Below are 72,089 nucleotides of genomic sequence, written 5' to 3'. Positions count from 1 at the left end.
TGCCCTGCGCTCGTACCCACGGAAATAGGGTGTGATGTTTTATTATTTCGTGCAACCGAAATTCCTCCCTCCCTTGCCTGTGGTGGGCCATACTCACCATGGCTGTGGCGGGAGAGCTGTACTGAGAAGCAGTGCTCCTAAGCTGAAGACTCAATAAGCATTTCTTATTAAAAGTGTTTATGGAAATAAGGAAAGGCGTTTTGAGCCTTATCTTTCCCTTGCCGGTGGGACTGTAAATACAATGGTACCTCTGTCTGTTTTTATCAGCAGCTGCTTCTGTTGTGGCCTTGAGGGGTGCTCCCTCTACACCTGCAGAGCGCCTGACCCTGAAGAGGCGGAGAAAGAAGAGGACAAGGAAGGACATGTTCACTGAGCTCCTGCAAGCCAGGGTTGCATTAGACTATAAATAAAGGGCCTGGAGGGTCAATATGGCAGACAATATGGAAAAGGAAAGCAGATAGGAGAGAGGCCAGCAGGACAAGGAGAGGGAGATGGGCTAGAACATAATGGGTCTCCTCAGGCTGCAGACCTTGGCTGACCTACAGGTCCAAAAATCCCAGATGTCCCACCCTCTGAGAACTCCATGGAAGCCGCTCCTGCCACCTCCCAACATAGCATGTGGCATCACCAGCAGCATCCTTTACCCCCACCATGCTATGCTGGGGAACAGAAAGGAAAACCACAACTTCAGATGCCCTGCCCTATGAGAACCCTGCCTGGTGTATGTGTAACCATAACGGCCTACATTTGTGCACTGAAATGCGCACTGAAATATGCATTGGGCATAAATGTTTGCTGCCTTTCCAATTTTAAAGTTCCGTTCCGTTCAGCTACATTAAAAGTTAATATTGCATTGCCTGTTGTTTTATGCACATTATTTTCCTGCACTGGTTTTGCCACTCAATACATTTCACTATTTTGAAAATAAAAGTATCTTTGTTAGTTCATAACACATAGTGCAAGATGCATAGCAGTACTTAATGCACCCACTACTTGTAACTGTACAGCACCCCAGAACTGTTAGGTTCAGGAAAGGACCCAGTCATATTTATCAATGTACAGCAAGAACCATGTAATTCACAGCTTCAGTAACACACACAGTCTAATATTTATCAATGTACAGCAAGCACCGCATAAATCATAGCTCCAGTAAAATACACCATCTAATATTTATGAATGTATAACAAGAACTGCATAATTCATAGCTTCAGTAAAACACGCAGTCATAAATGTACAGCAAGCATCACACCATTTCTAGCAGCACTAAAGCTTCAGGCCCAGCGAACCATCCAGCAGAGAAAATGACTGAGGCTGACCATTCAAGTGCTCTTTCAAAGCCTGCCTTAACTGCATAGCTCCACACTGAGCTCTTGTGCTAACCCTTGTATCGGGCTGTTCAAACTCATCAGACAACCACTTCACCTCCACCCTGATGGCAGCTTTCCTCTCTTTGCCTCACAGATATTACATAGGACACACCACACAGCTATAACCATTGGGATGTTGTTTTCATTGAGATCCAATCTAATGAGTAAACATCACCAGTGCCCTTTCAGTCTACCAAAAGCCCATTCAAATGTCATTCTGCAGCTGAGTCAGTAGCTTAATCTTTCCTTAGTGCTGTCGAGGTGGCCAGTGTATGGCTTTGTGACCCAGGGGAGCAAGAGGTAGGCGAGGTCCCCCAGTTTCACTATTGGCATTTCAACATCACCAACATCACTGGTCAGGAAAGAAAGTCCCTGAACAGTTCTGTGTCCTTAAAGATATGAGCATCATGCACCTTCCCTGACCAACCCACACTGTTTCTGATGAAGTGTCTTCAGTGACCCACCAACACTTGCATAACCAGAGAAAAGCAGCCCTTTCTGGTAATGCACTCTGTGGTGAAGTGAGCTGGTGCCAAAATAGCAATGTGTGTGCCATCTATCATCCCCTCGCAGTTCGGGAGCCCCATTGCTTCAAATCTATCCACTACATCCTGAACACTACCAAGAGTCACAGTCCTGAGAAGCAGAAGAGAATTAACAGCCCCCCAACCACCCACTGTGGATTTTCCAACTCAAAAATGATTTCCCTCTAACTGGTAACAAACTGGCACTACAAGCTTCCAGAATGTGATTGCCACTTTCTTCTTCACTGTCCGGGCAGCTCTCATTTTGGAATCCCTGTGCTGGAGGGCTGGGGCAAGCATGGCACACAGATCTAGGAATGTTCCCTTCTGCATCCAAAAGTTCTACAGCCGCTGCTCGTCATCCCAAGTCTGATTACAGTGCGATCCCATCAGTCAGTGCTCATTTCTTGGGCCCAGAACTAGTACTCCATGAGTACTGAAGCTGGTCCAAGAATTCTAACAACTTTGAATTGGTTCTCACTATGTCCCTCAGCAATCTGTCCTAGAAGAAATCCTCATGTTCCCCCGTTGGAGCAATGCTTCCTGCAGATCTGCCAATACAGACTTGTGTGTCCTGTATTTGCATCGTTCATGGGAATAGTGCAGAGCTCTGTGGGCTCCAAGCTTCTGTCAGAGATGGCAGAGACCGAAAAGTGTAACAGGAGTTTGTAGGATTTTTAAAAAATATATGGGATATGGATTGTATTATGGGATGCAGAATGAGGCATGCTGGGAACTTCACTCCTGGCTCCCAGAGATACCTGCATGACTCATTTCTACCCCACAACACATTGCAAAAATTCCCCAAAAGGCATTGCACCAGGCAGTGGTACATGGCACACTGGGATACCTACCCAAGGTGCCCTGTGTGATGGATTGGACCCCCCATCTGGTATGCCACCTGATCATAGAATCATAGAATATCAGGGTTGGAAGGGACCTCAGGCAGTCATCTAGTCCAACCCACTGCTCAAAGCAGGACCAATCCCCACTAAATTATCCCAGCCAGGGCTTTGTCAAGCCTGACCTTAAAAACCTCAAAGGAAGGAGATTCTACCACCTCCCTAGGTAATGCATTTCAGTGCTTCACCACCCTCCTAGTGAAAACGTTTTTCCTAATATCCAACCCCCCCACTGCAACTTGAGACCATTACTCCTTTTTCTGTCATCTGCTACCACTGAGAACAGTCTAGCTCCATCCTCTTTGGAACCCCCTTTCAGGTACTTGAAAGCACCTATCAAATCCCCACTCATTCTTCTTTTCTGTAGACTAAATAATCCCAGTTCCCTCAGCCTCTCCTCATAAGTCATGTGTTCCAGTCCTCTAATCATTTTTGTTGCCCTCCGCTGGATGCTTTCCAATTTTTCCACATTTTTCTTGTAATGTGGGGCCCAAAACTGGACACAGTACTCCAGATGAAGCCTCACCAATGTCGAAGAGAGGGGAATGATCATGTCCCTCAATCTGCTGGCAATGCCCCTACTTACACAGCCCAAAATGCCGTGAGCCTTCTTGGCAACAAGGACACACTTTTGACTCCTATCCAGCTTCTCATCCACTGTAAACCCTCGGTCCTTTTCCACAGAACTGCTGTCTAGCCATTCAGTCCCTAGTCTGTAGCAGTACATGGGATCTTCTGTCCTAAGTGCAGGACTCTGCACTTGTCTTAGTTGAACCTCATCAGATTTCTTTTGGCCGAATCCTCTAATTTGTCTAGGTCCCTCTGTATCCTATCCCTACCCTCCAGCGTATCTACCTCTCCTCCCAGTTTAGTGTCATCAGCAAAATTGCTGAGGGTGCAATCCACACCATCCTCCAGATCATTAATGAAGATATTGAACAAAACTGGCCCCAGGACTGACCCTTGGGGCACTCCGCTTGATACCGGCTGCCAACTAGACATGGAGCCATTGATCACTACCCGTTGAGCCCAACAATCTAGCCAACTTTCTATCCACCTTATAATCCATTCATCCAGCCCATACTTCTTTAACTTGCTGGCAAGAATACTGTGGGAGACCATGTCAAAAGCTTTTCTAAAGTCAAGGAATAACACGTCCACTGCTTTCCCCTCATCCACAGAGCCAGTTATCTCATCATAGAAGGCAATTAGATTAGTCAGTCATGACTTGTCCTTGGTGAATCCATGCTGACTGTTCCTGAACACTTTCCTCTCCTCTAAGTGCTTCAGAATTAATTCCTTGAGGACCTGCGCCATGATTTTTTCAGGGACTGAGGTAAGGCTGACTGACCTATAGTTCCCCGGAGCCTCCTTCTTCCCTTTTTTAAAGATGGGCACTACATTAGCCTTTTTCCAGTCGTCCGGGACCTCCCCGATCACCATGAGTTTTCAAAGATAATGGCCAATGGCTCTGCAATCACATCTGCCAAGTCCTTCAGCACTCTTGGATGCAGCGCATCCAACTCCATCCCCCCGAAAGCATGGACTTGTGCTCATCCAGCTTTTCTAAATAGTCCCAAACCACTTCTTTCTCCGCAGAGGGCTGGTCAGCTCCTCCCCATGTTGTGCTGCCCAGTCCAGTAGTCTGGGAGCTGACCTTGTTCGTGAAAACAGAGGCAAAAAAAGCATTGAGTACATTAGCTTTTTACACATCCTCTGTCACTAGGTTGCCTCCCTCATTCAGTAAGAAGCCCACATTTTCCTTGACTTTCTTCTTGTTGCTAACATACTTAAAGAAACCCTTCTTGTTACTCTTAACATCTCTTGCTAGCTGCAACTCCAAGTGTGATTTGGCCTTCCTGATTTCACGCCTGCATGCCTGAGCAATATTTTTATACTCTTCCATGGTTATTTGTCCAATCTTCCATTTCTTGTAAGCTTCTTTTTTGTGTTGAAGATCAGCAAGGATTTCACTGTTAAGCCAAGCTGGTCGCCTGCCATATTTACTATTCTTTCTACACATTGGGATGGTTTGTTCCTGTAACCTCAATAAGGATTCCTTAAAATACAGCCAGCTCTCCTGAACTCCTTTCCCCCTCATGTTATTCTCCCAAGGGATCCTGCCCATCAGTTCCCCGAGGGAGTCAAAGTATGCTTTTCTGAAGTCCAGGGTCCATATTCTGCTGCTCTCCTTTCTTCCTTGTGTCAGGATCCTGAACTCAACCTTCTCATGGTCACTGCCTCCCAGGTTCCCATCCACTTTTGCTTCCCCTACTAATTCTTCCCAGTTTGTGAGCAGCAGGTCAAGAAGAGCTCTGCCCCTAGTTGGTTCCTCCAGCACTTGCACCAGGAAATTGTCCCCTACACTTTCCAAAAACTTCTTGCATTGTCTGTGCACCGATGTATTGCTCTCCCTGCAGATATCGGGGTGATTGAAGTCTCCCCTGAGAACCAGGGCCTGTGATCTAATAACTTCCGTTACTTGCTGGAAGAAAGCCTCGTCCACCTCATCCCCCTGGTCTGGTGTTCTGTAGTGGTCTATAGCAGACTCCCACCAGGACATCACTCTTGTTGCTCACACTTCTAAACTTAATCCAGAGACTCTCAGGTTTTTCTGCAATTTCATACCGGAGCTCTGAGCAGTCATACTGCTCTTACATACAATGCAACTTCCCCACCTTTTCTGCCTTGTCTGTCCTGCCTGAACATTTTATATCCATCCATGACAGTACTCCAGTCATATGAGTTATCCCACCAAGTCTCTGTTATTCCAATCACATCATAATTCCTTGACTGTGCCAGAACTTCCAGTTTTCCCTGCTTGTTTCCCAGGCTTCTTATATTTGTGTATAGGCACTTAAGATAACTTGCTGATCATCCCACTTTCTCAGTATGAGGCAGGAGCCCTCCCCTCTTGCACTCTCCTGCTCATGCTTCCTCCCAGTATCCCACTTCCCCACTTACCTCAGAGCTTTCCCCTTCCCCCGGTGAACCTAGTTTAAAGCCCTCCTCACTAGGTTAGTCAGCCTGCTTGCGAAGCTGCTCTTCCCTCTCTTTGTTAGGTGGAGCCCATCTCTGCCTAGCACTCCTCCTTCTTGGAACACCATCCCATGGCCAAAGAATACAAAGCCTTCTCTCCGACATCACCTGCGTAGCCATTTGTTGACTTCCATGATTCAATGATGTCTACCCAGGCCTTTTCCCTCCACAGGGAGGATGGACGAGAACACCACTTGCGCCTCAAACTCCTTTATCCTTCTTCCCAGAGCCACATAGTCTGCAGTGATCCTCTCAAGGTCATTCTTGGCAGTATCATTGGTGCCCACATGGAGAAGTAGGAAGGGGTAGCGATCCAAGGGCTTAATGAGTCTCGGCAGTCTCTCCGTCACATCGTGAATCCTGACTCCTGGAAAGCAGCAGACTTCTCAGTTTTCCCTGAGGTGGCAGATAGATGACTCAGTCCGCCTGAGGAGGGAGTCCCCAACCACCACCACCACCCGCCTCCTTCTCTTGGGAGCAGTGGTCATGGAAATCCCTTCCCTAAGACAATGCATCTCCTGCCTTCCAATTGGCGGAGTCTCCTTCTGCTCCCTTCCCTCAGCATCTAGTCCACTCTCTGCATTCATACCTGTGGAGGGAACATGAAAACAGTTGCTTACCTGTATCTGCATTGCTGGTACATGGGCACTTCCCTTTCTTCTTCTGAAGGTCACATGCTGCCAAATTTCTTCACCATCCTTCTGTCCCCACAGTGCAGCCTGCTCTGAATCTTCAGAATGTTGTGCCCGTAGAAGCATATCCTGACGTCTGTCCAGGAAATCTTCAGTTTCTCTTATGCAACGCAGGGTTGATACTTGTTTCTCCAGACCTTGAACCTTCTCTTCAAATTGGAGACCAGCTTGCACTTTGTACAGACCAAGTCGCTTCTGTCCTGTGGAAGAAAGAAAAACATGGCACATCCTGTGCAGGTAACAACAGCTGAATGCTCACCATCCATATTACCTTCCTTCTAAGAGCTTCTTCAGGTGTTGTAGTACTCAGAGAAGCCTGCAAGATGAATGCTGATGTGCTAGGGACTCACTGGTTCTGCTCATTCCACCAGCCTGGGCTTCTTCACCCTGTTCTTGCTGTGCCAGTCTCTGAAATCTTTTCTAGCACACACACAAGTATGGCCACACCCAGCTGCAGACACAGACTGAAACCAGCACTGTGTGGGAAGAATCAGATCATGGATTTACTCAGCACTTATGTGCACACCTCCTTTGGGGAGTAAACCCAAAATAATTTTGTTTTGCACTATATAGAAAAATCTGCACAGCGCAAGCTCATAAAAATCACCCTCTCCCTCAATGTGAAGAGAGAAATGCACAGCTTCTTGCCCCCCAGATATGAGTTGCACAAACTGGGTTATGATATAAGCAAGAAATAAGTTTATTAACTACAAAAGGCGGGAATCCTTTGTTCCCAGTGGAAAAATACCAGCAGTGTCCAAGGTGGTATTTTGTATCAGGTGACCTTATCACCTGACCTTGCAGTTTCTAAGCAACCATGAAACAAGGTTTATTTGCAATGTCCACAGGAAGGAACTCCAGCGAAGATGGGAGATCCACATCTTTGAAGTTTCATTGTATTTTCCTAATGGCCCACTAAGGATGATTGCTTACTGTCTGGTGGGTGTTCCCCCAAATACACACACAGTTGTAATGGTTACATAGTCAATATTCCTAACTTCAGATACAGAAACGATACATGCATACAAATTGGATAAACACATTCAGCAAATCATAACCTTTCCAATGATATCTCACATGACCCATCTTGCATAAAACATATCTTAGTTAGGCCATATTCATATCATAAAAATATTTCTATGAAGAATATGGAGTGTAACGTCACACCCTGCACTTTGCATCGACACAAACACTCCTGGTGAGTATGTGCAGCACCTATGGAAGCAGTCACCAGTGATATACAAACTTCAGCAGTTGTGCACCAATGTAACTTGTGTCAACCTAAGTCTGTAGTGTAGACATGACCTGAGACACTGGGGACACTGGGGACAATGGGGACCGCCAGAGCTGAAAATAGAACAATACAGTTTGAGTGAAGGAGAAAGAAGCTTTGTAACTGGTGGCTGTACCACATCCTCTGTGGATTGGGCACACAGAGGGGCATGTAACATAAACTAACTAGTGGGTAATAGCAGGTTTCATCAGGAAATGTCAATCCCTTGAACTTGAAGAGTTTTGCAGAAATGTATAAGGTTTGACAAATCTTCACTGAACCACAGGCAGGGGTTCAATGGGTTCAGGCTTCCCTGCTGCAGAGCCTGGATTCCAGGCTCCGGGGCTGCCCAGCTAGGTGGACTGTCTCTGGCTTGGGGTGTTCAGTGCTTCCAAGCTGCAAGATGGAAGCCCTGAGAACCCTGGCTTAAGCTGGGGCTCTCAGTGCTGACAGGCTCCGTGCTGGGAAGCTGGGAGCCTGGAAGTCCTGGGATGAGCTTCCAGATCCACAGTTCTCTGGCATCCCTGCCATGCAGATTGGCCCAAACTGGGAACTCCAGGGATTTCAGACACCTGGTCTGGCTGGTTCCCTCGCCTGCCCAACTTCCATATTTTAACTAGGGGGTTTTAATAGAGTAATAACAAAAAAAATGAATTATCCTTCACAGCAAAAGTGAGAAAAAGGCACCCAGATCTGATGGTAACAGGAGCTATGTAAGTACCATAGATCGGTTAGATTAGATAATCTTGCTTGCTGTGGTCTTGAGAGATGTACAATAAACCCATTCTACAGTGGGGCCTGCCACTGCTGCACAGAGCCTGGAAGCCAAAGCTTACCATGCATGGGAACTCCCCTAATTGCTATCAGCAGACACTGCCCATGACTTGGGACTAGTCTGCAGGCTGGAAAGATGATCTTTCACAAAGGCTTTGTATACACTGCATCCAGCAGCAAGCCTCCCATCCTGGTTCCATGGACTTGTGCTAATGGGACTCGAACTAGTGCACTAAAAATGGCTGTGTAGACTTTGCCTTGTTATTGTGACTCAGGCTGGAGCTTTGTGCCTCCCATAGCTTTCAGAGCCCAAATTCCAGCCTGAGGCACAACATCTATACATCTATTTTTAGCGCACTAGCATAAGTCTGGGGACTTGGGCTGGGAGACTTGCTCTCAGATGCAGTTTTGATGGACCTTCAATGACTCACCTAGGGTGAAATTCACTCTGGTGCAGAAGGCATCAATTAAATCCCACTAAATCCCTCTTTGGGGATGTCATGCAGTGTTGCCATTTCTTGCAATTCTCTCTTGAGTGTCATGATATTTGGTGTTTTTATTAAAGCCTCAGATCTTGGAGTCATGTGATGATGTGAGAATCTCCATTTTTATTTTTAAAAAGTAAGTTTTGAGCCCTCACAATTGTAGGAAAAAAGCTGGACCGAGTGCACCCTAAAGGTTCAAAAACTAGAATGCAAATGAAAGAACCCACAATTTATTATTTTTTAGTATCATGATTTTAAGCCAATCTCATGATTTTCGGACAGCCTAACTCCTGGTTTTTGAACACCTGGGGTTGGCAGTACTGCTTATGGTGGGGATAGGACCTTTGCTGATCCTCTGCACAGGGCTGACTATCCCCCCACATAAGTAATAAAATTAAATTTAATTTCTTTCCTTTGGACAATTCAGTCTCCAGAGCTGTTAATTTAGCACCCTACATAAGCGCTCATTTGCTATTGGTTTGGATCTTTTTTACATGAATGTGTTGGGGTGTTCACTCCACACCAGCCCTGAAGGGGTTAAGGTAGCAAGAGCCACCCTGCTGGGGAGCTAAAAGGCTATGATACTAATTGAGAATGAAAATCACCTGGTCAGGACCAGGCTGGGCTTCTCTAAAGCCTAGGAGCTGAGCCTGGAAAGGGGCTGCAGGGGTTTCCTGTTACAATGAGGAAAGTAGGTGCCTAGGAAGCAGTTCAGGGATAGAGGAGTGAAGTCTGTGAGAGTATGGACCTGAATGGCTGGTTCTAGAGTCCCTGGACCGGAACCCAGAGTAGAGGGCTGGCCCAGGTTCCTTTATCATAGAATCATAGAATATCAGGGTTGGAAGGGACCCCAGAAGGTCATCTAGTCCAACCCCCTGCTCAAAGCAGGACCAAGTCCCAGTTAAATCATCCCAGCCAGGGCTTTGTCAAGCCTGACCTTAAAAACCTCTAAGGAAGGAGATTCTACCACCTCCCTAGGTAACGCATTCCAGTGTTTCACCACCCTCTTAGTGAAAAAGTTTTTCCTAATATCCAATCTAAACCTCCCCCATTGCAACTTGAGACCATTACTCCTCGTTCTGTCATCTGCTACCATTGAGAACAGTCTAGAGCCATCCTCTTTGAAACCCCCTTTCAGGTAGTTGAAAGCAGCTATCAAATCCCCCCTCATTCTTCTCTTCTGCAGACTAAACAATCCCAGCTCCCTCAGCCTCTCCTCATAAGTCATGTGCTCTAGACCCCTAATCATTTTTGTTGCCCTTCGTTGTACTCTTTCCAATTTATCCACATCCTTCCTGTAGTGTGGGGCCCAAAACTGGACACAGTACTCCAGATGAGGCCTCACCAGTGTCGAATAGAGGGGAACGATCACGTCCCTCGATCTGCTCGCTATGCCCCTACTTATACAACCCAAAATGCCATTGGCCTTCTTGGCAACAAGGGCACACTGCTGACTCATATCCAGCTTCTCGTCCACTGTCACCCCTAGGTCCTTTTCCGCAGAACTGCTGCCGAGCCATTCGGTCCCTAGTCTGTAGCGGTGCATTGGATTCTTCCATCCTAAGTGCAGGACCCTGCATTTATCCTTATTGAACCTCATTAGATTTCTTTTGGCCCAATCCTCCAATTTGTCTAGGTCCTTCTGTATCCTATCCCTCCCCTCCAGCGTATCTACCACTCCTCCCAGTTTAGTATCATCCGCAAATTTGCTGAGAGTGCAATCCACACCATCCTCCAGATCATTTATGAAGATATTGAACAAAACGGGCCCCAGGACCGACCCCTGGGGCACTCCACTTGACACCGGCTGCCAACTAGACATGGAGCCATTGATCACTACCCGTTGAGCCCGACAATCTAGCCAGCTTTCTACCCACCTTATAGTGCATTCATCCAGCCCATACTTCCTTAACTTGCTGACAAGAATGCTGTGGGAGACCGTGTCAAAAGCTTTGCTAAAGTCAAGAAACAATACATCCACTGCTTTCCCTTCATCCACAGAACCAGTAATCTCATCATAAAAGGCGATTAGATTAGTCAGGCATGACCTTCCCTTGGTGAATCCATGCTGACTGTTCCTGATCACTTTCCTCTCCTCTAAGTGCTTCAGGATTGATTCTTTGAGGACCTGCTCCATGATTTTTCCAGGGACTGAGGTGAGGCTGACCGGCCTGTAGTTCCCAGGATCCTCCTTCTTCCCTTTTTTAAAGATGGGCACTACATTAGCCTTTTTCCAGTCATCCGGGACTTCCCCCGTTCGCCACGAGTTTTCAAAGATAATGGCCAAGGGCTCTGCAATCACAGCCGCCAATTCCTTCAGCACTCTCGGATGCAATTCGTCCGGCCCCATGGACTTGTGCACGTCCAGCTTTTCTAAATAGTCCCTAACCACCTCTATCTCTACAGAGGGCTGGCCATCTCTTCCCCATTTTGTGTTGCCCAGCACAGCAGTCTGGGAGCTGACCTTGTTAGTGAAAACAGAGGCAAAAAAAGCATTGAGTACATTAGCTTTTTCCACATCCTCTGTCACTAGCTTGCCTCCCTCATTCAGTAAGGGGCCCACACTTTCCTTGGCTTTCTTCTTGTTGCCAACATACCTGAAGAAACCCTTCTTGTTACTCTTGACATCTCTTGCTAGCTGCAGCTCCAGGTGCGATTTGGCCCTCCTGATATCTTTCCTACATGCCCGAGCAATATTTTTATACTCTTCCCTGGTCATATGTCCAACCTTCCACTTCTTGTAAGCTTCTTTTTTATGTTTAAGATCCGCTAGGATTTCACCATTAAGCCAAGCTGGTCGCCTGCCATATTTACTATTCTTTCGACTCATCGGGATGGTTTGTCCCTGTAACCTCAACAGGGATTCCTTGAAATACAGCCAGCTCTCCTGGACTCCCTTCCCTTTCATGTTAGTCCCCCAGGGGATCCTGGCCATCTGTTCCCTGAGGGAGTCAAAGTCTGCTTTCCTGAAGTCCAGGGTCCGTATCCTGCTGCTTACCTTTCTTCCCTGCGTCAGGATCCTGAACTCAACCAACTCATGGTCACTGCCTCCCAGATTCCCATCCACTTTTGCTTCCCCCACTAATTCTACCCGGTTTGTGAGCAGCAGGTCAAGAAAAGCGCTCCCCCTAGTTGGCTCCCCTAGCACTTGCACCAGGAAATTGTCCCCTACGCTTTCCAAAAACTTCCTGGATTGTCTATGCACCGCTGTATTGCTCTCCCAGCAGATATCAGGAAAATTAAAGTCACCCATGAGAATCAGGGCATGCGATCTAGTAGCTTCCGTGAGTTGCCGGAAGAAAGCCTCATCCACCTCATCCCCCTGGTCCGGTGGTCTATAGCAGACTCCCACCATGACATCACTCTTGTTGCACACACTTCTAAACTTAATCCAGAGACACTCAGGTTTTTCCACAGTTTCGTACCGGAGCTCTGAGCAGTCATACTGCTCCCTTACATACAGTGCTACTCCCCCACCTTTTCTGCCCTGCCTGTCCTTCCTGAACAGTTTATAACCATCCATGACTGTACTCCAGTCATGTGAGTTATCCCACCAAGTCTCTGTTATTCCAATCACGTCATAATTCCTTGACATCACCAGGACCTCCAGTTCTCCCTGCTTGTTTCCAAGGCTTTGTGCATTTGTATATAAGCACTTGAGATAACCTGTTGATCGCCCCTCATTCCCAGTATGAGGCAGGAGCCCTCCCCTCACAGACCTTCCTGCCTGTGCTTCCTCCCGGTATCCCGCTTTCCCACTTACCTCAGGGCTTCTTTACCAGCCACTGTGGATGTGGCACAGTTAGAACAGTGGATATGGAGACTACAGTACTTGAGACTTTGTGGAAAGAGACTCTGATGAGACCCCCTGGAAGGAGAGGATGATTGTGACTTGGCTGGAGGCCTAGGCCCTGAAGGAGAGGAGGAATGGCTCCTGACTATCAGTAAAGGGGCTGCAGAGTGAGTGACTGATGCAACTGGCTGAGTGACTGCAGGATGGGATGTGGATAGTGACATGCTAATTCCTCAAATGACCCATGAGGAGGTCCTGCTAAGAGGTGAGTAACAGACCCCAATTGCAATGAGCAATATTCAATTTCTCCCCATTATCTCTACGTTTTCTCTCCCGTGTGTGTGCGTATTGTTATGAAAAAAAAATCAATATCAAGTCAGAGCTCATGTAAGGTGGGTACAGTAAAAGCCCTGGGGAATGAGGTACATGGGCCACAGAACTGATATAATCCTGGAGCCTTAAATTACACAGGTCCTGCAGGGGGAATTCCACTGAATAATAATCATGAATCCCTGTTTAAACCCCAAAACAAAAAAAAAAACCTTCATTGTGTGATACAAAACATCCTAAAAGAAGGCGAACAGAGGACCCGGTGAGAGAACACATTAGAACACAGTGCAACTGCACTGAGAGAGAGAGAAAGGACATCAACAGAATAGTAAAAAGCTAGCAGACAGATTTCCCCCCCATTCCTCAATGGCTGCACCTATGACTCCCTTCCTGAAAGATTTTACAGCAGTTTCTCGCACAGCTCCACTAGCATGGATGTGACACTTCTAGGGGCTTGTCGAAACTTAAAAAGCTTCAGCAGCACAACTGTGCTTCTGCAGCAGTGCCATAGGACCACTTCAGTGTAGACCCTGCCTACACCAACAGGAGGGGTTCTCCCATCAGCACAGGTAATCCATCTCCCCAAGAGACAGTAGCTACATTGATGGAAGAATTCTCCATTCACCTAGCACTATCTGCACAGAGACTGAGTGATGTATCATGGGGTAGCTGTGTTAGCCTACGTGAAACAACAAGGAGTCCCATGGCACCTTAAAGACTAACAGATTTATTTGGGCATAAGCTTTTGTGGGTAAGAAGTGGGGTTTTTTACCCACGAAAGCTTATGCCCAAATAAATGTTAGTCTTTAAGGTGCTACGGGACTCCTTGTTGTTTGAGTGACTTGGTTAAGCTGACCTAACCCCTGGTGTAGTCAGTGTTAGGTAGATGGAAGAATTCTTCTATTGACCTAGCTATCACTTCTCAGGGATGTGGATTAACTACAGTGACAGGAGGCCCCATTCTGGCTCTTGCTTGCACCTCTCAACATCTGCTGCCATAGTCCTCAGGTGTACTGTGTAACAGTATGTGGAAGGCAAAGTGCTTCACCGCTGTTCGAAGTAACATTTAAAATTCAGCTCTTGGCCTCTTCCTTTTGAAAACCAGCTTTAGCCCACCAGTGTCAATTTAGAAGATTTATCGAGATATGCAGTAGCTTTAGAGGCACTTTCAAGGGTCTTGGGGCTAAAATTAGAGCCACCAGCTGTGTTTTGGCTTGGGAGCAAATGCACATATGGCATTTTGGGCCATTCCTCTGCTCTGCCTGGCTTATGCTGCTGTTGAGCAAGAGGGATACTGAAATATACAAAAAGTCTGCTCTCTGAGCAGACAGGCCCAGCATAGGGATGATATGGTGGTTGAAATTGACTCCACTGAAGTCAACAGGAAAACTTCCATTGATTTTACTCAATGAGGCCAAGATTTCACTCCTAGTCTCTATACAGACCAGGGATAACAGAGAAACCTAGCAGTACTTGGTATTTGCTATTGGGCAGGAACCCTATGCCCAGACTTCCAGCTTTAAGGGGTGACTCAGGTAGGCAGATAGCTTCTTATTGTTGAAGGATGAAATTTGCCCCCACAACAATTTTCAAGCCCCCAAAACTGGGGCTTAAGTGAGATGTCAGCGGTGCATAGTCCTTGTGCTGACTTGACCGGAGTGGAGTCACACTCGAAGAACGAAGGGGGCTCAGAGTAAAACATTACAAAATCAAAAGCCACTTGTAACTTTTATGGATCCAAAACTGATTTCCAAAAGATACTAGCATGTGACGATCTTAGGAATTTTGGAAATGCCTCCCATTGCTTTCTGGAGATCTGGCCACTAGCACAAGTACAGTAAAAGGTTGATCTGAAAACTCAAGCATCTTGGAGGATGGTAGGTGCTGGGTGGATCATAGCTGAGTGAGGAGTTGAATCACATAATCTGGCTTGAGTAGACAAACTGGGAATTTTTTCCCATAGCACAGGAATTCGCCTCAGGCTATGTCTACACTTGCAGAGTTTTTGCGCCGTCAGTTTCACCGGTGATAGTGAACCGGTGAAAGAAAATCACTGGTTTGTGTACTCACTTACTTCCACAGGCATCAGATCATGCTCATGTTTGAGAGCAGTGCACTGAAGGCAGCTATCCCACAGTGCAGCTCTCTCCATTTTGACAATAGGCCTTGGAGGAGGGGGGTAATCGCAGAGCATCTTGGGGCCCTGCACAGCCTCTTCTCCCCAAACACTGATCAGCTTCAGTAGCTCAGCATTGCTCCAAGCAGCAGATGATTTGCTCCGTGGAGCATTGTCAGTTGGCCAGATAAGTGCACGCTTGCCAAGAAAACAGGAAGGGGAGTTTCAAAGTTCCTGGGGCTTTACAGGGGGAGGGACGGACATCTGTTTACCTGGCATCAGAGCTGCTGGCCAGAGCGGTCATCTAGGCACTGTGGGATATCCTCCGGAGGCTAAAAGCTCTGTAAACAGGAAGAATGTGTCTTCACTTGCACATCACCGATAAGAGCTGTATGCCTCTCATGGAGGTGGTTTTCTTTTTTTGGTGAAACTTCTGAGTTTCACCACAAAAAGTCATTAGCAAGTGTAGATGCTCCCACAGTTTTTGTGCAAAGGGGACTTTTTCTGCTCTAAATGGCAAGTGTAGACATTCCCTCACATTTGCTGAAGATGAACTCTTTTTTTTTATTCCCTGCCCTAAAGGGAGAAAGGTGTCATTGTGGAAATCCTGGAAGGAGAATTAAAATGGCTCTTGCAGGAGATACAAGTGTCTGCCTTCAGGGGAATGTGACCTTTGTCCATATGCCCTTTGTCTGTTTGACAGTATGAGACGTGTGTTTCTGTAACCTCTCTCTTCTTTTAGTGTCTGCACTGCTAAGAGGAAGGATAAACATGTGGTTAATGCATTGGAATAGGGGTCAGGAAATTAAAGGCCTGATTCTCCACTGAAATCCATGGTGTTACACTGGCATAAAACACAGTGATGAGCTATACCTCAAATGTGCAGTTTTGGGAGTGGGGTTCACTCTGCCCTGGCCTTGCAGTGTAACCTTGAGCAAATCTCTGTGCATTGGTTTCCCCATCAGCAAAAGGAGAATAACAATGATTTGCCTAATCCCCCAGGGATAAAGACTTAATCCATTATGGTTTGTAAAGCACATTGAGATCCTTGGACAGAATATGCTTTTGGAGTGCAAAATATATCATCCTCATGGTGCAGAGCCCTGGGAAACTCCCCTCTGCTGGAGATGTGGTGTCGGTTTCTTCCCTCTCCAATATATGTCGAGTAGTGCCTGGTTCCTTTGGTGCTGCCTTTAACTGTTTCATACCAAGCAATCTGCTTCTGATTTTATTGGACTACAGCACAGATATTCATCCATTGGCAGCTTTGGGGAAGCTCATCTGCCTATTTGGGGCCAGATGTATCATTTCCTTGCTGGGGGTAAGGGACAAATACCGTATGTGAAAGATGCTAATTGAGGTATAAGCACTCAAGATTAAATGTCCCATAGGAAAAGTTGAAGCTGCCATGCAGTGATTGCACCCAGAGGGCCTTTAAGGGCATTGTGTGGCTCCGAGCTCTCTCCTGTGTCTGACAACTAAAGTGCTGATGTTCTTTCACGTTGCAGTGTAGCTGTAAAACTGGAGGTATGCATCCAGGCTCACCTTCCTCGGCCATGTGGTCTTGTGAACAACCTTGGGCTAGCAGGTCTCCCAGGTGAGAAGAGCAGGGACTGGGGGAGGGGAATGGTGGGGGCACAGTTTCCTTGCACAGGGCAGAGGTGCCTGACCTGACCCCTGTGAATGGGGTTTCCGTGGGACGGTGCCATTCTGTGTGCCATTTGTTACCTACCCTGTTCGAGGGAACAGGACTTGTGTATGGTTTGTAACTAAATACCACCCTCCCAGACACTGATTTCCGCTTAGCAATATCTGTACCCTACTATGGGGGAAGGAACCCTCTTGTTTTTGACCTGAGACACTGTAACTCATTGGCTTTCTGTGGGGCAGGGGGGAAAAAACTTGTTTGCAAAAGTGTGTATCTTCTCTGCTGGCTAGCTGCAGTGTGACCTCTCCATTGCTTTATTTTTCAACATTATTCTGGAAACCTTGAGTCCTGGCCACTTTACATTTCCTCCTGCTCTGGGGGGGGGGGGACTTCTGAATCCCAGGGTGAATTTCACTGAGTAACACTGACTTTGTGTTTCTTTTTGAGAACAGTTGTGGCCTGGTGGGTGGTGGAGCACTGCACTGCACATCTCTGCCACCAGGTCTGTGTATGGCCTTGGCAAGTCACTTCCCCTCTCCGACCTTCTGTGGAAAGTACTTTGAGATTCAGAAGGGCCACTGTGACCATCCAGTCTGCCCTCCTGTAGAATACAGGCCATAGGACTTCCCCAAAATATTTGACAGATAAGTGCTATATTAGAGCTAGGGATGGCTAAAGGAGTCAGGACATGGCCAGGGAATGAAGTTGCTGTGCATATGGCATCGGGGGAGTCAGCCTCTCTGAAAGGGGAGGGGTGGGATGAGGAGCTGTCGGGGGGGGGGGAAGGGAGCAGAGCGCACACTGTACCTATAACCCACACATCTCCTGGGTGTAGTGTTCTGTCCCCTCCACTGGCACCAAGACCCCTTGGAGATTAATGAGTCTGCTACAGCCTTAGCTAAGGGGCAGTTGGCTTTTAGCTCATGCAGTAGAGGCTCATGCACTAAGCTTCTGGGTCTGTTGGTGTGTTACACACCCTACCTCTCTCAGGCTGGTGGAGCTGCTGCTGCGGTGCCCGGCCCTCACCTGAGGGATTAGTTTGGATCAGAATGGAGATCCCCTCCTCTACCAGCTCTGACTTTAAGCTATTATCTGGCCTTTGTGCTATCCACAAGAGCCATAGTTTGTTTGCTTTGTCCACAACAGCTATTCACCACCCAACTGACTCGCACTCCACTTGTCTTTCAGGCGAAGTAATTGCCATCCAGTATGCTGCTGGAACATGCCACATGTGGAGAGCTTTCCCTGCCTTCAGCATCTCTCCAGGCTCCTGTCAGGGTGGCCTGCCATAAATGGCACTAGCTAAGCCTGGAAGCAGGAGGGATGGGGTGGGGGAAAAGGATATTTTGGTTGTTTATCCCTGAGTTTGTTTCCTATTTTCACCTCAGCTTTATTGGGGAAGGGGGGCAGGGAAAGGAGACTGATTCTTGCCCGCTCATGGTCACTGAGCGGTGTAAAATGGCCACTGCTCCCACCTCTCTCTGGCAGGGAGAGTGAACTGTTTGCAGGCCTCTACTTTCTTTTCCTCCCATTTGCTTTGCAACTGGACAGATGAAGGGGAGATCTTTTTCAAGCACTTTCCTGTTTCTTCTTGCCAAGTTTTGTTTGGGAAATGGGTGGACCTTGAGTCAGGGTGAATTCTCATTTCTCTTTCTGCAGCTCAGTGTCACTAGGTGCCCTTGAAAGAATGTGCACTGCAGGAAGCTCCTTAACAGGCCTGTATCTGACATTTAACTAGTACTTAGTCCTCTACCTCTATGTTCAGACATGTATTTTGCTCTTATGTTTATTTGCAAAGTGTTCTCCCAGTGGCTCACTTTTGCCTAACAGTTGTTTTTCTTCTATGCATGACACTGCACACCTCGTGCTGGAGACTTTGTTGTGATTGCTTCCTTGCTTATTTCACTCAAAACTGATGTTTGCAGTTTGATTACCCTTGCATGCTGCTTTTATACCTTGCCATGCATTTTAATAAGATGCATGTCAATTCCTTCACTGCTTACACTTTCATTTAGAAAGTTCAATTTTTCACTAGTCCTGCATATATCCACCATTCTTTGCAAAGTCAAGTCTATTTCTCCTAGTAACCTTGCTCTGACTTATCTCACACATGGTGCGGTGTCTAACTAGTCCATCTATTAGCTGTTCATACTCGCATGACTTAGCTTTACTATGCAGTTCAATAACATAATGGTCACACCTACAAACTTCTTTGTTGTAAAGAAAACGTGTCTTCCTCAAGTGACATTCTTGCAAGGAACAAAGTATTCTTGAAAGTTCCAAATGTCTTTGTCTAGCAATTTGCAGTCACGCTCCCAAAGGAATATACTGAAGGTCTCCTATGCATCCCTGACACATGCAGGATTTCAATCTTTCCAATTCTCTTCATTTGTTTCCATGACAATTTGGATGCATTGTAACAACCTGCTCCAGATCTCTGTGAAGATCCCTTCCAGACTAAGGGATTCAGTTGGTTTAATTTGCTCTTTTGCAGATTTAGTTTACTTCTGATATAGTGAAATGTCTGATCGATAGAAGTGCTGGTATAACAGACTGAACTGTATCTCCCTGACATAGGTCAAGGTTTCAAAAGGCTAATACTTTTTTGTCACACATTGCATGGGCATGAGAAGGACTGCAAGAGTGGGGGGCCAAGACCTGCCCCCCCAGTGTCCCACCCTACCACAGCACCTGCCCCTTCCACCAGCCCCACCCTTTTGGAGCGCACTCACACACACACCTTATCTTGCTCTCTCTGCTGACCACCCCGAAGTCCTTAGGTGACAGGTCCTTCATACTTCCCAGACCCGGTGGGTCCCTGGCACCAAGAGGAGCCTCAGCTGCAGAGTTGATAGCTGACAGATGAGGGCCCAGCTGCCAGTATGTGGCTCAATGCAGAGTGGGACCCGGGTGCTGGCCAACCGGTCCAGGTCACAGCATGCTACCTCCCAGCCAGGTTTTAAAAAGGGGGAGGGAGGTGCAATGGCCCTTCAGGTGCCAGAACCTTTGTAGAAGGTGGGGGGGGGCAGGGCCAAAGTGGTGGAGGAATTAATACTTAAATATCTTGCAGAAAGCGCAGAGGTTTCTTTTGTTAAAATGTGGGGGTTGTTCCCCCCCCCCCCCCCAGTTCTAGCACCAGTGACACAAGGAAAGGTCAATCTCCACTGACTCCAGCTGCTGCTTTTTTACAGAGTAAAACTACATTTCAAGGGATTAAGTGAGACTTAAAATCATGCATTGAGCTACATCCAGGCCTTCTGTGCTAGGATGATTTTTGTCCTATGATAGCAAGACAGCCGTCTGCCACTCTCGCTTGGATGCTGAACCTTTTGTAATAACTAGACTCACAATCACAACTGGATAATTCACTCCCTTTTAACCAGACAACAAGACAGATTATCTTGGAGAAGCATCCATGCATTCACTTCAATTCTTCATAGGTTACATCTTAACAGCAAAGCCACATAAATATACATGTATGTTCATAAATACTATAGTATTAAATAAAAGTATAAAGGGAAACACTGCTGTTGCTAGCCTTGTTCATCAGAATGAGTTTCTCTCAGTTATAAAAGATCAATTAATTACAAATGTTAAAATGCTATTCAAGCTATGAATGCTAAGAAGGTCTGTGAATGGTACACTAAAGAACTGGGAATCAAGACTTGCATTTGATAAAATATGGCACATGCAAAGCAAAATCCTGTATAAATATTATCTCATTGTGAACTGCATGGTGGAAATGAAGTGAATTTTACAGCTTGATAGTACTCAGAGGGTATGTTTACAAAGCAAAGGAAAACCTGCAGCTGGCCCAGGCATGGGTTTTTCTTGGCTGTATAGATGTACCCTATGAGTACTTGAATATATTGCCGCACCATTAGCATGGAACGCCTTCTCTGAACTGATCTATAAGGCCACTCCTCCCTCCCAGCACCAAGATTCCACCAACCAGTTCAAATCTCTCCTCAAAACCCAGCTTCCGATGATGCCAGTAAGAAATTAGCAGGGCAGATGCGGAGAACTGGTCCTTTTAACCTTTTCTATTCATAACAAAATACTGAATTGATGTGTGTCTATACATATTGTGCTGTATGTGACCGTGTCCCTCCGTTCCTTCCTATGCTTATGTTACTCAACCCAAAGTCTCAATCCTTCAAGCAGATGACATACATAGATGGCCCTGTGTCTGCAGGGAGCCCTATTGACTTCCGTGAAGTACTGTGTGGGCAGAAGTCTGCTCATGCTGACCTGGGTGTAGGATCAAGTCCTTAGACTGTGGCAGTGATTGTCTCTCTTCATGAGTGTACAGTGCTTACCATGAAATGGGCCTCAATTCTTACATGGTCTCTAGGTGCTAGTGTAATATAAACTATTAAAGAAATAAGGTAACCCTTATCTAAACTAAGCTGCAGCAGGAAGCATACAGCCAGTAGTTTGTCTGTCTAATAGATACTTTTATGGACCCTGGTGCCATAGTATCTGAGCACATCATAATTGTTGATGTGATTATTTGCATAACACTGCTATAAGGAAGGGAAGCACTATCTCCTCCCTTTAACAGATGGGGAGCTAAGGTACAGAGAGACCAAGTGATTTGCCTAAGTTCATATGGGAAGTCAGTGGCAAAATATAGAATTGAACACAGCTCTCCTGAGTCCCAGCTTAATACCCTAACCACTCTATCATCCTTCCTCTCCTCTTTTCTGGACTAAATTCTGCCTTTGCTTATACTCTTTGCCACCCCCAGCCGTAAATGTAAGTCAAGACAGAACTTGTGCTTTATCCAAGGGTACCTAGCTGTTCATGACTAGCATGGAGACAAATACACACGCTCTGACCCCAACCACAGAAACAAGCAACCAATGCTACAATCTGCTCTGAAAATAGTGAGTGACAGATGGAGCTGTCTGTGTCCCTAAGACTTTTTCTAAAGTGAAAGCAGCAGCAGATTTGGCTGTATTCTTAAGAACTGGCATTTCCATTCTAAATCCTGATTTCTGGGATTTTTTTTTTAAATGTAGCAACTCCAAATTGCATCCTGCTGATACTTGGTCTCCCCAAAGGTTGTAGGCAAATGTGTTTTTTGTTTCCCAATATGATTTTGAAAGGCCAGATGTCTTCTATAGTCACTGAGCAGGGAAGAGTAGGTTTGCTGCCTACTCTATACCCCGATCAATAAGATACTAGAAGGCCTGGGGGAGGCTGAGTATATCACTACTCTGGATCGTATGAAGAGCTACTGGCATATCCTTTTGTCACCTGATTCTAAGGAGTTAATTGCATTTTCCATGCCCTATGGGCTGTATCACTTCCAGGCTCTTCCATTTGGATTCTATGGCACTCCTGTGACATTTCAGAGACTCCTGGACTAAGTACTTCTGCCCCACAGAGTGTACGATGGAGTGGTCTGCTCCACCACCTAGGTGGAGTACCTCCAACATGTCAGAGTAGTACTCCAGTTCCCTAGGGCAGCGGGTCTCACAGCAACCCCATCCAAGTGCCAGGTTGGTTGCACAGAGATGAAGTACCTAGGCTCTATGCTGGGGAATGGGAGGATCAGACCCTTGATAGATAAGGTAAAAGCCCTGATAGAATGCCCTATTGCCACCATAAAGCAGCAATCAAATCTTTCCTCAGGCTGGCCAGGTGCTATCAGTGCTTCATACCCCACTTTTGCATGATTATGGTCCCAGTAACAGACCTGTTGTGAAACCAGGCACCCCTGTGATGGACTTTCATATGTGCAGATGCATTTGGTGTAATAAAACAAATCCTCAGCAGTGCCCTGGCACTCAGACTTTAATAAAGAGTTCATCTGACATTGGAACGGGGCCTGGGAGCTGTCTTCTTGCAAGAATTTGAGGCTGGAGAGCACCCCATTTTGTACCCGAGTAAGAAGTTGCTGTCCTGAGTACAAGAAAGTGCAGTGGTTGATTTGGGTGACTTAGTATAAAGTGGACTGTTGAGGCCCCTAGATACCATTTACGTGAGGCACCTTTTACTCTCCTCTCAGACCATATCCCTCTAAAATGGCTGCACATCATGAGAGAAACAAATCAAAGGCTGAGCCAGTGGTACTCAGCTCTGCAGCCTTATGCATTTATGGTCCACCATCTAACCAGTTTCAGTGTGGATGTTTTTCATGAGAAGTAGGGGACTAGGAAGACAAACTGCATCTCTGACTCCACTCTTTGGGTGGGAGGGAGGAGAACATGTAGCAGGGTGATCTGCCCCTTTAAGCATCTGCAGAGCCAGGGAGCAGCAAGCCCTGGCCTAAGGAGAAGCCCAGCAGGCAGGTGCTGGGAACCAGCTGATCCAGCTAAGCAACAGTTAATTGGCTAGTAGGAACGCTAAAACTATGCTCAAACTTCATTGCACCATGACCCCCTTCTGACAACAAAAATTACTGCATGACCCCAGGAGAGGGGGCCAAAGCCTGAGCCTGCCCAAGCCTCCCTGCCCCAGATGGGCGGCCTGAGCTACATTGCCCCAGATTGGGGAAGGGAGGGCCAAAACTGAACCCCAGGGGCTTCAGCCTCAGCTGGGGGGCCTGTAACCTGAGCCCCGCCATCCAGGGCTGATGCCCTCAGGCTGTGGCTTTGGTCCTGGTTGGTGGGGCTCAGACTTTGGCTTCAGCTTTGGGCCCCAGCAAGTCTAATATCAGCCCTGGAGATCCCATTAAAATGGGGTCATGCACCACTTTGAGGTCCTGACCCACAGTTTGAGAACCACTGTGCTAGTGGCAAAGACCCACCATAGCAGTTCCTATGCCATCTCTCCCTGTGGACAGTGTAAGTGTCATGGCTGTGTAAAGGGGGCAGAGCCAGGACTTTCCTGTCTCCTGGTGTTCTCTAGCTGTGGTAACAGCCTTTTGAGGCCAATAGCAGCAGGTGTAAACCAGAGCAGCACTCCAGTCCCTCTAACGTATGCCAGGGAGCAGCACAGCATACAACTGGTGTGGGCTCAAGGGAATGGTAAAATGGCTTCAAATCTCCTCGGCACAAACATGACCTCCAGAGTGCCCTGTATACTCCTCAGCTGCAATAACAGAGTGTAGCCAATGTCTTTCATCAGTCGGGATAAACAGAACATTCTCTAATTCCCCATTCAGTCCCTTATGGGGAGGCTTAAGGAATGTAATTTGGTGTTTACATAACATAATTTACTCAGCTAAGGGCTTTGGAGAGTCTGGCTTTAGGATTGCTACACTGCAAATACCAACAAATCTAAAATGTCTATTAAGCCCCATCTCCTGTGGAGTAAACTATGGAGTAAGGTTGCCATTGCTGGAGTTGCTAGACTGATTTTAATGGTGTAAACTAAAAGAGTGTTTCCTAAATTAGCTTGTACACCCTGACTGTACAAAAAGAAAACCCTTGCAAAATCTACCCCTCTTGACAGAAGGTAACTCATCTCCTGCCTTGTTTTTAAACGTAAAGAAGCTGAAGTTTGAGTTTACAAGGGTAAGGCTTGGCTGTGGAATTTGACAGGTGAGTCAACTATTTGAGTCAACTGAGTAGATTGCATTAACTTGGCTTGTGTCTTGCTATAAGGGACACTAAGGAGGTCACATCCAGTTTTAGAGGGGAGAGTTTGTTTATCCAGTCAGTCATGCTTGGCAGCACCATCCTGCTTTTGGTGGAATTGGAAAAACGTGAGGGAGGGGCTATTAGGTCAGCATTAGCTAGAAGTCCCTTAAAGTAGGGGAAACTTAGCCTACTAGGCAGGGCACTGCACTGGCAGTCAAGAGACCTATTTCTAAGACTCCCACCAATTTCCCCTCTCTGCCTCAGTTTCCACGACCCATGCCCTTTGACTATTTAGATTGTAAACTCTTTGGGACTGGGCCACTTTTTGTAAATACCTAGCCCACTGAGGTCCTGATCTCAGTTGTGGTCTCTCGGTATTACCATAATAGAAATAACAATATACGCTGTCTCGGATAATACACTGTGCTACTTATGCACTGCTAACATGCAGCCATTGAAGTGGACGGTTCCAAGTTTCTTGAGTGGCTGGTATATGAAGTGCTGCAGTTATGAAACCCTAGATGCATTGTGTCCAACAAAAATATTTTTTAAAATGAAGCTTTAGTCATAGTTTTAGCATTCCTACTAGCTAACTAACAACATCTAAAATTAGCTTGCCTAGACAAATATACTTGTCATGTTTATTACATTCCTGTGGAAATCAAAATCCTGACTAATAACATTCCAAGTCAGCTGTTTAGACTGGGTGGGAAGGCATGTGTGTGGTTGTTTTTTTTTTTTTTTTTGGTAATCGTAATACTCTGGCACTGTTCGTGTTGGGATCCTATAGTTTTTCTATTCAGCATCCTGTACGCATCTTTTTTCCATGTTAGGAGAGTGCTGGAGGAAGCATTACAAGGGTCATAGGATTAAAAAAGGAAACACTTTGTCATTGCACTTAATCATAAAGCCTAATGGAACTTCTAGGAAAACACAATGGAGATCAGAATTGATAGAAAATGAACTAATGATCCAGTGCTATTATTTTCATGAATATTCAATGAACTGTTATATCTGCGGGAGAGTCAATGATACTAAACCTTTATGACTCCAGCCATTAATGATTTGGTGAAAGGAAAATTTGCTTTTCAATCAATTGTTGGCCATGGAGTAATTTCTTTAATAGGACAGTAGCCAAAAATGGCCTCCTTTTTGTCTTGCTTACTCTGGCTGTACAATGATATAAATCCACTCACTTCAGTGGACTTACTCCTGATTTATGCTGACGCAAGTGAACAAAGAATCAGGGCCAAAGATTATACAAAAGCATTATGTGCCTGATCCTATCAGCTTCCTCTGTGCAGCGCTCCCATGAAAGTCAATAGGAGTTAAGTATGGAGCGAGATTGCAGAATCGGGCCCTATGTAAAGTGATATTTGAGCAGAGTCTGTCCTGTAAAAAGCAAGTGTTTGACAGCTATAAAAATAATAAATAAAACTAATGCAATTTATTTGTAAAGAATAGCCTTTATCATGAGCATTCTTAAGTGTTCGTTTTCAAGCACGCTTGAGAGGTTTTATGAAAGCTGTAATCAAACCAAATCTATTGGTGACGTATTTAGAGCTGTGCTGTAATAATTTATTAATACTGTATGTTGACCTGACGATTGGGAAGTTTACTGTTTGAATAGGTTGTTTGAGTTTAATAGGGGGCTGTCAGGGAAAAGCAAGAAAGGTTCAAGATAAACGTTTTTCTGCGAACACCTGAGGGACAGGGAAATGCCAGGGAAAAGGCCTGTACGCACGGGAAATCAAAAGAACTACAGCAAGGTTTAAAAAGAAAAAGAGTTGTTTTGGGGGAGTTAGACAGAGACACCAGAAACCCACTGGTGGTGTCTGATGAAGCTAGGCCTGCTTAGGTTACTATCCCAGGGGTGTGTACAGACTGTTTTAAAATTCTTTTTATTTCTCTGTCTGCTTTGTTCCTATCCAGTGGCACTGGAACACTTTAAATAATGGAGGTGCTGAAACCCAGCCCCATTACCCCATCCGTAAACACCCCCCCCCCCCGAGCTGTGGCCAGGACGGGGCTGTGTCTCTGTCTCTGGGGACGAGGCTGGGGCTGGCAGCTGGGACCCTGCGTAAAACCTGGGGGTGCTGCAGCACCCTCCGCATCTCTAGTTCCCATGCCTATGTTTCTACTCCTAAGATAAATAATACTTTGATCACTGTGCACCACTGGTCAGACTCCTGAAGGGAAGAAATGATGGCATCCAACTCAGTCTGGCTTTCCAGGTAAGCAGGGTTGATGCACAGGGTGCCGTGGCTGAGGGCCTGGTCTAAGGCCTTGACTACAGTGGTCATAGGTGCTGATTCTGTGAGTGCTCTGGGGCTGGAGCACCTCCGAGGAAAAAATGGTGGGTGCTGAGCATCCACCAGCAGCCTCCGCATCAGAACTTCTCCCTCTCCCTCCACGCTTCCTGCCCGCCCGTGGGTCAGCGCCTCCCCCCAACTGCAATCAGCTGTTTCACGGTGTTCAGGAGGCTCTGGGGGGGAGGATTGAGGATGCGGCATGCTCGGGGGCGGGGGTGGGACGGGGCGAGAAGAGGCGGGGTGGGGACAGGGTGGGATGGGGCCTTGGGGGAAGGGGTGGAGTGGGGGTGGGACTTGGGGCAGAGACGGGGGTCGAGCACCTCCCAGTACTTTGGAAAGTCAGTGCCTGGGACAGTGCTGATGGTGTGTAAGGCTTGTGTAGCTACTAGCCATAGTGAAAAGCAGGCTGCACCCACGCTGCAGCGTGTAGCTACACACAGGAGCGAGAAGCTCTGATGGGGGGAGGCAACAGGGAAAGACTGCACTACAAAGTTCATTCAGCACGAATTACGGTCAAGGTGATGCGTGACTGTCGCCAGCAACTCTGTCTTCCAGCAGGGCTGCTTGCATGGCATCACATTGCACTGTGCAGCAGCTCCTGTATCGACTGTGTAAATACTGCAGGATAAGGCGTGAGGTCGATGTACAGCAGAGCGGGGTCCATGCTTATCGTGCTACGGCATCCGCACGGGTAACCCAGGTTTATGAAACAAAGTGCAGAAATGCTTGGTTTGTTTGATTTCAGGGAGGAAAGTGCATCATGGGAGGCTAATGCAATGTTCCCATAACCACCTGTGCCCATGTTTTGGTCCCATAAGGCATTGCAAGCCCAACCCAACATTCCACTTGGTTACATGCACTATGGGATAAGCTACCTACAGTGCAGTGCTCCGTGCATCGATGCAAGCCCTGCTAGTGAGGATGCACTCCGCCGACACAATGAGCATAGTGTGGACATGCAAGATTGACTTGCTTAAATTGGAGGCTTGATGTCGACTTACATAAAGTCGATTTAACTTTGTAGTATAGACATGGCCTGAGATGTGAAAATTATCTCAACTGTGCCTGCAAAGAATTGTATATGTGAAAAGGGAGACCAGGCTCTGAAATTCTGCCAAAAGTATTAATACACGTAGTTGTAAGCACTATTAAAAGTTTATACTTGTACTACTGTAAAATACAAAATGTTATGAATACTGTAACAAAATACAGTAAGAGATTTTTTCCTTTTGGCACAAAAATATTTAAGATGAGACGAAAAGCTGGGGAAATAAATTAAAAAAAAAAAACAGCAGCAGAGTGGGGGAAGTTAAGAAAGGAGGTTTTTCTCTTAAGTGAGCATTCTGAATTACAAGGGGTGAAATCATAGCCCCCTTGAAGTTAATGGCAAAACTTCCTTTGCCATCAATGGGCCAGGCTTTTACCTTTGATCTTCTGTCGTAAATGATTTTGACAAGACAACAGTGTATGTGTACAGACTTCTTTGCCTCATCTGAGTATAGCTGTGCAGTTTTACTGAATCTCAAGGTTCTGCCTATTTCAGGACACTTGTATTTCTCCTTCGTGATCCCTCGAGGGCACTCACTTGAGGTTTCTAACTAGCAGCCATCACTTCTGTTAGATGGAGACCCACCTGACTGGGGGGTTTCAAGGCTGCACAGCTCCCTGCCTTACTTTCATAGCAGCCACAACCAATTACTGACTTACTGTCATTGCAAATACATAAATTCACCATGCTGAATTTTTCCATTTACCTTTGCTCCAAAATATGGCTTGGGTTCACAGCTATTAAGCTGTGGTAGTGTTAAATTTTAAATGTGTTCTGTAAATCCTTTCATTTTTGTTCTACAACTCTTTTAAGTTTTGCTTAGTATCTTTTGCTTTGCAGGCATCTCAAAGGTCTTTATATAAAGCATTGTGTCAGACTGGACAGAGATGATTATGTGCATTCAACAGTACCTTACGTTCAGCCAGATGCTTCAGTGATGCCTGTTCCAATTGGGAAGTTGTTCAGGCTGTTGCACAGGAATGGTCTTATTTTGTACAGTTCCCAGTTGCGTTAGATAGTTAGAAGAGGGAAGTCAAGAGAAACGTGGGCTCTCATCTTTCTCTAAGAAAGGGGTGATGCAGTAGTAAGCCACTAAACTTTTAAGACAAGCTGACTAGCTCAGTTGGTAGAGCATGAGAGTCTCAATCTCAAGCCCCATGCTGGGCCTTTCATCTTGTGGGAGGGATAGCTCAGTGGTTTGAGCATTGGCCTGCTAAACCCAGGGTTCTGAGTTCAGTTCCTGAGGGGGCCATTTAAGGATCTGGGGATTGGTCCTGCTTTGAGAAGGGGGTTGGACTAGATGACCTCCTGAGGTCCCTTCCAACCCTATGATTTCCTGGCCCAAGTCACATGACATGGGCCAAGGTTACAAACAGTTAATACCCTGTCACACAGCAGAGATCAGTAACTACTAATTCCTGCTACACCTCCCTCTTTGTGCCCTGTGAAGGGGAAGTAGGGTTAGGGAATAAGTTGGTAATTCTGTGCAGGACTCAAAAGTAGCTGGGTCATTTGTGTTTATCCTGTTTTTTTTAAACTTGTCCTGTCCTCTTGTACTTTTAATCCTGATATCTCTTTGAAAAACAAAACATGAAATATCCCAGCTGGGCAGCCCACAAGAGCAGAGGGAGGTGTAACCTCAAACACTAAGAGTATGGCTACACTACAAGGCTTTTAGTGACACGACTGTGCTGCGAAAAGGCCCGCAGTCTAGTTGCTGTTTGTCATCAGGAGAGAGCTCTCCTGCTGACAAAGCACTGTTCACACTGGCACTTTTTGTTAGGAAAACTTTTGTCATTTGGGGATGTGTGTGTGTTTAACACCCCGAACAATAGAAGTTTTGCCGATGAAGTGCCAATGTTTTGTAGACACAGCCTAAGTGAAGCAAGGGCCCATGTACCTCTCGCTCCTGCAGTGGCCCCTCTGTGGCTTGAAATCTACAGATGGACAAGGAATGAACCAACACATCCCTCTCCCCTCCCCACATTAATACAGATCACCCCAGCATTCCCTTTTGAATAGTATCTGCCCCATGCTCTGGAACCCCAAGGTGGCCTTTTGAGACAGCATTAAGAGGCCCTACCAATGTGACACCATAAACTGAGCCAAGTCACAGGACTTCCATGCAAACTACCTTGGTCCTTGGTATACATCTCCCCAAATCTGAGTATTGAGGTGTGAATCCCATGTGTTTTGAAATAGGGGGTTATTTAACCCCCGATAGAATAATACAGTAGAAAGTATCTGGTCCAAGCTATGTGTGTTTTTCCATGTGGCCAAGGATCTGTTTGACAAATCTTTGTCTCCTTTCTGACTACAGCCATCATGCCCTCTGTAAAAGCTAAGTAGGACTTGGAGGGACTATGATGAGTTACCAGCAAGTATTTATCCATTTTTTTGTTTAAAAAAAAAAAACAAAAAACCAGCCCTCATGTACCCATGTACTATCAAATACAAGTTATTCTCTTCTATGTCAGATCTTCAGCAGGTGTAAACTGTCCTAGACCCAGTGACTGTAATGGACCTAAAACAATTTATGCCAGCTGAGGCTCTGCCTCCTGTAACTGTGGAAAGAACTTGACAGCTCCCTAGGTTTCCCATCTTGCCTAATACAGATGCTTAGGACAGATCCTGCTTGTTCACATTGTCTCTCCATCTCAGATTTTTTTTTCTGCTGCTGACTTAAAATTTGGTTCCTTAAAATGATTTCTAGAACCCTTCTGATGTTGATAAAAATTCAGACATTCATTTGTTTTGTAGTTAAGTAATCCAGCTCAGAACAGGTGTATTTCTGGTAAAGGAGTTTTTGCGGACATGTTAAATTAGCAGCTGCAGGCATAACTGTGTCCAAGATGCTTTATTGCATTTCATTGCTACTGCTCATAACAATTAAGGGGCATAAGTGATGCCTCCATTTTATGGGACATACTTTAGATTTGTATTTAGCCATTCATGATACTGATGCTTATGCATAAAGTAAGTTTTTTTTTTAATCTTTATTCAATATTTTCTGTTTTTCCATATTGCAACTGCATTATCTTCATTCAGGCTGCTGATTTAAATTGATAGAATAGCTGCAGGTTTGGGTGTTTCTTTTAACTTGCTTTGGAAGGCTGCATAAGTATCAAATTTTAATCTTTTTGTTAGTATTTCAGTCCACATTATAAATTAAACTAGATGGTGGTCTGTACTAACCTCTGCATTTAATTCTCTTCCTCCCTCATCCTACTGGATAACATCACAGCTGTTCCTTAAATGAGACATCATTCTAAAGTTAACTTTACTGCTTTTTCTAATTTTTTATTAATTTTTTGTACTATTAAATACATACAATGATCAGAAAGATGGCAGGATAAAATACCTATATTTTGAAAGTTCAGAATTGTTCAAGTCTGTGCTAATTCTAAGTTACCTTCCCCCTACAATACAATTATAGCTTCCTAATATAGTCTACAACTCTGCTGGAGGGGAGGCGAGGAGCCAGCAAGGTACAGTAAAATAAGCAATAAAAACATTGTTTAAAGTGGATTTATTAAAGGTTTATTAATAGAAAATGTGACCAAGTACAATTTTTCTGTAAGAATTTTTAATAAAAAACATATCAAAGAAAGGGAGGAGCACTAACTCTCATCAGAGTACAGCAAGGAAAAAGCTATTGTGATGAGCAAATTTTTTGCAACACGTTCTACCAGCTGGTCCCAAAGCATACAATATGCAGTACACCAAAGGAGGAAAGGAAGACAGAGCACAGATCAAAGCAAATTATACATTTTTCATCTTTTTAGCAGAGATGTATAAGAATGCTCCTCCCAACATTGTGGAAAATTTCTTAAGGAGCTACAGCTATTGAAGTAAAGTTAAAGTTTATGCCTCCTGCTTGGATTTAAAGCCTTTATTGTGTAGCCAAATATTTCAACAAACAGAAAGCACTTAGACTTGAAGTTCTATTAGTACCTGTGAAATGCATGTTTAGTGTCGTCATTCATCAGTTTAAAATTTTTTTCCAAGGACTTAGTCTACAACAACAAATCTGCACTATTTTATACATCTGTAGAATTTGTGCTCAAGTTATAATTTTAATGCCAGATGAGTAACAGCTCCAACAAGAGTCATTTAGAAACATTAAACTGAACAGCAAAAGTTGTAAATATCCAGGCTCATAGAAATCTGGCAAAAATAAAAGGAGCAAACTTCTCAAGTTTTCTCCTGAACTGCAGAGTACTAATACAAGACCCATTTTATAGCTTTTTTTGGGGGGGGTGGGGAGGGGAAGGGAAGGGGTACATATCAAGAAGGAATGAAAGAAAAACTTCTGAAGTATTATAAGGCTATGCTACTAAATACACTTAACCCAAGTATGTGTGGCAATTTAGTATTTAAACAAACTTGAATGAGGTTTCATCTTAAGTTCATTTTATTACGAGAAGTGGGTATTTGTTTTGAACAAGGCTAGATTTTGAAATTAGTATTCCATTAGGCTCTACTGAATAACTTTTTACTGCTGTTGATACCAACCTATGTCTGTCTACAAAGCAAGCAATACAGGACTGCATCAATTTGTAGATTAAGTACTGGAAGAGTTGGAATTTTTTTTTTTTTTAAACAGATCATATAGGACAACATTCCCCAGAAAGAACCAGCACATTTCACAGTTTAACTGCCACTGTTAAAGATTACAAACTGTCAAATGTCAGCCCAAGGGAAACCTAGGGGAATTATAATCTATCTGGTAGAGACTACCCATCAAATGGCCTTCATATAGCTTTGGAATGGACTTTAAATAAAATGAGTCAGGTTTTGCCAGCTACTGCAAACAAACATTCTGGAAACCACTTACTGAGGTAAAAGTGAAAGGTCGTAAGCCTTCGGCATCAGAGAGACCATTCACTGGTTGTGCGTAAGGGGAATTAAGGCTTCAAGGCAAGGTAAACACAGTTGGAGTCAGTGTGTAAATCATGCTGCATTTCAGAGATGGCAGTTCAAATGACAGCTATAGTCTCAGTTTTCTATACTGAACACCAGCTAAGGATCATTCAAAAATAGAATGGGAAACCAGCTTTCCAAGTGCCCCATCTCCCCCACACCCCCAATTCTATTTCTATCTCAGGAGCAAACATCATCTGGATGTTGGACATCAAGGAGAACATATCCACAAGGGGAAACAGCACCAGAAACAAGATTGATTTGTCCTCAAGAGGAATGGCTGTTTTAAAAGAGTACAAAGAGCCTTATTGCTCTGCTTTGCCACAAATTGTATCAGTTTACTGTAACAAACTTAGGTGGTAGTCTCTACTCCTGGAGATACTGGTGTTTTATTCCAACATTTCTGCTAGCAGGAATTATGTACCATACCAAGGGAAGCAGAGGCCTTTGTAGGTTTGCATTTCCCTGAAGATTTTTTTTTTTTTTACTCTATAACCCAAAACAAGTAATATTCCCTTATGTTTTACAAATATTTCCCCAAAAACAGACTTTAATCCACCTCTTGAGTACAGCTGCAGTGCTACTTTAGACCAATTCTTGTGCCAAAACCCTTGCCCCGTCTCAGAAAACTATTGGTAGAGAAATTACTGACAAACTAAATATAAAATATACAAAGTTAATACAATTTTTAATATGCTTATTTTTCCATGCTTTTTTCATTATACAGTTACCTGAAGGAGGCATGACTGTTGTTTTGGTAGCTTATTTAGAGTAATACCACATTTTGATTTTTGTAGTGACCTATGGAATTGTTTGAGCCATGCTGGCTAGGTTGCTACTGAAAATAGAAACCTGTTCTTCATAGATTCATTTTTTTAAATATAGAGGTTTTGATTAGGGTGGGGTTTTTTTTGGTCCTTAATACATAAATTGGTAGAAAATTATTCCCCCCCAATACAGTAACTTGTAACAGACATTAAAAAAATCCAAAATGAGACCACACTTCTATCACTCGATCATTTTAAAATACAAAATTGCATCTGGTCTTATAAAAATGTTTATACAAAGCCAATATTGAGTTTGAAACTTTTTATTAAAAAACACAGATGCTAGTAACTTAACATATAAAGAGAAAGATACCCCTTTTTCTTTCCAAAAATTGATCTGAACTATTTTGGAGTATCTTTACCAGTTGTCTAGAAAATCAAAGCCAGTCTTCAAGATAACATTGCTTGTATTAATCTGTAAGAGAAACACAAAATTTAGATAAATTTAGCATTTTCTTTAAATCAACAGGATCAAATGAACTGACTGGCCCTTAGATCTAAACGAGTGTAAATAAAACTTTCAAAGCCCATAAATTAAGGCAGAGAGTCTACCACCATTTTACTTTCTTCCCCTGTACTCCTGCATGCTTGAAAAGCATCTGCACTGGAAAATACTAGACATACGTAACCCACATATGATTGAGGAGCAAAAAAAGGTATTTCCAATTATCAGAGTAATACTGTGTGTTCTACTGGTCAAAGGATTTCTTTATTCCTTCTTGCTAACTCACATTATGATTATTTTTCAGGACAGGAGGGAGGGGAGGGACATACATAACCCATCAACTGTACATTCTGATTCAAACAGATTACTTATGTAAGAACAACATTATCTACCCACATGCTTCCAAGTTCAGAAGGCCACTACTAAGAAATTTAATTGAAATCTTGCACACTTTCATACCACTGGAGTATGCCATCATAAAATGAATTTAGGGTTTATGAAAGTCAATTACCCTGGAGATGTCATCTTTTTACAGAACAGGTACAACAAAATTCCCCACACTGACTTCCCTGTTGATACACTGAAATTTTGACCAAGAAGAATCACTTTGGGGTCAAGATAATCATATTTGAACCAATTAGAAAAAAATACATTAAAATCCAACACAAGTTACTATGACAGAGTATATTACTGGCCATTAATACATACTTCTGCTACTATTTATTTGCAGGGAGAAGCCAAGAAACTCCCCCACCCCCTTTTCAAAAAAAGAAATAGCTTCCTAAACATTTTTCTTAAGTTTTGACAGTTTGATAAATATTGAGCAGGATGTGCAACTTTGACTTTTGTGGCCTCACATCAGCTCCCTACAAATTTCACAAATAAAATGGCTTATCTCTGATCTGTTGTAAGGAATGAGGCTGTAAACCAAGTACCTTCACTACCTGAGGTGTATAGTGATGCACCACAAACAAATACTAGAATGTATTAGTGCATAGCCCCTTGAGGCAAGCTGTAGCAAGCAATGAAATAAGCACTTAAGACGTTCATTACCATATTTACACTCCAGTTTGCCATCTCAATCTCATGCAAGTCTCCTCTGCCACCCACAGCACACACATATCTTTGGGATTATAGACCGATGGTGGATGGCCACCTGGAAGAGCAGGGGCTGGGGATGAGGTGGACTTAGGCCATGTGCAAGGCCTCAGAACCCAGTGTCTCTGCACCAACAGTGCCATGAAGAGCCCTTCATGCAGACACCCCAGCAGAGACACTTGGCTTTTCCAACACTGCTGCCTTTGTGCACCCAGAAGAAAAGGCAGCAGTGTCAGAGAAGCTCTTCCAGTACCTTGATGCAGACACAATAGGCTCCTCTATCAAACCAGCTTCTGAGCACAGCCCTGGTTCCCATCACCCAAGCATTTGCCCAGGAGCTTCTTTTCTCCCAGCCTCCTTGCATGCCTCCCCCATGACCTCTTAAAACCCCATCTCTTCCCCAGAGCATACCCCCATAACTCCTGTTTGCCCAGCCTGCCTCCCTGGCTCTACAGGGTCATATGCAGAGCACAGCAAGTGAGTCATGTTTGGCAAATAGACTCCCACAAAAATTCATGAATTTCCCCACCTTGTTTTTCAGACTTGCTTTAAGTCAGTGAGCCAGTCCGGTTGCATCAAAAAACTGTAGTAGCTGATAGACCTGAGCAATTATCTAATTTTGGCTCTCCAAAATAGCTGTTTAAATGTAAAGCTTCAAAAGTGGCCTACATCTGAGCTATTATCAGAATGCAAGGTTATGAAGTTTGGAGTTTGTGGGAACTGTGATTCTTTAGCTAAAAAAACCCCTAAAGAAACAAGAGAAAACAGGGTGGAATTTCAAGAAGTGAGGGTTTTTACACAGAAAATTCAATTGTCTTCTGAACAGTTATTGTGTCAAATTAAGAGTCTACAGTCAATAATTATAAAGGCAAAATGGCGGTTTTAATCCTGCTTTAAGTGCAAATCTCAATGCAACCTTAATTACTGAATTGTTACTAATACTTCCTTAGTGTATTTTTTAAAGAAAACTTTTCAGTGCCAAAATAATTTGTTACAGTATTTGTTATATAAAATTTTATATGTAATATTTATTTGAGGGCCTTCTGCCTTAAAGGATTCAAAATTCATTACAATGGTGGTTGAAGTGATTCCTGTACAGTAAAACTTGTATATCTGTTCGTAAAGTAGCTACCTCCAGGAGACATCACCACACACTACACAAGCAGGAAGAGGGGGAGGCCTTTCCTAGTATTTGGTTTTTAAACTACATATTTCTTTCCTTCCTCTCCCCATTACTTAGGTTGGATGCTGACCAAAATCATATCCTGTTGTGCCTTTCCTTTTCTCAGATGAGCAGCTGCTTTTCAAATAGTTCCTAACAGGCAGCTGAGTTGCTTTCAAGATGGCTTTTGAGTTGAAAAGGCTGTTATTAACTTGCTCTACTCCTGCTTTAGCCTTTTCAACAGAACACATTTGAAAGCAGCCCCACTGGGGAAGTGACTGCTGGGCAGCACAAGGAGGGGGAAAGCTTTAAAAACAAATCTAGCTGCTGCAACTCTCTCTCGATTATGCTGCCTTTAGTTTAGAGAACTTCCCTTGTTCACCCAAGTACCTCTAATTTATAGTTTCAATTGGAAAAGCTTTAAACTACAGGAGTATTAAATGAGTGTGAGACTTGCTATTCCAAGTGAAAAATAACCCTAAATGTTCCTTTGTTTCAACTGGGTATGGTATCCTCTCATTTACCGTCCTAACTGTTGTGTAGTTTGTCTTTAATCAGCTGCTGTGTTCTATTCAGAAAGGGTTGCCATTTCAGAGGTGAACTGGTTGAGTGTTTACTGGAGAAGAGGCATTATGTAACTATATGATATTAGGTATTCCTATATTAAAAATACCCATTCCAGAAATAGACAAATTAGTGCATTGGTTGAATGAATTTCTTCAATCTGCTGCATTAAAAAAAAAAAAAAAAAAAAGACAACAAGCTTAGCTAGAGTTTAGTGCTCCACAGAATCCCTAATCATCTTGAGTGACCTCGTTGGACTTGTGTTACATACTCTCAAAAATTCAAGATAACGGATTAAATAGTGGTCCTTACCTGTCCAAATGTCTGTGGGTCTGAAAGCATCGTGCCATTGGCATCTTCATTTTTTGACCCTGCAGATGCCAGTTGCTCCGGTTGTTCAGGAAGAAAGATGTCATCTAGAGTGCTAGTGGAGGGCTGACTGGGTCGAGGTTTCTCCCATTCTAGGGATGTGTCAGGAAGGCTTGGGGTGACAATTTTTTCTTGTTTAGCTATGTTGGACTTCTCAGATTTAGTTGTCTCTCTTGGAGCAGACTCTTGCCTGTAATATGCTGGAAGGGACTTCTCTCCTTTCTCCATGGATTTGATCTGGCTGGGGGTCAACGACTGGAACTCAGACTGTTCGCCTTCAACCTTTGAGCGCTCTGCATTTATCTTCCAGAAGGATGACTCTTCTTCCTTCCTTGCTGATATTAGCCCATCAGAGCTAGGTACCTTATTACCCTGAGAAGATTTGGGGGCCTGGACACTGGGAGCTGCTTTGACTAGTTGCCTCTGTTCATTTTGTGAACCTTGTTCTTGTATAGACAGAGAAGCAACACTGAATTCCATCTGACTCTGTAGGGATTAAAGGAAAAAAAGCAATGTATTTCAAATCTCTTCACAAAGGCAAAAATAATTACATTATGATTGAGATCAGAAGTGTGTAATTGGTGATTTAAGTTACTACAAGGATGGTGCGTGTATATATACATGTGTTAACATTTGCACCTATGCCAAAGGGCTTTTAGGACAGGACCAACCAACAGAAAGGCAGTTTTCTTCCAAGCTTCTACACCCCTGAACTACTGAATGAAGAATCTGACAGAATTAAGTCTTATAACTCCTTTGCAGACCACACACTAGAGAAGAGGTAATCACATACATTTGAGCAATCTGATTCTGTCCAAGACTAGACAGTGGCTAATGGATATATGTTTAGAAAGGCATAGAAAGTACCTTTAATAGGACTTCTAAGCTGAGAAACTTTATAATGTGTATCAGGCAAACAAGTTTCCATTACCTTCTTTGAAGGTCCAATAATGGGTTAGACATTACAACTTCATCTAATTCAAAAACAGTGGGACATATTTATTTAACTATATATGCTAATTAAATAGTAACAGGCATTCTATCAGTTCATTGTCTGTTTTTAAAATTAAGAGCAACAGCTTTATAAAAAGCAACAAATATACACTTTTTTCCGAGTTACAACATTTTGTAACTTTGTGGTTATATTGTTTTGTACTACTACCCTCAGTGTAATTAATTCCCAAGAGATCTCATTTTATCAATGGATAAAGAAAACACAGCTCTAGTTGACGTAACCAGTGATCTTTTCAAAAATAGTATAAAGATGGTCAGTAGTGATTTGACTTTGAAAAGCAACAATCACATTAGTTACTTTACTTTCGAGTAGTTTGTTATTACTGTAATATGTTGCTGGTACCCCGACAGTACTCCAGAGGGCACAAATAATTTGAGAGAGACAATTTATATTTTGTAGAAAACTGGTTTTATAAAACTTACACATTAAAATGTTTTCATGTCATGTTTCAGTGAACATGTTTTTACTTAAACATTTCTTTGCAGTGCTATGATCCAGAACACAACAGTACCGTAATGAGTGTCAGAAAGGAAAACAAGTCTAGTTACATTTTCCAATGCAAACAGTAAACAAACAGCAAGAACGGTGAAAAGTAAGTTAGATTTATAAAATCATTATAAACCTAACACTACATGGTCTTAATGGGAAATGTAAGGAGTTTTGTAAAATGAGTTTTTAGAGGAGCATGGATAGTATCCCTCTTCTAACACGAACCTTCTGTGACAAATCTGCTAAGCATTAGACTAAGACTTCTACCAACCCCTGCCCCACTGCACATTTGCTGCCTTCTGGCCAGACAGGTAGAGAAAGCAGATTCAGAAACTCCATGAAAAGACCATGAACCAGGAAGTGACTGGACACTTTTGGGAAGCAGCAGCAGCATGGCTATCCATGAGCTGCAGGGAACGGACATACAGGGTGAAACCCAGAGGGAACCACAGCCAGAGTAAGGCCTGGTCTACACAACAAAGATAGGTTGACAGTCACTTTGCATTGATCTAGTTGTGCATGGGTCTGCATTCAAATTTGTCTCCTACCATTGTCAGTGCCCAGTTATGACAACGTAGTAACACCACCTCCCCGAACAATGTTGAGTCATGCTTGGCACAGTGCAGGGATAGACACTGCGTGACCTATACTGACCCTAACAGCCCTCCAGCAACTGTCCCATAATGCCCAACATTGAACACTCTCGTCACAATTGTGAACTCCACTGCCCAGGGGGTCACAGAGATGGGAAGGCCCACTCTCTTGCTTTAAAAACCCTACGAATTTTTGAAATGCCCTTCCCTGATTGGTGAGCACGCTTAGTAGCTCTTCATTGTTGCATGCAATTGCCCAACCTACCATGCTGCATGCATGCTCTTGCTGGAGTAGAAAGGAGAGATATCGGATCTCTTGGGCCTGTGGGGAGAAGAGGTTGTGCAGGCACAGTCACGGAGCAGCTGTAGAAATGGGAATGTCTATGAGCAGATTGTGTGAGGGATGCAGGCAAACAGGTATGACAGGGACCAGCAGCAGTGCCAAGTAAAAGCAAAGAAACTGCAACAGGCATACCAGAAGGCCAGGGAGGCCAACATTCAATTTGATGCCAAGTTGCAGATCTGAAGCTTCTACAATTAGCTGCATTCCATTGGCAGACACCCCCACCAGCACCCTACAGACCAATGGGGATACCTTGGTGGAGCTTGAAATATTCTGCCATGAATAGTGAGGCAGTGGTGGAGGAGGATGGATGACATGTGACCAGGGGGAAAGAGGGATCCAGCTATGCTGTGAGCCAGGATCTGTTCCAGACTCCACTGCAGTCCAGTCAGTCCCTGAAGCTGAGCAGGAGCAAGCCCGATGCACAGGAAGGAACTTCAGATAGTGTGTGAATACATTTCCCATTACAAGTTTAGATGTACAGATGGTGCCAGACCCCAACACAGCAGGACACAGGTAGCAACTTTTCATTAATTTACTTGTACTAGAAAAGGTAGAGTTGGTATCTGCTTTTCATTTCCTGTAGAGTTAGAGAGGGGGGCTGTGCAGAGTAGTTTGTTTATGTACACAGCGATGTCCCTTGAATCCTCTTAAGAGATCTTGATGAAATTTTCATGGAGGAACTCTGCAATCATGGTTTCTAGGGGTGAAAGCCTTATTTCTTCCTCCATGGTAGGACATTTCCCCATGCCAGTCAGTGATAACTGCAATGGTGCCTGACAAAGCTAATGAACGAGCAGCATATGGGCCAGAGTGGCGTCAGGATGCCACAAGCAGCTGTGCTCTGTGTCTTTGTTACCTCAAGATATCAGCTAAAATCAGCACTGCCTGTGGAAAAGAGTGCCAATATTCAGAGCCACTGCCCTATGCTTGTACCCCATGGAAGTAGGGGCTGAAATTTGACTCTTTCATGCAGTTGAACAATTCCCTTCTCTTCCCCTCCCCCATCCCCCCAAATTCCTCCTGCTAGGCCATATTCACTACGGCTAGGACTGGAGAGCTGCACTGTGCACAGGTGCTCCAAAGTTGAAATGTCAGAAAGCATGTCTTGTTTAAAACCTCAGGGGAGCAAGGCAAGGGAGTTCTGAATCTTAACTTTTGCTTTCCGTTGTGACTATAAATACGATACCTCTGTGTGTTTTATCTGTAGCAGCCACTGCTGTGGCTTTCTGGGGTTCCCCCTCCTCACATGCAGAACACCTGAACCAGATAAGGAGAAGGATGAGGACAGTGAACAGATTCACCTGGAGGGTGAATACTACGGACAGTATGGAGAAGGAAAAAAAGAGTGGAAAAGAGAGAGGCCGAAGAGGCCTTCCAGTAAAAGGAAAGGGAAATGTAAATGGCGCTTCTCCAGCGGCACAGATGCTACAGACTCTTGCTGATCTATAGATTTAACAATCACGGGCTCACCTGCCTTTGCAGTCAATGGAGAACTCGATTTTAGCACTTCCCTATACACCCAACATACCATGCGGCATCAGGCAGCATCCCTACCCCTACCACTCCACATTCAGGACAGTAAGGACAACCACATCTTCACTTACACTGACCTGTGAAAGCCACACTTGCTTTATGTGCAGCCAAAATGAACGGAAATGGATATGAATGTTCTTTCCCCTTAAGTTCTGTTCATTAATTCATTTGAGTTTTTATTGTTTTTTATTGCATTGGTTTTGGTACACAATGAAAATCTATTTTTTGGTAAATAATTCATCTTTATTACTTCAAAACATACGTGCAGAATGCCTAGCACTACTGAAAGTGTCACTGATCCTACGAGTTCCGTGGGCAAACAGTGTAATAATCATAGATGTACAGCAAGCACTGAAAAATTAATAGGTGCATTGATAGTGTTATATTCATAGATGTGCACCAAGCATCACACAATTCCTAACAGCCCCCAAAACTTTTGGGCACATAGAGCACAGTCCATCACATCATATTACTGTTTCTAATTGTTAAAGTTCTCTTTTAAGGCCTCCCTCAGCCACATAGCTCCATGTTGAGCTCTTCTAATCACTCTTGTGTCTGGCTCTTTGAACTCAAACAGCCACTTGACCTCTGCCTTCCACTCTAACAGCAGCTTTTCCTCCTTTGATGTAGGATACAGCAGGCAGCTATAACCATTGGGGTATTTTTCTCACTGAGATCCAATCTTGTAAGCAAACACCACCAGCTTCCCTTCAATCTAATCTACCAAAAGTGTATTCAACTGTTATTCTGCAGCTGCTGAGCTGGTAGTTGAATCTTTCCTTGGTGCTGTCAAAGTGGCAAGCATATGGCTTCATGAGCCAGGTGAGTAAGGGGTATCCTAGGTCCCCCAGGATCATTATTAGCATTTCAACATCCCCAACAGTAATCCACCAGTTGGGAAAGAAAGTCCCTGCTTGCAGCTTTCTAAACAGTCCTGTGTTCTTAAAGGTGTGAGTGTCACACACCTTCCCTAACCAGCCAACACTGATACCGGTGAAGTGTGCCCAGTGAGCCACACTTGCATAACCATAGAAAAGTAGCCCTTTTTGTTGATGTACTGTGGCAAGGCGGGCTGGTGTCAAAATAAGAATATTTGCGGCTGTGACAGGTTCAGTCACAGAGATCCTCTTAAGACTATCACCTGGCATGCTGAAATTACCTCCAAGTCCGTTTTCCCTGACAGCTTGGGACTTCCAGAACCCTGCCTTGTTGAGCCAGACACGCTAGCCTGCTGCAACACAGACCCAGGGTCTGGGCCACGCCCCCAAAGCTGCAGGCTTTAAGTGAAAACATCTCTGCAGGAGACCTGACTCCAGCAACCAGAAACCCAGCTCTCAATGGGAGCCAAATCCCAAATAAATCCGTTTTACTCTGTTTAAAGCTTATACAGGGTAAAATCATAAATTATCCGCCCTCTATAACCCTGATAGAGAGAGATGCACAGCTGTTTGCTCTCCCAGGTATTAATCATTTATTCTGGGTTCATTAATAAACAAAAGTTATTTTATTCAGTATAAAAAGTAGGATTCGAGTGGTTTCAAGTAATAAGGCATCTACTGCTCCATTGCAGTTGCTGCAAATCCATCCACCACGTCCTACGCATTGCTGAGAGTCACGTCCTGCATAGCAGGAGACAATTGAGGCTCTGCACAATTGCACGACAATGGACTACACAATGTATTTTCCAACTCCAAAATGATTTCCCACTGACAGGTAGCAATCCAACACTGCAAGTTCCCCAGGGTAATCGCCTCCCACTTTTCAACCATCAGTGCAGCTCTCATTCTTGTTTTCCCTGCCCTGGACAGCTGGGGTGTGCTAAGTACACAGATCCAGGAATGTAGCCTTGCGCATCCAAAAGTTCTACAGCTGCTGCTCTTCATCTCAACCCTGCATTACAATGCAATCCCACCAGTCAGTGCTTATTTCTTAAGCCCAGAAGTGATGCTCCATCATCTGCAGCTGCTCCGTGAACACTAACAACCACCTTGAACTGATTCTCACTATGTTCCACAGCAATATGTCCTTCACAAAGTTGTCCTGTGGCTCTTCCTACTGCTTTGCAAACACTGGAGGATTGTGTGTCCTGTGTTTGCAACACTCATGACAATAGTGCAGAGCTGTGCGGGCTCAATGCTTCTGTCAGAGATGGCAGACAGCAAACAGTGCCATGCAGGTTTGTGGGATTTAAAAAAAAAAAAAAAGACAAAAATTACAGGGTGGAAACTGTTACATGCTGAGAAGTTGTCCCCTTGCTCCCAGTCATACCTGCATGACTCATTTCTGCCCCACCACACATTGCCAACATTTCCCAAAATACAGCATGCTTGATGATGGCGAGTTGTACACTGATGGTACATTGCACTGTGCATCAACACAAGCACTCCCGGTGAATACGCACAGCACCAGCACAGCCTGCCAAGAATACACATGCCTGAGAGATATACTAACTGCAGTGGCTTTATGCCAACATAACTTGCGTTGACCAAAGTTTGTAGTGTAGATATGGCCTAGGCTGCATCAGAAGCCAGAGAACTGCTGTGGAGCAGGGTGTTGAAAATGCAGCCAGGACCATGTCTGTGTAGGATATATGGGCAAGAGCAGAAGCTGGTACAAAGATCTCCCAATGAGGGATATGCGAACAACTGATCCTGGCCTGGAAACGTGCAAGCTCCTATTTGCTCTGAAGAGAGACTGGACTGGAGAGGGCACCTCAGGCACTAGCCCTGAAGAGCTAGCTAACCCTCGACTGGACTGCCCCAGAGGCCAAAACAAGAACCGCTATTGCTTACTGTGACCCATCAGGGCTAGTGCCTACAAGGTCTAGCAGCTGAAGTGCCTTCAGCCCTTTACACCTGGCACACTACTGATAACCTAAAGCAGAGGTGGGCAAACTATGGACCGCGGGCCATATCTGGCTCATGGGATCATCCTGCCTGGCCCCTGAGCTCCCAGCCCTTCCCCTGCAGTCTCAGCTCACCGTACCGTCAGCGCTCTGGGTGGCTGGCTGCAAGCTCCTGCCAGGCAGCATGTCTGCGAGAGCCACCGGCCTGCCTACGTGCTCTAGACTGCCTGGCAGCATGGAGAGTGGGGGGGTTGGATAAGGGGCAGGGGGCAGTGGGATAGGCATGGGAGTCCCAGGGGGCCTGTCAGGGGGCAGGGGTGTGGATAGGGGTCGGAACAGTCAGGGGACAGGCAGTGGGGGGGGGCGGTTAGGGGACAAGGAGAAGGGGGGGTTGAGGGGGTTCTGAGGGGGGCAGTCAGGAGGCGGGAAGTGGCAGTGGCCAGATATGGGGCAGTGGCCAGGCTGTTTGGGGAGGCACAGCCTTCCCTACCCAGCCCTCCATAGTGTTTCGGAATCCTGATGTGGCCCTCAGGCCAAAAAGTTTGCCCACCCCTGACTTAAAGGTTTGGTGTACCACAGCACTGAGCAGCTATTCCAATTAAATTTAACTAAAAATAGTGAAGTCTTACTTTTGAAGCTCACTAAAGATTATATGCATTAACATTATTCCCATTTCACTTCACTTGTCAGTCCATCTTTTTAAATACGTGAGATGGTGTCCTCAGGCACAAATATAATCCCATAAAATCTCATTTTCACTGACGATGGGTTGGGACCCAATTCTGCACTCCTTGTACACATGAAACTTTCCTGGAGTTCCAAGGGAGAGTGTGTTCATCTTGCATTTCTTGCACACCCAACTCCTATTTTACAGATATATGTAAAATTAGAAGTGTGAATCTTAACTTTGGAGCTAATTGTCATAGTGCACATTTTGCTTTGCACTGGTCAGCAGTCTGCTACACATAACTGATTCATGGATTAGCATCTGAACTCTCCAGAGAATTGGATTAATTTAGTGGCTTTGCACATCCTACACAATTTATATGCAGGAGAGCAACACGTAAACGGATAGCCTCAGTCTTGTAGTTCCACGATTAATGTATGGAGTGCTCTGTGTTATCAAATGATGCAGAACACAACCAACATGGGACTAATTATAAAACAGTCACCATGGGTGAGAGAGAGTGAAAGGACAAACTGCTCTGATCATGCCACTTGAACAAATCTCTCAATAAAAAAGCAAAAGAACAAAAAAAGCTTACAATGCTTCAAAAGTTTTTGTGTGTTTTTTTTTTTAAAGGCACATCAGTGTGTGATTAGTAAAAGATTTCCCCCCATTATTAGTAAAGGTAAAAGCTGCAGAAGCAGATTGTTACTGCTATAGCACTGAGGATATTCACCTTGTGTGCCACTACAAAGATACTTAGGAATACTGTCCTGGAGAGATTTTACAATCCTGAATCCCAGGTTCATGCTTTATGATTTTGTTTTGTATAGTAATAATTTGTTTCCACCACATACTCTTGTTTCTAGTTAACTCTCCATTCTTTCTTAACTAAACCTTCTTTTGTTTTACTGTAAGTACTCACAAGTGCTGAGAGATTTTACAGGAGTGGTGATTTAAGGTAAAACTAGTAAACTGAGGTACACTGCACTGAGGGCAGAGGATCTGCAATTTCAGTGAGTAACCTGTGTCAGGAGCTGGATATCACAGGGGACTGATTCAATGAGACTCCGGGACTGGGTTGCACCTATTGTAAAGCTGCAAGGTGAAGACAGGACTGGCATAGCCCAGAGGAGAGCGCTTGAATGGCTATAAGGATGGTGGTGTTAGGGAGCTGATTCACAGGCAAGACTCTCTCATGCTCGAGGCAGGAGGTGGTAACATGACACACAGTCCTGCATACCCCAAGAACTGTCACACTCTTCTTCTTTCAAGTTTCAGGAGATCAGGTTTCTGGTTCAAAACCCATCACTTTGAAAACCAGAACAAAGGTTATAGAAGGATAAAAAAAAAAAAACAAAAAAACCCAAGACTATTTTCCAACTATGCATTTTGCAATTTAGCCATCTCTGAACATTCTGAGTCAGAGGCATCAACTAAACTGGTGGCCAGTATAATCTAGCCCTGCCAATCCTGTAATGCAAACATTATGACTAGGGGCCCTACCAAATTCACAGTCCATTTTGGTCAATTTTATGGTCATGGGATTTTAAAAAATAATAAATTTCACTGTTTCAGATATTTAAATCTGAAATTCCATGGTACTGTAACCATGGGGATCCTGACCCAAAATGGGGTGGGGGGAGTCGCAAGGCTATTGTAGGGGGGCTGTGGTACTGCCACCCTTACTTCTGTGCTGCTGCTGGTGGCAGAGCTGCCTTCAGAGCTGGACTCCCAGCTAGCAGTCGAGGGAGGTTCCCAGAAATAGGTCTGACCCAGCCTCGGGAGCAGCCCGTGCAGAGGAAGAGGAAGTCCTGTCCCTCCCCATCCCATCTGGGACTAGCAGCTGGAGCCCAGCACGCAGTAGGAGCCACCAGCTGGGGCGCCCTCAGCCCTTCCCCTCCTCGGCTCCAGACCCAGCGCTTGGTAATTCAAGGGGCCTTGGCCTGGTTGTGTGTGTGGGGGAGATTGACCACAGCATCACCCTGACCATGGGGCACTGGTGGTCACCCACTTACCAGGCCATCCCTGCCCTCCCTCCATCCCATGCCACCCTCACTTCTGTGCTGCTGCTGGCAGCAATGCTGCCTTCAGAGCTCGACTTCCCACCAGCAGCCACTGCTCTCCAGCTGCCCAACTCTGTAAAATCTGGTCTTGGGGGAGATCAGATTTTTACGGTCCATGACGCATTCTTCACAGCTGTGAATTTGGTAGGGCTCTAATCATGGCTAAGGCTAATATTTAGTCAGGTTTTTTTTTTTGTAAAAGTCATGGACAGGTCACAGGCAATAAATAAAAATTCACAGCCCATGACCTGCCCATGACTTCTACCAAAAACACCAGTGACTAAAATTCTACTTCTGGGGTCCCGCTGCTCAGGGGGACTCCTAATGGGGGGGCCCTTCTCCAGTGCTGAGGGTTGACTGCCCCCTGGCTGCTGCTCCCAGGGACCACTTTAGTCGCCCGGGGACCGCTCTCCAGACGGCCTCCAGATGGTCCGCAGGGAACACCGCTGCTTGGGCATTCTCCAGAGCTGGGCGCCACAGAGCCAGCTGCTTGGGGCCACCCAGCAGTGGCTGTTGTGGCTGGCCCCGGGGCCACCCCGGGACCGTTGCTCAGATGCTCCCTGGGGCCGCCCCCAGGACCACTGCTTGGGCGGTCCCCAGAGCCAGCTGTCGGTGGCCTCCTGAGCAGCAGCTGGTGCGGCTGGCCCTGGGTTGCTCCAGCAGCAGCCGGCGTGGCTGGCTGTGGGGCACCCGAACAGCTGGCCCTAGGGCCACCTGCTCCGGGAGCCCTGAAGTCAGCCACACCAGCTGCTACAGAAGTCACGGAGGTTGTGGAAGTCATGGAATCCATGACTTCCACAACCTCCATGAAAGAATCACAGCCTTAATCATGACAGATGGCTCTTACCTATCTACTACAGGAAACTTGATTGAAGTAATCTGTAAAAGGGGACACTATGTTTGCCTTTCTTAGTTTTGCAAGACAGACCTACTATGCATTTAGGTTTGTGTTAAACACTTTGGAGGCCAAGCTATTCTCAACAAGATGTTTTTACAAAGAAGGACTGGCATAAGTAAAGTTATTATGCTAAGGGCCATCTTTCTTTCTTCTAGTAAACATTGCAGGATATTAGGAAATCTAGCTTCAGAGAAGAAAGGGTTATGCTTAAGGCACAGGTTTCAGAGTATCAGCCGTGTTAGTCTGTATTCGCAAAAAAGAAAAGGAGTACTTGTGGCACCAAATAATTAATTTTGTTAGTCTCTAAGGTGCCACAAGTACTCCTTTTCTTTTTTGCTTAAGGCACAGGACTAGTTCTCAGGAAGCCTGGATTCATTCCCCAGCTCTGCCACAGATTCTGTGTGACCTTGAGCAAGTCAATCTCTGTGTCTCAGTTCCTCATCAGTAAAATGGAAAAAATCCTTCCTTTCTCCCATCCTTTATCTGTTTTGCTTATTTTTGTAAGCTCCTCTGCCTGGGAACTCTCTCTTGCTACATGTTTGTACAATGCCTAACACAGTGGCATCCCAGTCTCAAGTTGGGGACTCTGGATGCTATCATCATTCAAATAATAAAATAATAATAATAATAATAATAATAATCATCTTATGCATACACAGATGTGACAATGGAAAGCTTAATGTCAACAAGTGTAAGAATAAAAGAAAAAGGACTGAAGCAAAGATGTTACAATTAATTCGTATTAAAAGGAAAGTATAAAATATGGCCACATATGGGAAGCAGTGGCTTTAGAGCAGCTAGGGCAGGAGACTGGAAGTCAAGATTCCTTCACTTTATTCTATTTCCACTGCCAAATCACTATGTGACTTTATACCAGTCCACCTATCTAGACCTCATTTTCTCAGTATAACTGAATTCCATCTTATTTCCCAAGAGTGTGGCAAAGATTAAATACTTGTAAAACATTTTTTAATCTTTGCATGAAAGGCAATAAAAGTGCTCAGTATTTGTACAAAATGCTTGGATTTTAAGAAAGAAAGACCTTGAAAGGGAGGCGAGAATCCACATAAGCACAATGTAGCCATAAGCACAAAGTGATAATCTCACCACCAAATCTGGTGTTTATCAGGCACATAGTGTGCATGTTAAAAGTGCACCATACCCTCACAGCCTGAGATAATCTTACTGTATAAAACTACGTCTTGGTTCATAAAGTCTATACTAAAAACAGAAAGACTAAAAGACGCTTAAGAGCTATTTTTACATCTTATTCACTTACCAGGAATGTGTAGGATTTTACTGAACAGATGAGCGCACGCAGCCAAAATAAACTGTTTGGCTTGGCAGTCTCAAGATATCTAAGTTGTTGAGACAAAGGCTTCAGAAACACTGTCAAAGAAAGCTCATTTTAAGTAGTGCCTAGTATATTAAGCAGCAAAATAAAGCCCAGTTTACTCAAAGGACAAAAATAATTAAATTAATTAAAATAAGGACCTCAACTTGCTGAACAAAGAAACGGAACAAACACGCAATCCAAAATAGCACAGCCATGCACAACAGCAATGATATAACAAGGATAAGGATTAAAACCTCTAAACCAACAAAGAACCATCAACAGGTTTTTAAAAAACTCCACAGAAAAAAACAACCAACCAACCAGCCATTCAAGACTAAAAATACTTTGAATCCATGTCCAAAATAAAATACATGAGATGCACATTACATAACTTCAGAGATAGTTGATATTGCAAAATATGAAACAGCAAAGTCACCAGCGAAAATGTGTCTGACTTACTGTCAATTACAAGTATGGCCTAAATCCAAATATGTCTTATGTCCATATTTCTAGTATCTAATAAAAATTCAGTACTAGCAATAAAGAATATCTGGCCAATATCTAACTTGGACAATTATATTCTGCCTATCAAAGGACCTAACTACGTTGAGACTAAAATTGCTATTTACAATCAACGTCTGAATACAGCTATTACTACCAAGGTACCGAAAATGAATTCCAACACCAGTGCAGACAGGAATTTTTTGGCCCAAGAACTGTTAGTCTATAGCATGATTTTATAGCACTGTTCTAAGTAGTCTATGGTAAGGTTTTATAGGAACAAAGTTGCTACCCACATTGATCATGGAAACAGTGCTATTCATGCCAATTTATTAGCAACAACATTTAAAACATTGTTTATAGCTGGCATTGTTCTAATACCAGCATGAAAAAGGACCAAAGCCAGCCCCCACCACCACCAAAAAATACCATTTTAGTAATCTATTTTTTAAAAATTACTTCAGCCAGTCTGGTTTTAGCTCCAGTGTACAATAATAATTTGGTTAAAATTGTTTTTAGGATTAGGTTATTGCTGACTTGTGCATTAACACACTTTGAGATCCTTATAATAATAACAATGTAATAAGTAATGACTTTTTTGTCTAGTGCTTCTCATCAGCAGATCTCAAAGTGCTTCACAGTGTATGTTTCTCCCATTTTACAGATGGGGAACGGAGGCACAAAGAAACTAAGTGACTTGCCCAAGGTCACATAGGAAGTCTTTGGCAGAGTAGGGAATGGAACTTGGATTTCCCATTTCCTAGGCCAGTGCTCTAACCACTGATCCACACTGTCTCCAGAGGAGGAAAAGTGGCATGTATCATACTGAAATTGCTACTATTACTACTACACACCTAGAACAGTTTATTTTTAAATAAAGAGGAGGTCTGGAATGTGCATGTAAAGGACTGGGGGCTGACAGACAAAAGACAGACTCAAATCTGGATACAAAAAAGTGACAATGTCCTTCCATTTATTATCCATCAGTGATGTCCATTCTACATGCAAGACTTTCAAATTTGCACATCCTATCACCGATCAGGATGGATTTAAATCACGATTTAAATCACTAGTCAGGAAGACACAATTTAATCATGGTTTTCTACATAAAAGTGCATTCTTATTGGTTGTTATAACCTTAACACATATTCTTCACAACTCAGAGATAGATGTAGGTTTCATTTTTAGAAGGTACACTCTATACATTTTTACAGCGATTTATTTTGAAAATGTTTCAGATTAGTTTTACAGCTATATCAGAAACTGAATGATTGTTTGGTTATTTCATTTACCAAAGGTAAATGAAGCAGATATTTATTAAGTCATTGGGAGATGAACTATCATAAATATTTGGAGGATTTTCTTGCCCCATGCTGTATTAGGAGGAGGACATCACCAGACAGACATTTAAATTGTTTAACTAAAACAATAACTTTAAGTATTCTGGATTTTTTTCCTTCAACAGCAAACATAATATTTTAACAAAACAAGCATACGTCCCTCATGTCTCACATTTATCTCAAGACTTCTTCTCCTTGTCCAAATCTATTCCGCCCCCAACAATCTTCTATTCCTTGAACTTTTTGAATCTTTGCACTTTTAGAGAGAGGTAAGGGATTGACTCTATGTACACAAATTTGCAGAGGGACAATAGAGTTGAGGTCTGTTATTTCTCACCTCTATATAGTTATTGATTTTAAAACATTTTTGCTGTTATCAAGCATGTTATCTCTGGAGACACAAATCCACAGTTTGATAACTGCAAAATTAAGCATCTCTGATGGTATCTTCTAGACTGAGCACCGAGTGCCATTGGGTAGATAGAAAGATTAACCTAAATAATCTATACAGAAGCTCCTGGAACCCCATAAAATTGGGTCCCTAATCCATGAACTATTGGAACTCATTTACAAAAACTTTTCTTAAACATTACATGAATATATTGTCTCATACTATCTATAGAATTAGAATTTATAATCCCTATTCCATGATGAGGTATCTTTGAGCTATAATGCATCTTAATTAAAACTATCTTTAGATAAAATGCTTTTTGAGGAAAAACTTATAAAAAATTCAGTTTCAATTTAAAAAATACCCAATTTTTTTTTATTTATTTTTTTAAAATCATCGATTTTTATCCACCCCATCACCAACAGCAAAGATTCTGGAAATGGACTAACTTGGTTTTAGCTGACAATGCAGATGGCAAATACATTCCACCTTGCTCTTTCCACCCCAATATATTAAGTCAACATGGCAGACAGAAGTAAAAAATATTGTTTGACAGTAAGCTAATCAAGTATGACTCAAAACACACAAAGTTATGAAGTTGGCACTTTTCTACCCACAACTACATTGTTAAACCAGGAGGCCTTTGGGCTCAGAAACAATACAATACACAATGTCAATTTACAGAGCTTGTTCTATTTACATTCTCATGAGTTTGTGCTCCCTGAATTTCACTATGAGTTTTAAGTTCAGAAAAAGCAAAAAAACTCAAAGCCAAACTCAGTCAAAACTTCACATTTTTGTCTGGATTCCTCCTGAAACATAACAGTGATTCAAATTCACAAACTTGACCCGAGTTTCACTTCTATAACAAAACCAATATTTCAAGTTGCATATTGAAGTTTCACACAGCCTCACCCATGGGCCATGACTCAATTCACCCCATAAAATGCAGCCAATTTTCACCTATAAACGTCACTACATAGTTTGTAATGATACAGCAGGTAAACTACTATAGTAGCACACGTTTCTTCTTTAGCAGTGTTATAGTGCTCTACTAAGAGGATTATTGTATTAAAACCTTCCAACTGTTGCTATGATCAACCTTCTTTACTATGTACATTGCAGTTTCGCCTTGGTAACCCAATAGAAGTTTTAAAAGACAAGGCAAGAACTTAACTCGTTTTTGAGTAAATGCACATCAAAAACATAGCTAAAAACGGCTCAGGCATCTTCATGAACTTCAACAACTTCTGAAGCGGTTTAATACTTAACATTCATTTGCCTTGACAAGAAAAAAGTTTCAAAAACACACACTCCCACACCAATTTACTTTTGAAAACAGGTAGATCTATCAAGACTTTCATTAAATTCTCTCTGAAATGAAAGCAAAGAGTATATTATTTTATAAAAAGAAAAGGAGTACTTGTGGCACCTTAGAGACTAACAAATTTATTAGAGCATAAGCTTTCGTGAGCTACAGCTCACTTCATCGGATGCATTTGGTGGAAAAAACAGAGTAGAGATTTATATACACACACACAGAGAACATGAAACAATGGGTTTATCATACACACTGTAAGGAGAGTGATCACTTAAGATAAGCCATCACCAACAGCAGGGGGGGGAAGGAGGAAAACCTTTCATGGTGACAAGCAGGTAGGCTAATTCCAGCAGTTAACAAGAATATCAGAGGAACAGTGGGGGGTGGGGTGGGAGGGAGAAATACCATGGGGAAATAGTTTTACTTTGTGTAATGACTCATCCATTCCCAGTCTCTATTCAAGCCTAAGTTAATTGTATCCAGTTTGCAAATTAATTCCAATTCAGCAGTCTCTCGTTGGAGTCTGTTTTTGAAGCTTTTTTGTTGAAGTATAGCCACTCTTAGGTCTGTGATCGAGTGACCAGAGAGATTGAAGTGTTCTCCAACTGGTTTTTGAATGTTATAATTCTTGACGTCTGATTTGTGTCCATTCATTCTTTTACGTAGAGACTGTCCAGTTTGGCCAATGTACATGGCAGAGGGGCATTGCTGGCACATGATGGCATATATCACATTGGTAGATGCGCAGGTGAAGGAGCCTCTGATAGTGTGGCTGATGTGATTAGGCCCTATGATGGTATCCCCTGAATAGATATGTGGACAGAGTTGGCAACGGGCTTTGTTGCAAGGATAGGTTCCTGGGTTAGTGGTTCTGTTGTGTGGTGTGTGGTTGCTGGTGAGTATTTGCTTCAGATTGGGGGGCTGTCTGTAAGCAAGGACTGGTCTATCTCCCAAGATCTGAGAGAGCGATGGCTCGTCCTTCAGGATAGGTTGTAGATCCTTGATGATGCGTTGGAGGGGTTTTAGTTGGGGGCTGAAGGTGATGGCTAGTGGCGTTCTGTTGTTTTCTTTGTTGGGCCTGTCCTGTAGTAGGTGACTTCTGGGTACTCTTCTGGCTCTGTCAATCTGTTTCTTCACTTCAGCAGGTGGGTACTGTAGTTGTAGGAATGCATGATAGAGATCTTGTAGGTGTTTGTCTCTGTCTGAGGGGTTGGAGCAAATGCGGTTATATCGTAGCGCTTGGCTGTAGACAATGGATCGAGTGGTATGATCTGGATGAAAGCTAGAGGCATGTAGGTAGGAATAGCGGTCAGTAGGTTTCCGATATAGGGTGGTGTTTATGTGACCATCGCTTATTAGCACCGTAGTGTCCAGGAAGTGGATCTCTTGTGTGGACTGGTCCAGGCTGAGGTTGATGGTGGGATGGAAATTGTTGAAATCATGGTGGAATTCCTCAAGAGCTTCTTTTCCATGGGTCCAGATGATGAAGATGTCATCAATGTAGCGCAAGTAGAGTAGGGGCATTAGGGAACGAGAGCTGAGGAAGCGTTGTTCTAAGTCAGCCATAAAAATGTTGGCATACTGTGGGGCCATGCGGGTACCCATCGCAGTGCCGCTGATTTGAAGGTATACATTGTCACCAAATGTGAAATAGTTATGGGTCAGGACAAAGTCACAAAGTTCTGCCACCAGGTTAGCCGTGACAGTATCGGGGATACTGTTCCTGACGGCTTGTAGTCCATCTTTGTGTGGAATATTGGTGTAGAGGGCTTCTACATCCATAGTGGCTAGGATGGTGTTTTTAGGAAGATCACCAATGGACTGTAGTTTCCTCAGGAAATCGGTGGTGTCTCTTTGTGACTTTGTCCTGACCCATAACTATTTCACATTTGGTGACAATGTATACCTTCAAATCAGCGGCACTGCGATGGGTACCCGCATGGCCCCACAGTATGCCAACATTTTTATGGCTGACTTAGAACAACGCTTCCTCAGCTCTCGTTCCCTAATGCCCCTACTCTACTTGCGCTACATTGATGACATCTTCATCATCTGGACCCATGGAAAAGAAGCTCTTGAGGAATTCCACCATGATTTCAACAATTTCCATCCCACCATCAACCTCAGCCTGGACCAGTCCACACAAGAGATCCACTTCCTGGACACTACGGTGCTAATAAGCGATGGTCACATAAACACCACCCTATATCGGAAACCTACTGACCGCTATTCCTACCTACATGCCTCTAGCTTTCATCCAGATCATACCACTCGATCCATTGTCTACAGCCAAGCGCTACGATATAACCGCATTTGCTCCAACCCCTCAGACAGAGACAAACACCTACAAGATCTCTATCATGCATTCCTACAACTACAGTACCCACCTGCTGAAGTGAAGAAACAGATTGACAGAGCCAGAAGAGTACCCAGAAGTCACCTACTACAGGACAGGCCCAACAAAGAAAACAACAGAACGCCACTAGCCATCACCTTCAGCCCCCAACTAAAACCCCTCCAACGCATCATCAAGGATCTACAACCTATCCTGAAGGACGAGCCATCGCTCTCTCAGATCTTGGGAGATAGACCAGTCCTTGCTTACAGACAGCCCCCCAATCTGAAGCAAATACTCACCAGCAACCACACACCACACAACAGAACCACTAACCCAGGAACCTATCCTTGCAACAAAGCCCGTTGCCAACTCTGTCCACATATCTATTCAGGGGATACCATCATAGGGCCTAATCACATCAGCCACACTATCAGAGGCTCCTTCACCTGCGCATCTACCAATGTGATATATGCCATCATGTGCCAGCAATGCCCCTCTGCCATGTACATTGGCCAAACTGGACAGTCTCTACGTAAAAGAATGAATGGACACAAATCAGACGTCAAGAATTATAACATTCAAAAACCAGTTGGAGAACACTTCAATCTCTCTGGTCACTCGATCACAGACCTAAGAGTGGCTATACTTCAACAAAAAAGCTTCAAAAACAGACTCCAACGAGAGACTGCTGAATTGGAATTAATTTGCAAACTGGATACAATTAACTTAGGCTTGAATAGAGACTGGGAATGGATGAGTCATTACACAAAGTAAAACTATTTCCCCATGGTATTTCTCCCTCCCACCCCACCCCCCACTGTTCCTCTGATATTCTTGTTAACTGCTGGAATTAGCCTACCTGCTTGTCACCATGAAAGGTTTTCCTCCTTCCCCCCCCTGCTGTTGGTGATGGCTTATCTTAAGTGATCACTCTCCTTACAGTGTGTATGATAAACCCATTGTTTCATGTTCTCTGTGTGTGTGTATATAAATCTCTACTCTGTTTTTTCCACCAAATGCATCCGATGAAGTGAGCTGTAGCTCACGAAAGCTTATGCTCTAATAAATTTGTTAGTCTCTAAGGTGCCACAAGTACTCCTTTTCTTTTTGAGAATACAGACTAACACGGCTGCTACTCTGAAACCTGTGATTATTATTTTATAAATGCTGTTGTGGTTGAATTTAGTACTGATGGAATTATAGCATTAATAGTTATGCTATTACGAGGTGTACATTGACAAGTGCTATACAAGTCTCTCTTATTCAGCTTTTTCAACATACCTTGCTCCCAATATGCAATGATCCTCCTTTTCCAGCCCAAGACCTCAGGAGAGAGAACTTTTCAAACAGTAAAGGAGTACATGTGGCACCTTAGAGACTAACAAATTTATTAGAGCATAAGCTTTCGTGAGCTACAGCTCACTTCACGAAAGCTTATGCTCTAATAAATTTGTTAGTCTCTAAGGTGCCACACGTACTCCTTTTCTTTTTGCGAATACAGACTAACACGGCTGCTACTCTGAAACCTTTTCAAACAGTGTATCATACAAAATACTGTACAGGCGATTTTGTGATGTGGACAAATGTCCATTGCGGACTGGAACACAAGTTTAATAGGGACTAGGTGGACACACCAAACTTATTTTCACTATGGTTTAAATCTTTGATTTGGAGCATAAGTTTCCATATCTGAAATGCTGAGAACTTTTAATCCACTTTGGTACCCTCTACTGAAATTCTGAAAGACAATTTAATAAAACCAGAAAAATCATGTAAAAGCAAAATATAAGTGACAGGAAAGGATGATTATATGATTAAAAACTTCCTCACCATTTCCAATGCCTTGATAATAATCATCATGCTCTAAGAAGGGTTTGTTTGTTTTCAAAGTGCTTTACAAATGTTAGTCAAGCCTCACAAAAACCTTTGAGAAAACAGAAGGACAAGATTTTCAAACGTTAATTCCTAAAGACAGGCACCCAACTCCATATTTGGGCACTTTAGGTGGCTGTGCCATATGCCTGTGGAAAAAAAAATAATCAAACTACATATTTAAGTGCCTAAATATGGATTCAGATACCCGTTTTAGTACCCATGTTTGAAAATACTGGCATAGGGACTTTCCCAAAATCACAAAAGGAAGCCTATGTCAGAGCCTGGCTTTAATCTATTGAATTTCTACTTCCCAAGCCTGTGTTCACACCACAGAACTGACAGGGAAAAAAAGCTTTCTGTTCTCACAGACAAGGGCGTAGCTAGCAATGAAATTTCCGTGGATACTGGGTGAGCTTTTGTTCCACCATACGCTACCTACAGTATCCTCGTAGCCTCCTGGACTAAGCCTATAAAATGATTGCTAAATTACTAGGTACAGTTAGATAGAAAGATCTAGAAATAGAAAGGGTCTTTAAAAGTTTCCAAATCATTATATACACTGGCCTCAAAGTTAAATGATATATTATGGTATTTGCTTGCCTTCAACCATGTTTCACACTTGGAAACATCATACTGTACCCTAAAGCCCGAGGGAAATCACTGTTTACTCCAACTCCCTGTGAGATAAAGCAATTCTTTCCAACTTTCTCCCTACTCTTAGTATCTTTCATAAGAAAAGCTTGAAAAAAATAATTTTTAAAATATTATTTCAATTAATATTTTTTTATTTTTATGGTCTTAAATTTTTACTGTTGCAGGAAATTATGTGAGGGTCAGTTAATAATTATTTGATGACAGGAGATGTTGAGATTCAAAGAGCTAAAGCTTTATAACTGTTACAACACAAATTGTCTACATCACATACCAAAATATACAAAATAAATATCCTTAACTCTAATAAATTCTCGGGCAGCATTTTTCTTACTTTACCAATCTGTAAATTTCTATCATCATCGATGGAAGTACTTTTTCCATCAGTTTGTGTGTGTACAAACTCGACTTTATTAACATTTACTGATAAAAAACTAATCCTTCCAAATTATTTAATAAAGGTTATGGATGACTGTTGATAAGGCTACTTTATAATTTCTCTCACAGTTTGTATGATTTTTATAGTATATGCTTAAAAGAAAAATCAGTACTTTCCCCCCTTAAATTTAAATGTCAAACTTTAAGTTTATCACATTATTCTCCTCACATAAACCAAGGCCCACTCACATCAAGCAGAAAGGATTTAAGAATACCATTCACCACAAAGCTATAAAAATAACTGCTATAGGAATGAGTAGGCAGGGGGGAGACTGAATAGAAATGAGAAATGCAAGATGAAATATGGATTTTTTATTTTATTTTATTTTTTTAAACACAAGCAACTCAGACAGACAGAACTAATCACATAAATAAGTCACAGTTTAAACTAGCTAAGAAAGCAGGACTGAGTCACAAGAAGCTAGATTCAAATATATATGAAGTGGAACTCACACTGTTACTCTGCTCTCCAGGTATAAACCTTCCATTATTGCACAGATAAGCAACACACTTACAGCGTCTTCAGTTACATTGTTACCCACGCAATAAAATGGAGAAACTGCATCTCAGTAATAACTAATGAAGGAATTGGTTAGAGAGGCAATAAAATGACTCCATACAATTGAAACTCTAGAGGGTGGGGGGAGAATTTAACTAGGATTTGGTAATAATGGAGAATTTCACCCATCACATATGGTAGGAGTGCGTGTTCCCCAATATGCCTCCTAAAATTCAAAGGCAAGGAAATATGTATCTTTCATATTATATTACAGGCTAAGAAGGAGCCAGATAGCCTTGTGTGGATTTTAATTTGATTTTCCTGCATATATTACTCCTAGTGGAACAAGAATACTGTTTTTATATAGTGTCTGATTCTAGATGTACATAGGAATATCGCTGTATCCCTATGTCCTCATTGAATTTTATATGCAAATCCTTCTGACAGAATTAAAAATACCCTTTTATGTCCGTTTTTAAATATAAACTATTTGCAGATGAAAGACTGAACACTAAATATGGTATATTCCTCAGAATGGCCCAAACTCAAAAAAGTCTAATGAGTCAGCTGAAGGAAGGAACCTGACAAAATGCAACGAGTGGGGAAAATGCAGCATAAGAGGGGAAAACAAAAGATCCCAGAGTTGGAAGAAAGGGACTCTGATCTGATGCTTCATTCAATTTTTCACTTAAGAGCAATCTGCTTTCCCTCAGAAACTAAAAAATAAAAAAAAAATGTAGTATTTGATAATATAGTGGATAAAAAGATTTTTTTTAAAAGTGGGATGAATTTGAAATTTGTGTAAAATTCATCTATTTTTGATCAACTAAAGAGCAGGTCGAAAAATCTTAAATTTAGAAAAATGTTGATGGGGGGTGGGAGAGAGAGAGAACAAGTTTTTCTTGAAAATTTTCAAAAAAAGAATTTCCCCTGCTCTTTTTTTCCTAAACCAGCTGTTTGATAACAATTTAACCAAATTTAACAGAAGTTTCTTAAAGAAAAAGATGAAGGATGCCAACAGGCAACACTGTAAATAGATACAGTAACTTAAACACACACATTATTTTAGTTAAGTTGACACATTCACCCAGCCTCACTAGTTTATTGTTGCCAACCTCCCGACATTTTAGTAGTTTCATCAGTGGATAATCGATTGGGCTGGAGTAAACTTTAATCACTAGATATACAGGAACAGTCAGAACAAAACAAAAAGTATCAATTACTTTTAAACTGAGATTCTCTTCCCTAGATGTACTGTGCAACCATCATAGTTTATTAATTACCTTGACTTTAAAAACAGACCAGCTGTCAAGGTTTCTTCTCCACTATGAATGCTAGGGTACAGATGTGCAGACCTGCATGAAAACCTCCAAAGCTTACTTTTACCAGCTTAGGTTAAAACTTCCCCAAGATACAAAACTATTTTACCTTTTGCCCTTGGACTTTCGCTGCCACCACCAAACATCTAACCAGGTTTTTTATTAGGAAAGAGCCATTTGGAAACGTCTTCCCCCCCCCCCCTCAAATCCTCACCAAAACCTTGCACCCCCCTTCCTGGGGAAGGTTTGGTAAAAATCCTCACCAATTTGCATAGGTGACCACAGACCCAAACCCTTGGACCTTAAGAACAATGAAAAAGTATTCAGTTTCTTAAAAGAATTTTAATAGAAGTAAAAAGAATCACCTCTGTAAAATCAGGATGGTAAATACCTTACAAGGTAATTAGATTCAAAACACAGAGAATCCCTCTAGGCAAAAACTTAAGTTACAAAAAGACACAAAAACAGGAATATCCATTCCATTCAGCACAGCTATTTTTTCAGCCATTTAAAGAAATCAGAATCTAATGCATCTCTAGCTAGATTACTTACTAAGTTCTAAGACTCCATTCCTGTTCTGTCCCCGGCAAAAGCATCACCCAGACAGACTCAGACCCTTTGTTTTTCTCCCCCTCCAGCTTTGAAAGCATCTTGTCTCCTCATTGGTCACTGTGGTCAGGTGCCAGCAAGGTTATCCTAGCTTCTTAACCCTTTACGGGTGAAAGGGTTTTTCCTCTGGCCAGGAGGGATTTTAAAGGTGTTTACCCTTCCCTTTATATTTATGACACCAGCTACTACAAGATGTAATATTTTCCAGGAGGTTGGTCATAGATATAGAGGATATACTAAGAGGTATCCAGATAGAGTCTACAAACATTATCTTATGAAACTGTAAATATAACATAACTCCATGAAGACCAGATTCACTCCTTATTTCTGCTGTTTGTGATTGTACCACAAAGGTAAAGGCCAATGGCAGTACAATTTATTACTGATTATCAGTAAGGAGAAGAGTTCAGCATTCTCTGCATCACTGCTACTCTTTTCTTGACAACCACACCCCAATTTATGCATAATGCCCACCATCTAGGCCAGGGGTGGCCAACTTGTAGCTCCGGAGCTGCATGCTGCGCTTCAGAAGTTAATATGCGGTTCCTTGCATAGGTGCTGACTCTGGGGCTGGAGCTACAGATGCCAACTTTCCACTGCTCAACCCCAGACCCTGCCCCCACTCCATCCCTTACCCCTAAGCCTCCGCCCCTTCCTGCCCCCTCCCCTGAGCCTGCTGCACCCTTGCTCCTACCCCCTCCATCCCAGAGCTTCCTGTACACTGCAAAACAGCTGATCGTAGCGGGCAGGAGGCATGGGGAGGGAGGGGGAGGTGCTGATCGGCAGGACTGCAGGCGGGCAGGAGGCACTGAAAGTGGTGGTGGGGGGTGCTGGTGATGTATTACTGTGGCTCTTTAGCAATGTACATTGGTAAATTCTGGCTCCTTTTCAGGCTCAGGTTGGCTACCCCGATCTAGGCCCATCCAAACTAAAGGCTTTTGCTGCATCAAACTACAAGTTAGTGGTTTCTTCCTAGAGTGGGCCAACTAGAGTAAGTTAATCTGAGGCAACTGTTCCCTGCCATCCCTGTATAACTCCTGCAGTACTTGATCAATATTGCATTTTAAGCTTATGCATTATGTCTTCCATCTGGGTAGCTCCAGGGCCCCCCAGCATTTGTGAAACGTGGACCCCACCCTTGCAATCTACCAGCAGCCAGAGGACAGAAGTCTGAATCTGTGACTAACTTTACTTTTTTTTTTTTTAAAACACGAAAGATACAAACAAAACACATTGACTGTGTACTTGTATTTTCCATTATGAGAAATTAAAATAGCTTGCTGTTAGAGTTCACCATCAGAAACTATAACCAAAAAACCCTGACAAACATGATATTTCTGAATTGTGTCCTCACTCTGCAGTTACACAGAGAAGTTGGTCACTAGCTTTATTTTAGTATTGTGGGAAACACAGTGTTGCTAGTATTTTTGCCACAATTTTGACATCTTCAATAAGAACAGATCCAACAGAGCGTAAGATACTTATCTATGCACTCCTCCTTTTTGGGAGGAAGGGAAACAATCTGGGCTTCACACAGAAGCAGCAAGTTCAACAGGTTTCACCACCGCCTGGTGCACAGGACACCAGACAAAGTCTAAAACTGGCTTTATAAAATTAACTTGGGTTACCAACTACTTGCATGCTTCTCTCCTCACCCCAAACCACTTACATCTGTCATAGAAACATATTTAAAATAGGACCCACCTCTTTACCTAGGAGGTAGGCAATTCACAATTATTTAATCCTTTTGTTTCTTTTTTTCACTAAATGGGGTAATTTGATTTTCTGTCCAGATTTGATTAGCAATTTTCTGAACTATGAAAATCTGATTGCATACCAACAGTTTTACACTTACATTTGGAAACTAAGTATTAGCTCATGAAGCACCTGATCCTGCTTCTATTTAAGTCAATGAAAACATACCTAGTCTAATTTTTATTTATGCTGTGGGTCACTTTACACTGCTTTCACAGTGTAAAGAGACCTTAATGTATCAATTCTGAAATGGAGTAGGATCAACTCCAAGGGAAACTGACATTAAGCAAAAAAGTAGCAAACTTACCTTGGTTTCCCAAGAGAACGGGGCCGAGTGTTCATCTTGCCAAGTTATGTCCTGAAATGAAATTCAAGAATCTCTCTAAAAATCAAAAAAGCTTTCTTATTTAATAAAAATATCAAAGAGGTACACTTATATTGTATCACTTGAAGTGTAACAAAATTAAATTAGAACCAGCCAAAGAATGAGAGAGAGAGACAGGCAGTAGCGGTCACTAAGTGAATGAAAGCTCTCTTTTAGAATGTAAATTCTTAGGGGCAAGGACTGTCATTTATTCTATTTTTGTACACTGCCCAGCAACATGGGGGTATTAACCCGGTCTAGACCTCTACGTGCCATTGCTATATAAAGAAGAATATTAAAAATGTACTGTATGTCTGATCTTCACCAATTATGTTATTTGAGACACAATAGCCAAATATTTATATCTACTTTAATGGATGATCAAACTGAGATCAATATCCCATACAGTGTAAGGAACCACATTATACTCCGAAAAATGACACCAAAAACTGCAAGGGGGTTCCATAGTTATTGCTACTTAGAAACTCCATTTTTTTATTTGCTCAGTTTAGAAATAAAAATGTTTTTTTCAACCGTCAGTCCTGCAGACTCAACCTGGGGTCTGACAGTCAAACTAGGCTCTTTCTGGCTCACATTCCATGAACAACAACAAATATTTTCCATTTGGAAGTTAGTTATCAATTCTGATTAGGGTGACCAGACAGCAAATGTGAAAAATCGGGACAGTGGTTGCGGGGGAGTAATAGGAGTCTATATAAGAAAAAGACCCAAAAATAGGGACTGTCCCTATAAAATCGGGACATCTGGTCACCCTAATTTTGATGTTGATGCAGCAGAATCCATCTTCCTTTCCTACAGTTGTGCTGGCTCTTCAGTGCTAACAGGAATATATGTACTCAAGTATCAGAGGAGTAGCCATGTTAGTCTGGATCTGTAAAAGGGGCAGAGTGTCCTGTGGCACCTTATAGACTAACAGACGTATTGGAGCATAAGCTTTTGTGGGTGAATACTCTTTGCCACACATACATACATACATACATAAAATTTACAAATTTATATTTATTTAAAGAAAGCTGAGATCACTCAAAACACAAACACTCTCTAGAGTAACGTGCCATTTTTAAACAATTACTGTTCTGAGTATAACTCCACTTTACTAAAGTTGCTACCTGCGTAATCTACATATGTACATGCAATTGCTAGCATACCTGGCACAAACATGTACCACACACCAAGACAGGAGGTCCAAAATGAGAAAATATGTTTTCCTATACCATAAACAAAATATTTTCCAAATTTGTTCATTCATTTTGATGTTTTGGAAAATAAACAATATTTACAAATAATGAATTAATGACAAATAAGGCTTATGTTGGGCATATGTGGTGCTAGCAATTGATCAGTCCCATTGTATATTAAATACATTAAAGTGAATGGCTTTTGTACTAGACAAATAATGCTCCTCATATTTTGTACTTTTTTAGGCTGGGAAACTCTCCTGTTTGGCAGATACTTTTATACTATAAACTCACCGCACTATGTTCTTCTCACAATCCCCTTTTTACCCCACCCTAGGCCAACATAATTTTTGGCCAAGAGCCACAACAGAGGTTTATAATGAAGAAAGATTAGAAGCTAACTGGTAAACTCAAAGCTCTGTGACAATCTCAGAACTGAAACTATTTTTCTGAAATATGTCCTCAGCCCCCAAGCTACTTACTATACTGGAAATACACCAGTTAAGTAACCTTGTCTTTCCTATATGATCACTACATTCTTGTATGCCCGTCACTGGTGAGGGAAAAGGAATTAAATTATTCTCATAATACTGCTTTAAAGAATATTAAAAGAGAACAAAAGCTTTAAAGTTATTCATCATCAACGTGAATTAGCATTGATCCACATTTGATCAGCTTATGTTTTCAACAGGTAACAAATGGAGCTCTCTCTCAAAAAGAAGTAAATAGTCTTTTGTTCCTCCCACTAGATAACTGATGTAAGAGATGGATACTCTGGCTTGTGGAAATTCTCAGCTCAAGAAAAAAAAATTAAAAATAAACAAGAACTCAGTCACATAGTTGACTTCAGCAGCCAGCTGCAGAATATCAAAGACAAAAGAGAAGCATACAACTAAGTTGCTACATTCAGGCGAGTTGTTGCAAAATGGCATCTGCTGTTCAAAATGGAAGACACACTAGTATTTTTCTTCTGTGCTCCTTGTTCTCTGTACATGATATAAACATTGTTCAGAGCATCTGACAACAACTATCCAGTCACAAACCCACAACAAAAGGGCTCCTGTGCTGGTAACTGAATATCTTACTGTAGCAAAAATGAACAGCAACACTACATCTTTTAAAAGTATTATTGAGGGGAAAGGGTTGGAGTTAGTGGGAGGGGGGCTAACTCTGGTGAAAATCTGCAGTGCATTTTCAGTGCTCCTGATAACAGAAATCTATAGCAGTTCAACTTAAAAAGCTTTTAAAGCAAAAAATGTTTATTACAATAGTTACTTGTAAGTGAAAAAGAAAAGGATCAGGTACTCAATTGCTTCACATCACCAAGCTGAAGGCAGATACAAAACAGAAAATATTGCAGGCATCTTTGGAAAAAATCAGACTTGCATGTTAAATGCTCATCGTATCACCAAGCCAACTGGACATCTCAGCTGTTCCCCTTACCCCCAATTTAACATTTTCCAAGTTACATGATGATGATATATATCCGAAACATACATTTGGTTATTATGAGGCCAATCCAGCAAGGTGCTAAGCTCCCAGGAGCTGCCCAACCCCTTTTAAAATCATGCCTTACGTGAGTCACATTTTTGTTAGCTTAAAAAAAAAAAAAAAGCTAAGTTTTCACCTAAAACATAATAATAAAAGGCCTGAACCAACTCCCATTGAAGTAAATGGAAAGACTCCACTAACATCACAGGAGTTGGAGCAGGCCCTAAACATTTGGCAGAGCACAAGATGACCCTAGCAGAGATCAAGACTTCCCTAAAGGATGGTAGTACCACCACATACTGCTGTTCCTGAAAACCAGCTCTCCTTTAATTTGATCTAAATTCATTCCAAAATAACCAATGCAAGATGCATTATTTTTAATTCCAAATTACTTTCTCTTTAGTGATATATTGTACGACGTGAGCTAGTTTAACATTCCTTCTATTGTGATTTCCATTTGAAGAGCACAAAGGTCTTATCCACGTTAAAGCTTCTGTGAAAATTCTAAGTGATTTGGAAATCTAACTCCATTTATAGGCTCTTTTGAAAATCCAAGACTAATGAATTAAGCTTCACTTAATTCAGTCTTGAGGTATTATTTATTCCCATTTTACAGATGGAGATACTGAACCACAAAGAATACAAGTGACATTCTCAGGGGAAGTCAATTATTTTTTTGTTAAGGTCCAAATTTCTTGGTCAAGGTATAGTCAAGGTCCAGACTCCAAAGAAAAAAATAATAAAAAACAACAATGACAATAAGTAAACATCAAGATTTCAGGGTCTGTTCAAAGGTGTCTAACAGTACGGATTTGGCCCGCAGTCCACCTATCGATGATCGCTGTTCTAAGTCATACAGCAACTTTATGGTAACACAGGGAATAGAAATCAGAGATTCTAACTCCCAATTTGTGCCACAAAAACATTCTTTGTTTCCTTCACTTTTTGGTTTATCCCCAACCTTCCCTAAAATCCTGGAGTAACCCTTTGAAATGTTTTATCCTTGTAAAGTCAATTGCATCCCAAAATGCTACAGAATTTCCAGTCCCAGATTCAAAAGCTCATTTTATTTGCATAGAACAAATGGTCATATAGAGCCACTGTCCATTTGTAAAGGAAAAATTTTTCATTTTTTTTATATGAGGCAGGAGTGAACGGTAAGCAAAAGGAACTGGAATGATGAAGACTAGATTCTTCTTACAAAATGCCTCCTTTTAGGGACAATTTGCTTTTTTAAACAAAAACCTACTGCAATATATTAACCCTGTTTAAATAGAAAGTTTCCATAATTGGAGAAACACTTCTGCAGTTCAATTGAGATTTAATGCTAATGATTTAACTCCTGGGCAAGTTTCAGAATGAATGTAAACACTGAAAATCTTTGAGGCCACTATAAATCTCTAAAGAATTCCTCACCCTTAGAATTGCACAATGTCTTTTTGCAGGACTACTATGAAAACAGCTAAAGGAATTGTTGTGCGTTTCATTTAAAATTAAAACTTCAAATGAAGTGCTAGAGAAGAAAATTTCACTATCCTATTATTTTCCTACAGACAAGGGATAGCTTGGGTAGATAGATAGAGATGCAACCCTGGTACTAGAGCTAAAAGGGAGACAGTGAATTTAGAAGTGATAAGAAGGATGGAGTTTGTTTTTTCCCCAGTTAGCTAGACAGCATAATTTTCACATAAGAACACCATTAAAATCTTCTGCACCAAGACGAAATTATTGCATTAAATCTTCCTATCTACTGTGGGAGAAGCAGAACTGAATTCATTAAAACAATAGCCCTGTTTCATTTTTCTTTCCTTTAAAAGAGGCTTATTAGAAAAATTCTGCTATGCAAATTCACACTGTTCATTCTTTCTGCACTCCATGACAGTTTTCAAGTGTTCGCAGATGCGTGTTAGCTGGCAAATGGAAGGGAAAAATCCCTTCATTTTGTGCCTGTTGGGAGTGAGAGAGACAAAGGGAAGGAGAGGTGCCAGGTGTGGAGCATCTTAGGCATCTGTTGTGCTATCAATGCGGAGTTGCAGTAGTATAGCTGAGCAAGTGTCAGGTCAAGAGAGAACATGAAAGCCCAGTAAGTTAGGCTTTCACTGACCTGGAAAGTTGAACTGCAACAGCAACAGACTGGCCCAAGCAGAACAAAGTGGCTCTGTGGTAACAGGAGAAGAAAGAGAAATTAGGGAGCCATGGAAGATGTCCAGGACTGAGGTTTGGCACCAGAAAGGGAGGCTAGGAGAGAGAGCCAAGGAACAATGAGCCAGGAAAGGCTCCTAAGGCTTGGTAGTGCAGTTGGAAGACTAAAATGGAACAGGAGAATGCCAGAAGAGCGCAGGACCTCTTTTTCAGGAAGATAGTTTATACAAACCTTGGCTGGAAAGTGAAAAAGGAAGTCAGTTGATGCATATGCTTTATAACCTAAATTTAACTCTCTATACCAAGTCATTTGATTAACTGTGTTTATCCTAAAGAATACACAAGGGATAAGAACAATACCGTTCCTATTTGTTGCTTTTTTTGCCACATGAGAGAACGAATATTTGCCAAACCTCAGAGGCATTTTGCCTGTCACTTTGTGAAGCGGGAAAAGATTTTGTCCATATGTTTACAACAGAACAAACCCTGGCACTTTCCTTCTGTCCCCAAGACAATTCAGAACAGCAAGCCCTCACAATGTCAAAACAGTGAAAGTGAAACATGTAGTCTAAGAATGGGGAAGATTAAAATGCCCAAGATAAACAGTTTTCAATTTAGATACCATCTCCACCGCCCCCCAAAAACCGATGATCTGTTTACTGAGGAAGACTAAATGTTCAGCATTTCCATCAGCACTAAAAGTCAAGTTGACCCCATATTTCTGGATCAAACTCCAGGTATGAAACGTGTATGCTGCTTAACCAGACATTTCCCTTACACAGGAGATGCAGAATGAGGGTCTTCTATAATACAGCCAGCTCTGAAACACTATAGTGATTATCTAAGTCTTCAAGCAGTGCTTACAAATCCTATGTATGGATATTAGTAGGGGGTTAACACAAGCCCTAGCCACTTCAAATTAAATTGGTGGTTACAAGTTCAGAAGCAGATTAATTTGTCATGTGTCTAGAGAATCAGAAAAATAATTTGACAGTAGTTTGCCTTAAGAATTTAAATCAGGATAGCAAATTATATTGATGTTGTGCATTGTGTGTGCTTTCATAGCCTGAGACTTTTTAAAAAATTGGATGGCTGTGGTTTTTTGCATTCATTTAAAAACTAAGTAGAGTAGAACCTCATATGCAAGGAGAGATAAAGAATGTAGTCAAATAAAGGAGGGCTTCAGAGGTTTACACATATTTGTTTACGGGACTTTAATTTGAAAGGCACATACTCCATACTCCACTATCCAAGTACCTATGATTCTCTCCAAACACATTTTAGTGTTAAAGGCAAGAACATCAAAAGCTTCAAAACCTATATTTTCAACTGTCTAACTTTCCACATCCTTGTTTTTTCCTGCACTGTATTAGCTGTGGAAAAGACTGATCAAGAATTTTTAAAAAGATATCTAAAAAACGGACCAGAACTGGGGAATATTTTCAATACTGTACTTGTGAGCAGAATGAGGGAAAGATTTGATGCAATGTAGACACTGCCTCAATTCTACTTTTAGCGATTATTTCTCCACTACCATTTAATTATTTTAAAAATCAGTGTCCACAAAATCCTCTTTGTAATCCACGCTACTTGCAAAGATGAACTTTTCCACTGACCTTCTTATTTCCAGTTATTACTAATTGCAGTCACATATTTTGCTATTCATTCACACACTGATATTCCTCCATTCTGCATCTACACTTGGAAACTGGGATCCATAACTCACCGCTTATGGTAGCCATTGTGTTGACAAGGATCAGGAATTTGTCACGACTATGTTGGCTAACCCTATTCAGTGCAGTGCTGCACAACACATTGGTAAGAACACCTGTGCCCTGGCTAGTTCCACAACTTCTACCATTGCTGCCACCAGCGGAGAGTCACAGGTCTCCATTCTCTTAGAGCAGACAAGGCCAAAGATCTCCAAAGTATAGGGAGAGCACTCATAACTGCATCTAGCACAATCTTCAGATTTGGCAACAGTATGAAGCGTTGAAAGACCATATCACAACTGTGCTGAAAATTGATACCACCACAGCTTTGGCCACTACCTGCTGACATTGCTTTATTAATAATCCCCACTAGGCTCCCTCCCCCTGGAGCCCCCTTTCCACAATCCCCATAGCTCCCAAACCCCAACTGTACCTCCCAATACCTGCACACTATCCTTCTCCCCCACAATGCCCTCATACTTTGCCCCCATTCCCCCGACACCACCGTTCTACTCCACCCCACTCTTCGCCCTCATACCACCATTCTCCCCGTAATGCCCCTGCTCCTCATTCTTTGCCCCCATACTCTCAATGCCCCCCACCCTGCCCCTCGCCCTTCACCCCCTAACTCCCCCCTGCCCCTCTCCCCCCAGCCACCACTCCCAAACCCCCCACCCTGCCCCTCTCCCCCCAGGCCCTGCTCCTCACCCTTCACACCATGCCCTCCACCCTGCCCCTCACCCCGCCCCTCACCCCCCAGGCCCTGCCCCTCGCCCTTCACCCCCTAACCCCCCCACCCTGCCCCTCTCCCCCCAGCCACCACTCCCAAACCCCCCACCCTACTCCTCTCCCCCCAGGCCCCGCCCCTCGCCCTTCACCCCCTAACCCCCCCACCCTGCCCCTCTCCCCCCAGCCACCACTCCCAAACCCCCCACCCTGCCTCTCTCCCCCCAGGCCCCGCCCCTCGCCCTTCACCCCCAAACCCCCCCACCCTGCCCCTCTCCCCCCAGCCACCACTCCCAACCCCCCCACCCTGCCCCTCTCCCCCCAGGCCCTGCTCCTCACCCTTCACACCATGCCCTCCACCCTGCCCCTCACCCCCCAGGCCCTGCCCCTCGCCCTTCACCCCCTAACCCCCCCACCCTGCCCCTCTCCCCCCAACCACCACTCCCAACCCCCCCACCCTGCCCCTCTCCCCCCAGGCCCTGCTCCTCACCCTTCACACCATGCCCTCCACCCTGCCCCTCACCCCGCCCCTCACCCCCCAGGCCCTGCCCCTCGCCCTTCACCCCCTAACCCCCCCACCCTGCCCCTCTCCCCCCAGCCACCACTCCCAAACCCCCCACCCTACTCCTCTCCCCCCAGGCCCCGCCCCTCGCCCTTCACCCCCTAACCCCCCCACCCTGCCCCTCTCCCCCCAGCCACCACTCCCAAACCCCCCACCTTACTCCTCTCCCCCCAGGCCCTGCCCCTCGCCCTTCACCCCCTAACCCCCCCACCCTGCCCCTCTCCCCCCAGCCACCACTCCCAAACCCCCCACCCTACTCCTCTCCCCCCAGGCCCCGCCCCTCGCCCTTCACCCCCTAACCCCCCCACCCTGCCCCTCTCCCCCCAGCCACCACTCCCAAACCCCCCACCTTACTCCTCTCCCCCCAGGCCCTGCCCCTCGCCCTTCATCCCCTAACCCCCCCACCCTGCCCCTCTCCCCCCAGCCACCACTCCCAAACCCCCCACCCTACTCCTCTCCCCCCAGGCCCCGCCCCTCGCCCTTCACCCCCAAACCCCCCCACCCTGCCCCTCTCCCCCCAGCCACCACTCCCAAACCCCCCACCCTGCCTCTCTCCCCCCAGGCCCCGCCCCTCGCCCTTCACCCCCTAACCCCCCCACCCTGCCCCTCTCCCCCCAACCACCACTCCCAACCCCCCCACCCTGCCCCTCTCCCCCCAGGCCCCGCCCCCGCCGGCTGCCATCCCGCCCCGCAGGCGCCCCCCGGGCCGAAGCCGTTACCTCGTCGCCGAAGCGCACCACCTTCTGGCCGGTGTTGAGGCGCAGGCCGGGGTAGCAGGCGGGGGGCGCGGCGCGGGCGGCCCCGCGATGCGCCGCGTAGCGGGCCTGGATGTGCGGCTCCACCAGGCACTTGTCGATGATCTCGTCCTGCTGGCGGGGCGGCAGCCGCTCCCAGTCGGGCCCGTAGCGCTCGCGGATCCGCTCCTTCTCCGCCATGATCTTCCGCGCCATCGGGCTCAGCGAGGAGAAGTAGCTGAAGCGCTTGCGCTCCCGCTCGTCCAGCGGCCGGTTCCCGTTCAGCACCGCGGTGCGGGAGGCGGCGATCGCCGCAGCCATGGAGGCCATCGTGCCCCTGCCCCGCACACGACGCCGAGACCGGAGAGACGCCGGGAAGAAGCGCCTCCTCCTGCTCGGCAGCCTCGGCTGCCCTTTCCTCACTGGCCTCCTCCCTGCTTAGTCCCTCACTCCTCCCTAAACACACCCCCTTTCCCCCTCGCCCTCCCCAGTCCCTCTCTCCTCCTCTCTCCGCTCTGTACACTCCCCCTTTCCCCTCCCAGCTGCTGCTGCTGCTGCCAAGTCAAAGTGTTTTGTGTCGGCAGGACAAGCCCTGCAAAAATAAAATGCAGAAATCTCTGGTCTCATCTCTCTGGCAGAGCATGGTGGCCTCAAGCCCTACCCCAGGGCTTCCCAGCCTGTTTGGGTGTTAGCCCCTGTTCATCTTTGCCCTGGTGTTGGTTCAGTGGCAGGTCTCTTTCCTTTCTTTTACGCAGTTTTTCACTCATAAATTGCTACTAGTAAATTTGACCATTTCTGATAAGCTGGGGAAATGTTTCTTGCACGTCCTTTGTATTTTGGAGTATACGCTGTCTTTCTTTTTTCACTTCTCTGTCACACTGGTCACCTCCCACCCTTAGAATTTACCCTCATATTTATGGTCTCTGCTTCTCTATTTAGTGGGACTTTACATTAGTTTTCCATATTTCATTTGGGCAGTGAGTTCAGGGGGTTCTGTGGCGAGTTAACTTCTTTTTTTATCTCATCCACAGTGACTTGTTTGGTATGGTTTTAGTCAGGCACTTCTGAGCATGTTTCATAGGTACTGCTAGCTTGGTGATTTTCCTGATTC

At 43.8% G+C, this 72,089-nt stretch overlaps 1 protein-coding gene across 1 annotated transcript; it reads right to left on the bottom strand.

The window, feature by feature from the left end:
* Positions 1-31,349: 31,349 nt before the first annotated feature.
* C3H1orf198 (chromosome 3 C1orf198 homolog) lies at positions 31,350-71,490 on the bottom strand. Its single transcript, XM_038397015.2, has 4 exons — positions 70,964-71,490; positions 62,356-62,406; positions 37,167-37,709; positions 31,350-34,000 (listed from the first exon to the last, which is right to left on the bottom strand). The coding sequence occupies exons 1-4, from the start codon at positions 71,306-71,308 to the stop codon at positions 33,944-33,946; spliced, it is 996 nt and encodes a 331-aa protein (XP_038252943.1). The 5' UTR covers positions 71,309-71,490; the 3' UTR covers positions 31,350-33,943.
* Positions 71,491-72,089: the final 599 nt, after the last annotated feature.

The sequence above is a fragment of the Dermochelys coriacea genome, chromosome 3, assembly GCF_009764565.3.
Source record: "Dermochelys coriacea isolate rDerCor1 chromosome 3, rDerCor1.pri.v4, whole genome shotgun sequence".
NCBI lineage: Eukaryota > Metazoa > Chordata > Testudines > Dermochelyidae > Dermochelys > Dermochelys coriacea.
Note: the sequence above shows the minus strand (reverse complement) of the source record. Positions and strands in the feature narration are given on the sequence as shown.

What these genes read in the sequence shown, in the direction of transcription:
- C3H1orf198 (XM_038397015.2), bottom strand. Translation starts at nt 71,308, where the DNA reads ATGGCCTCCATGGCTGCGGCGATCGCCGCCTCCCGCACCGCGGTGCTG. An exon ending in TGGTGCGCTTCGGCGACGAG is followed by an intron (nt 62,407 to 70,963) that starts GTAACGGCTTCG and finishes ATTTCATTTCAG; the next exon opens with GACATAACTTGGCAAGATGA. An exon ending in ACCCACAGACATTTGGACAG is followed by an intron (nt 34,001 to 37,166) that starts GTAAGGACCACT and finishes TTTCTCTTACAG; the next exon opens with ATTAATACAAGCAATGTTAT.